Below are 72,089 nucleotides of genomic sequence, written 5' to 3' on the forward strand. Positions count from 1 at the left end.
CCCGGCAGAAGTAATAATGTCTCCTTTCATTTCATCACTCACCGTATAACCACCTGATTTCACTCGTTCCTTGTATTGATAATCATCGTTGACTAAAACGAACGTGGTCAGATAAGTTGCCATAGGGGGCGTTTCTTCGTACACTTCTTTTTTCCACGAGTCGGGTAGGTCCTCCGCAGACTGCATCGGTGTGCAAAACAGCGCCCTGTATGGGTCTGGGAACGTGATCGAGGCCTGGAAAACCGCTTTGAATCCCGGTTCATCGAAACATGGATAGGCTTTTCTTGCAAAAGACGGAGAGAATTGGGACGACACCACGGACCTGGAAGATAATGATGAATTTTTAAACAAATAAATGACGTCAGGTAAAATACAGAAGACAGCTGTGAGTCCAAAATATATTAGACGTGTTCTTGATAAACGTTCACCGTAACATTTATGAGTATATTTGGGACTCGGACATTTACCACAAATATGCCCTCCCGTTACACGGCGGTCATCACTGTAAATGGCAATCTGTTTACATACACACACACACACGATATTAGCAATAATGTCATTGCATACACAGATATGCACTCCCTATAGCGCATTAAAGCACTACACCAGTGCTGAAACATAATATTAAAAAAAAATGATTTATCCCCTCCAAAATTATTTCTAAAACACTGAACCCCTCTCAAAATTGTTTGTAACCCTAAAGAACATTTGAAAAAAGAAAAGGGGTATAACATTAATGTCAGGTTGGATGCGAGAGGAACTCATTCCGGTCCAGAGCTACGTTATACAATATCGTAAAAAGGCAGCAAAACTGCGGAGACAGTCAACTGCAGTGTACCTTTCTGTCATATAGCGCCCTCTATGGCGCTCAAGTAAAAAGTTCGTTAGTGTGCGATACTAGTATGTCGAGGCATTTATATATATATTACGTTTATTCAGTGACTACAGGCCTGTGGTACAAATGCCAAAGTTATACTAGTGACGTAATATGTAAATTTTAAAATGTATACCGCCCATTACTACGTTTAAATGGGTATAGCACATTTTTGGAAATTAGGTAGACTACGGGATTGCCCCGACTCAAAACAAATATTTTTCACTGGGTGTTGCTAAAGTAGATACACCAGGCAAAAATAATATTCGTCTTCAACTATTGCTATGTTTCATAATTTGCACACTCTTGGGATATGACGTCATTAGCCTACTTAGCGTAGCCTTAATTTATCGCCAACAATTACAGTTGAGTACATCTTACATTTGAAATCTATTTTAAACTTATCACCACCAGTTCCCTCTTTTCATCACAAATTCACAAAATAGTCCCGTTTATAGTCTGCACTTTCCTTTTTTAGTAACATTATTCTGAAAATGACAAATTTGGTTTATTGTCAAACAAACTATTAAGTTGTTCGGATAGCAACTAAGGTGCTCATTGATTGGTTGTTTTACTAGTTACGTTAGCGGATAACAAGTAAGGTGCTCATTGATTGGTTGTTTTACTAGTTACGTTAGCGGATAACAAGTAAGGTGCTCATTGATTGGTTGTTTTACTAGTAACGTTAGCGGATAACAAGTAAGGTGCTCATTGATTGGTTGTTTTACTAGTTACGTTAGCGGATAACAAGTAAGGTGCTCATTGATTGGTTGTTTTACTAGTAACGTTAGCGGATAACAAGTAAGGTGCTCATTGATTGGTTGTTGTACTAGTAACGTTAGCGGATAACAAGTAAGGTGCTCATTGATTGGTTGTTTTACTAGTTACGTTAGCGGATAACAAGTAAGGTGCTCATTGATTGGTTGTTGTACTAGTTACGTTAGCGGATAACAAGTAAGGTGCTCATTGATTGGTTGTTTTACTAGTTACGTTAGCGGATAACAAGTAAGGTGCTCATTGATTGGTTGTTTTACTAGTTACGTTAGCGGATAACAAGTAAGGTGCTCATTGATTGGTTGTTTTACTAGTTACGTTAGCGGATAACAACTAAGGTGCTCATTGATTGGTTGTTTTACTAGTTACGTTAGCGGATAACAAGTAAGGTGCTCATTGATTGGTTGTTGTACTAGTAACGTTAGCGGATAACAAGTAAGGTGCTCATTGATTGGTTGTTTTACTAGTAACGTTAGCGGATAACAAGTAAGGTGCTCATTGATTGGTTGTTGTACTAGTAACGTTAGCGGATAACAAGTAAGGTGCTCATTGATTGGTTGTTTTACTAGTTACGTTAGCGGATAACAAGTAAGGTGCTCATTGATTGGTTGTTGTACTAGTAACGTTAGCGGATAACAAGTAAGGTGCTCATTGATTGGTTGTTTTACTAGTAACGTTAGCGGATAACAAGTAAGGTGCTCATTGATTGGTTGTTGTACTAGTAACGTTAGCGGATAACAAGTAAGGTGCTCATTGATTGGTTGTTTTACTAGTAACGTTAGCGGATAACAAGTAAGGTGCTCATTGATTGGTTGTTTTACTAGTTACGTTAGCGGATAACAAGTAAGGTGCTCATTGATTGGTTGTTGTACTAGTTACGTTAGCGGATAACAAGTAAGGTGCTCATTGATTGGTTGTTGTACTAGTAACGTTAGCGGATAACAAGTAAGGTGCTCATTGATTGGTTGTTTTACTAGTAACGTTAGCGGATAACAAGTAATGTGCTCATTGATTGGTTGTTTTACTAGTTACGTTAGCGGATAACAAGTAAGGTGCTCATTGATTGGTTGTTGTACTAGTTACGTTAGCGGATAACAAGTAAGGTGCTCATTGATTGGTTGTTGTACTAGTAACGTTAGCGGATAACAAGTAAGGTGCTCATTGATTGGTTGTTTTACTAGTTACTTTAGCGGATAACAAGTAAGGTGCTCATTGATTGGTTGTTTTACTAGTTACGTTAGCGGATAACAAGTAAGGTGCTCATTGATTGGTTGTTTTACTAGTTACGTTAGCGGATAACAAGTAAGGTGCTCATTGATTGGTTGTTTTACTAGTTACGTTAGCGGATAACAAGTAAGGTGCTCATTGATTGGTTGTTTTACTAGTTACGTTAGCGGATAACAAGTAAGGTGCTCATTGATTGGTTGTTGTACTAGTTACGTTAGCGGATAACAAGTAAGGTGCTCATTGATTGGTTGTTTTACTAGTTACGTTAGCGGATAACAAGTAAGGTGCTCATTGATTGGTTGTTGTAGTAGTTACGTTAGCGGATAACAAGTAAGGTGCTCATTGATTGGTTGTTGTACTAGTAACGTTAGCGGATAACAAGTAAGGTGCTCATTGATTGGTTGTTTTACTAGTTACGTTAGCGGATAACAAGTAAGGTGCTCATTGATTGGTTGTTTTACTAGTTACGTTAGCGGATAACAAGTAAGGTGCTCATTGATTGGTTGTTGTACTAGTTACGTTAGCGGATAACAAGTAAGGTGCTCATTGATTGGTTGTTTTACTAGTTACGTTAGCGGATAACAAGTAAGGTGCTCATTGATTGGTTGTTTTACTAGTTACGTTAGCGGATAACAAGTAAGGTGCTCATTGATTGGTTGTTGTACTAGTTACGTTAGCGGATAACAAGTAAGGTGCTCATTGATTGGTTGTTGTACTAGTTACGTTAGCGGATAACAAGTAAGGTGCTCATTGATTGGTTGTTTTACTAGTTACGTTAGCGGATAACAAGTAAGGTGCTCATTGATTGGCTTGTTAGTCGTCGTACTGAACCTACTCTATTATTTTTTGAACATTTCAGATTCAATATTATCGAAATATAAAATATTCCTACTCTTAAGTACAATTATTATAATGGTGAAATTTTAAATTTAATTTACCTAATGGATTTTTAACTTTAGTTTGTAGGATTGTATTTGTTTTTCGTTTCGTGACATGCGCATTGAGATTATTTTTTTATGTAAGAGCAGTCAAGCATGATCATTTGAGTTCGACGTCACGTGACGTGGTCGCACCGAATGTCACTAGGCAACAGGTGGTTTTGACATGATTGACTGGTGTCTACAAAGAAGACTTACGATATAAACAAATATATTTCAGAATACGAAGAATTCTTTGGTTATAAAATACTATTCATGGACATTGTTAGCGATAGGTCAACTCACCGACTTTCGCCGCTCGCATCGATGTAATCGCTTTGATAGAGTCCCATCAGATCATTGCGCAGTTCACCCTTGAATTCGCTGAAACTGATGACGTATTCTTCATCTAACGTCATATCCGCGTCCATCTCAATGACGTAATACTGATGCCTGGCAAACCAAAACTGTGTTTTCATTCTCACTCTATTGTTTGTTTGTTTGTTCCGCACCGTGACTGTATATGGGTCGATGCTCAACTCCAGTGCGTGTAGAACCACGTAGTTGGTAGCCTCCTCGCACTTGACAGTGATAGCGACCGAGCCCGTGAATTCCCGGCTCTCCGGGTCAAGTCTTAAGTTCAGGTCGTAACGCTGCGGAATGAGTGTCCGCGGGAGTTGGGGTCGGTGGTACACCACGCTGGGGTCCAGTGTCGTCTGAGTTTCCTCAGCCGACACCACCATGACCGGTTCTTCGTTCGGGCGGATCAAGCCTGCTAGCAGCCCAACTATTACGGTTAACAGAACAAGAACGACTACTAACCAAATCAACCGACAGTATGATATAAAAAATCCCCTCGGCTCTTCGAACTTGACGTTTGTCGAATGCAACCCGGCTGACCGCAGGGACGGCGTTGTGGAGGGTGGGCGAGTACTAGCCCCATCGTCCTGTATAACCATAGCGTGGGCGGGTTTTTGCGGTGGTCGAGACGGGTAGATATCCTCGGTGAACTCCGAAAAGCTGGCCATAACGGGGTTGTCGTAATCATGGTTGTAGTCGCGACGATAATCGGGGTGGTAATCGGCGGCGCGACCTCGCGACATTTTGGGAGTTGGTTGTGTGAATTCAGAAAATGTTGGCCGACCTTGTTCGGAGACTGCGCATTGGTGGTATTGCGGGGGGGAATGCTTTATACAACTTTCCCCTATGTACTGACAACAAACAAAGGGTGACCTATGTCAAGGCAGAGACTGGAACAATAACATCATTGGTACAATAATAACCATTGGCAGGGGGAATGACGTCTCATCCCAGTTTCGTTTCATACCAACGCCATTTCGTTAGATTGTCATTCCGTGCCGCAACGCTATTTCATCCCAGTGTCGTTTCGTATCAACACTGTTTAGTCCCAGTGTCGTTTCGTTCTGTCCCGACGTCGTTTCGTTCCAACGCTTTTTCGCCCCATTTACAGTTTCGTCCATAACGCTGCTTCGTCCCAAGCGCTGTTTAGCCCCAAACCGTTTCGTTAGAACGCTGCTACATTGACAGAAATTTCGTCCTTATCTATCGTTTTTAATGCTTAAATTTTGTTTTGACAGGGTGGACTCCGGTATCATTACTGTCTCAGTTTCGTTTCGTATCAACGCTGTTTAGTCCCAGTGTCGTTTCGTATCAACGCTGTTTAGTTCCGACGTCTTTTCGTCCCAAGGGCTGTTTAGCCCCCAAACCGTTTCGTTCGAACGCTGCTACATTAACAGAAATTTCGTCCTTATCTATCGTTTTTAATGCTTAAATTTTGTTTTGACAGGGTGGACTCCGGTATCATTACTGTCCCAGTTTCGTTTCGTATCAACGCTGTTTAGTCCCAGTGTCGTTTCGTATCAACGCTGTTTAGTTCCGACGTCTTTTCGTCCCAAGGGCTGTTTAGCCCCCAAACCGTTTCGTTCGAACGCTGCTACATTGACAGAAATTTCGTCCTTATCTATCGTTTTTAATGCTTAAATTTTGTTTTGACAGGGTGGACTCCGGTATCATTACTGTCCCAGTTTCGTTTCGTGTCAACGCTGTTTAGTCCCAGTGTCGTTTCGTATCAACGCTGTTTAGTCCCAGTGTCGTTTCGTATCAACGCTGTTTAGTTCCGACGTCTTTTCGTCCCAAGGGCTGTTTAGCCCCAAACCGTTTCGTTCGAACGCTGCTACATTAACAGAAATTTCGTCCTTATCTATCGTTTTTAATGCTTAAATTTTGTTTTGACAGGGTGGACTCCGGTATCATTACTGTCCCAGTTTCGTTTCGTATCAACGCTGTTTAGTCCCAGTGTCGTTTCGTATCAACGCTGTTTAGTTCCGACGTCTTTTCGTCCCAAGGGCTGTTTAGCCCCCAAACCGTTTCGTTCGAACGCTGCTACATTAACAGAAATTTCGTCCCTTAATTTTGTTTTGACAGGGTGGACTCCGGTATCATTACTGTCTTGCACTCTTTTCATAGTTTGTTTTACACGTATACAATTCTAAATGCAAGTCAAATAAATTTAAATTATTTCAAACTGATATAGACGGGTTTCATTGGCAGTGGATTTGTCAGAGGACTGATTTATCGGAATTCCAGTCTTTCGCCAAAAAATTCCAATAACGTACCTTGAAGATGTTTATAATTGCCTGGAATATTACATCAGTACTATTCGCCCTTGTATCAACATGGTCCCAGTAAGTTACTGTTGTGTTAATACCAATAATGTTAGGGGAACATACAATGTCAATGGAATTACCGCGGCAACACCACGCGTTTCTGCTCAGAACGTGTGTGAACTGTAGAAACTCAACGCGTTGTCAACTATTGGAATTACCTTCAACCAGTTACGCCCTCACCAGTCAGGGCAATTATAGTTTAAGTGAACCAGTGTAAACTAGTAGAACGATCGAGGCATGAACCTCCGTGAGAACATATTGCAACATATGACGTCACAGTCTAATGAAAGACTAATAGAAGTTCAAGTTAGAATGACAAACTCGTATCAGCTGCGGTACTATCAAATTTGTATTCATCACAAATATTTTGGTCTAAATGATCAAAAAATAAGACACGATTATGGAAACTATTTATTGTCAGGGTATGTGCCATTTTTTTAAGAAAAGTGGCTTAAATATTTTGTCATTTAATGGTAAATCGGTTTGCAATTATCATTTATTTTTTTCCTATAAGTATATATTGCTACTTAGCTATTTGTTTTAGATTGAACCCTACTCACATTTTGTTTTAGAAAGTTTATCATGACAATGTTCATTGGTTTATTATGTAAAATCGTGGAGTTATTGTCCCATGGAATAGCATTCTTTGTGTTACAGTGACGTATTTAGACAAACTTTCTCTAATATTTTTTTTTTAAATCGTTATTTTTGAACTATGTTAAAAAAATGCATTTTTTGACACTTTGTCAAATTTTTTAAATAATTCAGAACAACAAAAGGTATCCTATCATAAACAATATATGATTTTTTTTCTCTCACCAGCCTACAATTTGAGATATGGCATAATATCTCCGCCACAGAAACCTATAAAAGCGTTATAATACTGCCAAAATAGCCACTATCTACTAAAATACAACCACCATTTTCTCGAAAATTAAACTGGTGACCCCTCCTAAATGTTTTTTAAAGTCATTATCATTGTATTGCCTTAGAGTACAATTTATTATAAAATGAATACATTTTGAGTATTTTATGCGTGAGTCGTCTTCTACCAGTACCAGACTAAATACCGTTCTCAATACATATGTTATCTAAAAACTGCAAGGCGTACCCAAGAGAGAGAGAGAGGGAGAGAGAAAGAGGGTGCAATAAATATAACATGGCCGATAGTCATGATCATTACGTCATTCACCGAGGAGTCTGAGTGGTCCGCGATTGACTCATGGACCACCTGTCAAACATTGACAAGTGATTACATGTCTAATACCATGTTCGTTTGTTCTGTCCACCCTTTGAAGAGAATGGTTTAGTCCAGCTAATGTGCGTGGTTCTTGATCTACTCGGAAATATTGACTGGCACGAAACAGCTGTTTGGGGCGAAACATTTAAGGGCGAAGCAGCTTTGTGGCGAAACAGCACCGGGACGAAACAGTACCAGAGAGAAACAGCATTGGGCCGAAACGGCATTGGGACGATACAACACAAAACCAATGCATACAGTGATATTAACAAACGGGACTGGGAAATTAAACATCGGAGTTTTTCAAATATGGTAAACAACTTTAAAGTATATTTTAGATCCTAGTGTGGCTCGATAGTCGCCCCAGAAATCTGGACAACCTGCGCACACAGCGAGGGGGACACTTCGGGACAATCTGAACACATAAGTTCAGTACTACTTAGAATTCATGTTTATAAATGTTGTAAATCGTGATTTATTCTGAATTATGCCAACGATCATGTTTTAAAACCCCCGTAATTTGACGAAACAATAAACTACGCAACCGCGCTGTCGCTTTAAATTGTTAGTACGCACGGGTAACTTACAACGTATGCGCACGAACAATTGCGTGGTTCCTTTGCTTGTTCGTTCGTTATATCATCAATCGAAAACTAGTCTTTGCACTGTGAGATACTAGTAGGACATACATCAAATGTCGAATTCTAATAGCGACAAATAAATGCAATGGTTTATGTATTGTCTCACATCATAATAATAACGTCGACAACCGGACAAAAATAGTGCGGTACGAAAGTTGCTGGTTAAATCCTTCAAATGATTTCTACACATAATGCATTATTCCTATCGGACGATGTTGTTTTGATCTGAGTTCGCCAATAATACATACTGTTTTAATATATTTGTCAAGTTTTAAATGACGAAAGACCAAATTGCCAAACTAGTTCTCCACATTAACCTTCACCCACTTACGACGTCACATACATATTTCGCTGCTTGAGGGCGCGACTTGCTATTAGAAGGTCTATTTGCACTCATTCAATCCTCAGGGGCGGACATCCGGGCATTTTCACCGCCTGGCAACCATCGCGGTGAAAACAAAGGCCAAAAACTCGCAAGAAACGGTACTTTGGGATGGTTGGTTGAGACTCCCCTGAACAGTGTTAAACAAGATTAGCCCTGCGTGTGTAACATATATAAATTTGGTTGTTCAGGATTACTTCAAAGTTGAGTTTGTGTTGTTTTCTCGAATTTTCACCGGCTCGTCCGGCGTTCCACAGCAGCCCGCACAGAGCCCATAGAAATGCATGGTACCAATCTCCTTCCCAGAGGCCTTTGCGCTTTACGCAATAGAGCCTCTGCCACAGGCAGCCTTCAATTTTGTGGTCAATCACCTCACTACGCACGGCCATTTTCCTGTAGTTTTTACATCTGAAAACGTATGTGACATCCGAACTATTTATTAATGTCAGACTTCAGTAGAAACGTAAATACGAACCATTTTATCACAGACTATGTTTTGCAAGGTAATGTTATTGTAGTGAAATGGCGCACGTGATAAACTAAAACTAGGGAAAACAGCGTTCTGTTTATGTACATAAGATGGGGAAAGAAACATTAAACACTAATTTTACTCGGAGGGATTTCCTAACAACCCCGTTCGTCTTGTTTTCTGGTGAATATTTCAATACTATTTCTAGCTTGAACGGATTCGATTCTCTGCGTCTAACAGTTATAGAACACACTGGTTCTAATAAGTTTATAAAGTTAGCAATTTATTGTATAATCTAATGTCTTGATAACTTTGAAAGGATTGCACTTTCCAAGCGTAAAACATGTATGTTTTAATTGAATTAACCGAACAGTTCTTTCAGATTTAGGACGTAAAATGTTTTATTAAAGTGATTGAAGTAACACGGTGGCTTAAGCGTAACCGTGTTAACCGACGGGATCTTGTAGTTCGAACACATTCGAATATGCAAATGAGTTCTATGCATATACTGAAACAGAAACTATTCCCCCTATAAAATCGTGTGGATACGTATATCAGTTGTCGATTTCCACCCGTATCATTTCAGCCACTGTAACTCGGTCGTGGCTGTTCAGGGGGTTCCTTTTATTTTCGAAAGTTGGGCGAATAAAAAACTGTTTCTTTAATTATCAATTTGTACAGAAACAGCGAGAAATGCCAGAACCATCTCAAATATTAAGTCCTTGCTGGCAGACTGTATCGGCATGGCGTTATTACAGTAATGAAGCGTTTTTTTACGCAAAGCGACTATTAGAATGTTTTCAAATTACGTCTCTTGGTCACGTGCTTTTGGGACGGAATCCCGGCTAAGTGGAGCAATATGGCGATTACGAGTTACCTGCGTCCTACTTTCCATTCGCAAGGAACGCCGGGAACCAACGAACTAATACACCTTCTCAATAGGGTAGCGACAACTGTTTGGTTGTAAAGACGTTCGTCTTTTAGATCTGAAATATTTGACGAATGAAAAACCTTAGATCGATGTGAATTGCGTCATTCTTACACGTAGATACTTACATAGGCATGCACTTTACCGCTAGAGGGCGGGATTTCTATGTAAGAACCGGTGGTAGATTATCGAAACCGGCCAGTGTGGAGACAAATTGGGAATACTTTGTATTTTATGAAGTCGATAGGACCGTTATGATTTTATATTGTTTTCATATCAGATATTTACATGTTATGCCGTGATATGATATATATAGGCAAATGAAAGACGATTTGTAATGTTTCCTATACGACTGGCCACGAACGAAACAGTTCATTATATGACGCACTCGGGCAAAAAACACTGTTAAACACTGCGATAAAGACTTTCCGTTTTCGACATTGTGAAATTCTTTCGTTTTTATGCAGAAAAATATAGTATTTTTACCAAGTGAAATCATATTTATTAAAGTTATTGTTCATACATGTGTTGTTGAACACACTACATAGTGTGTAATATCATTCAGTTTCTTTCAGTCATAATTCGAGACAAATAAAAAGCAAAAAGTATACAGAATATAGCAAATTATCTTTTTTCTGAAATATTCTTGTGTAATCGGTAATTATAAAAATCATGATTATTCATGGGTGCATGGGGAATACATTTCGTTATGAATTATTCCCAATATAAATTTCTGAATTACCTTATGCAAATTATATTTTTCTGTTTTTTTTTTGTTTACTCAAAAAAAACACCGAAAGAACAATGTCGGCAAATGGAAAGTTTTTATCGTAGTGTTGTTAATTTCAGCCACCGTGACGGCAAACGTTTTCCGAATTGGTTGCCTCGTTTATCTGTATACACCGTCACATTCGGGGATAAATTGTTAATAAATGTCGCATAAGCCAGGTAGGATACGAAAACAGTCATACAACGTCATGTCTATATATTTTAATCAATTCACACTGATAGCGTGTTAAATTTACCCTTTCGTGAAGTGCGATTATGTGTCATGAATTTGTTTTGCGTATCTGTTGATCGACTTAATTAGTTGATTATTAGCGAATTGCTGTGTTATGTCTGTCATCGTTTCGGCCTATTTGAGATCCTGGACGGAACTTGGCTCAGTGATTTGGAACTAATTACGAGATAACCGTCGCTATTCGGACAGTTTGGTATTTGTAGTTATTAATGTAGTAAATGATTAATCAAAGATATGACGTATTCAGTACTTAGTGTGATTGGCTTTACGATAGAAGGCCACGCCTTAGAGTCTTTTACTGCTTTGTAATTGGTTAGAGTTTTGAAAATGAATAAAGTTGTTTGAGTTGGTCTTGGAGAGTGCACTAGGAGAGACGGCAGTCCAGTCCAGTCCAGTCTGAGTGCAGTCCTGGATAGCCTTGGGCGAGCCTCGACGCAGTCTAGTCTTTGGCCAGCCTTGCGATAGTCCTGGGGACTTTTCCCCAGGGCGCTGTGTCTTATAGAGTGCTCGACTGACCGACTAAGACGAGAGTTGAAACGTATTTCAATGTGCGTGTCTTATTTGACTGTAAAGCTTAAGTGACTTTCCCGGTCCGGTACCTCAAGGGGACGCGATATAGAGACGAGACGAGTTTCCCCCCTGGCAAGTGTGGAGAACCCAAGAGAGAGAAGAATTTACCCCGTCACACGTGAGTGGAGATCCCGGGCAGGTGTTTAACACACATTGACATCCTGTGAAAAAAGTGAAATGACGAAGAGGTGTCTTTCTTGTGAACCGAACTAACAGCTCCATGGCAGAGACGACTCGAAAACCGCGCTTGACGACTAACGCCTTTACCAGTATGGCACCGATGAACGACGCTGAAGAGATGAAGACCTCAGAACCCCTTCGGAAGGACGAGTATCGTATAGGACTGAATAATTAAGAATTGAGCGACATTAAAGACAAGAAGATGAACGACCCGGACTAACGCGACGACAAGAGGAGACGCTTATAGACTTTGATTAGAACTTTAGCTATTTGTGTATTGCTTAGAGTATCGCTCACTGGACACTGTAACTGACACTGTAACTCAAGACGTTGAACTCTTTTCCACAATCCTAACCCTATTGCTCAGTAAGGTAATGTATTGCCTGCTTTTTATTATCGTTTTTACCGTTTTTTTTTGTGATGTTGAATTGTATGTATGTAAGCGCCCAGATCTTTGTTTTGAAGTGATATTTAGTGACGTTCGAGGTCCTTTATAACGATTTAAGCGCGCCTCAGTGGACAAGTATTTGCAACACAGTGTTATGAGTTTTGTGAAGTTTTATGGTGTTTTAATGAGTTTATGAGTACGGATTATGATGGGAGGAATGATGCCCCCACGTGTTTTTAAGAGTTTTGAGATTTGTCGAGTACAGAGATACCGACGTTTTAAGAGTTGTTTTTGTTTATGTGTTTTCCGGAATACTTCTGACGCTTTTTGAGTTGAGAGCACTTTGTAACGTTTTTTTAATGTCTTTTTGAGATGAGAGTTTGGTGCGCTTATATACTTATTGTTTGATATCGTAAGCTTTTGTTCATAATTGACAGGATTATATGTAATTCAGTAGTTTCTATCGTTTTTGCTTTTCCCCGTCTTTTTTGCCAGAGGAGTAATGTGTTATGAAAGCGTCTTTGCACGCCGTTTGACTTTTGTTTAGATTAACGACTTGTGAGTTCAGTTGAAGTTTATAAGCGTATATGACAGGAGTTTGATTAATAGCTTTTTTTTATTCATTGTTTATTAGTTACCGCTTTGCAATGCTTTAACCGAGAGACGCATCCCTGGTAATCACGTGATCATGCTGTCGACTGCAGCGATTGGCTGATCGCTTGGTTACACCGCCACGCCTTATTTTTTTTTTGGACCTTTTGATATAGAGTTTGTAACCTTAGTAACGGAGACAGTGCAGCGAAGGGTTACCTCGGCGGACTGTTTGAGAAAAGTGAGTCGATTGGTAGCCATTCCCTTGTTTTTTGATTTATAACCATTGATATTTGAGACTTTATAACCAGTGTTTTTAGACTTTATAATCAGTTTATTAATCAGTGTGTTTTTCTCTTTTGATTTATACCTCTTTTTATTAGTATTGTATTAACCCTATGACGATGAGTAGATGACGGTATCTTTGATTTATGAACGTGTTATGCCGGGAGGCATGACTCAGTTTGAGTGAAGGGATGTGTCATGAATTTGTTTTGCGTATCTGTTGATCGACTTAATTAGTTGATTATTAGCGAATTGCTGTGTTATGTCTGTCATCGTTTCGGCCTATTTGAGATCCTGGACGGAACTTGGCTCAGTGATTTGGAACTAATTACGAGATAACCGTCGCTATTCGGACACTTTGGTATTTGTAGTTATTAATGTAGTAAATGATTAATCAAAGATATGACGTATTCAGTACTTAGTGTGATTGGCTTTACGATAGAAGGCCACGCCTTAGAGTCTTTTACTGCTTTGTAATTGGTTAGAGTTTTGAAAATGAATAAAGTTGTTTGAGTTGGTCTTGGAGAGTTCACTAGGAGAGACGGCAGTCCAGTCCAGTCCAGTCTGAGTGCAGTCCTGGAGAGCCTTGGGCGAGCCTCGACGCAGTCTAGTCTTTGGCCAGCCTTGCGATAGTCCTGGGGACTTTTCCCCAGGGCGCTGTGTCTTATAGAGTGCTCGACTGACCGACTAAGACGAGAGTTGAAACGTATTTCAATGTGCGTGTCTTATTTGACTGTAAAGCTTAAGTGACTTTCCCGGTCCGGTACCTCAAGGGGACGCGATATAGAGACGAGACGAGTTTCCCCCCTGGCAAGTGTGGAGAACCCCAGAGAGAGAAGAATTTACCCCGTCACATATGACAGAACGCATTTCCGAGGAGCGTTTGGCAAGCTCTAATAGGACGTTATAATTTTGTGCAAACATCGTATATTTTATATCACAAACATAGCAAATAAAAAGCAGTTTTTTTTAAATTTGTATTGGTCTCATCAACAATTAAAATCCGATTTTTTTGGTGACCGCGTGGTAGACGAAAACGCAACTTTTCTTTCCTGGTGTTTTTCCTAGGCTTGTGCAGACGCAGTCTTAATCCACCGTGGTTTTGCGTGTATGCATTTCATAAATGTACCATTGACTCACAACGCGTGAATTTTGTTATTCAGGCTTCGAACTGTGCCTGTACACGTTCAAAATAGGTCGAACCACTTGTTCCATAGCGAGGTCACAGTTTGAAAGTGTGGATGAATGCACAATAAAACAACGGGGCGTGTCTATTGTGTACGCCGAGCGAATTAGGGGTACTAGAAGTATCTGGTTTTGAATCTTACAGGACGCGACAACGTACACTGTAGGTGAGTCGTGAGTGAATTATATCACAATTGCAAGCGATTTTCTGTGAAACCTGGCCCAGGTGTTGTTCATTGCGCGCTGATGAGCTGGTACTGCACTGACGTACTACATCGGTCGCTTGTAGCTGCTGTTGCGAGCACTGGTGGTTGTACAGTGAGCGTAGTCAGCACGCATAATTAAAGAATGGTATGTCGTGTTTATTGCAATGTGTTGTCGCATACCAAAGATGTTGTCTTATTGATTCGGTACGTCATGGGGAGGGGGTTAATTACGACTGTGTTTACGGTCGGGGGTTGGGAAGGCACAGCGAAGGCAGTCGAAGTCAGCCGACAATTAGTACATAACCTCTAAGTGGAACGCCTAAGTGGAAGTATTTTGAGTGTTGCTCATGCATAAAATGGCATTTCCGCGGAATCAGACACTGACTGCAGTGTATTCCTGTACTCCATTGATTTACTGTGTAATACACAACGCAGCAGTGGACGCATCTTCGCGTACTTGTTGCACGGCAAGTTGTACAACGCAATTACCCCCTCACGCCTTACACAGTTTTCGATGTGTCAGGAAATATATACTGATATATCCGGGGCAAACACAGCCAAGATACGACCCTTAAGTGTGCCAAGGTTATTTCCGTTGTATGTGTTTGAACGTGCGTGTTTCAAAACAAGAGAAACGATTTCTTCACGTGTCACGATTGTCGAGAAAATTGATGAAATGACGCCTTGGTGATTTAAAAAAAAAGAAACTTGTTTGTAAACCCCTGGAGGCAGAGCGTACTAGGTCAAACATCTTATACCAGTGTTATTCAGGCTATGGTCAAATACACTGTCAGTGTTACCGGTAATAATAACGTTATTAGTTTTATTTGTCTCTAACGTGCATGTATGTTTATAAGGGTAGTTACCTTTTTAGTTAGCAATGGGAGAAATATGCACATTTTGTACGTTAGGTATTTTTTAAATTCATGACTTTCACGTTTGAAATTTTCGCCTCCGAATGTTGCTGAGGAATCGTTGTACGTTTCGCACGTTGTGCACGTTTCGCACGTTGTGTACGTTTCGCACGTTGTGTACGTTTCGCACGTTGTGTACGTTTCGCACGTTGTATATGTTTCGCACGTTGCGTACGTTGTGTACGTTTCGCCCAATTCGCACTTTTATACTTACGAACTGGAAGCCTTGTACGTCTATCATTTTTACATTTTTAACTTTCACGTTTCCCCCCCCCGACTATTGCAGAGAAATTCTTGCACGTTTCGCGCGTCCCAGTTTGGTATCGCGCTTGACTCTTTCATCCCGTTCAACAAATTGATTGGTTCATTTGTTCACGTGACCGTTGGTCGGGGTATAATTTATTCGGAGGCTATGAATAGATTGTGTATCATATGCGCAACTGCATCTGTAATTCTCTTTTTAAAAGTGTAGACAACTGTAAAACGTATCATAACAGGCATCCATCTATGATAGATTTATTTTTGTATTTAATTTTTACTTTGCCAATATTTACGATTTTCATCAGTTCTCCATTGAACTTATATAGACAAGCCATATATCATGCACATGCGCAGTCAGAGTTACGCTTAAAGGCGCGCCATGTTTGCAGTTTGGTAAAAAGGCTTGTAAATTGAAGACAAAAACAAAATAAAAATAAATAAAAAAACAACAACATGCTTTAAAGACCACACATGATCCCTATATCGCACGAGCCTATCTAGTGGATAAATCGAAGCACCCCTGCGTAAATAATGGAATATCCTTCTCGGGTTAGAGCTTAGTAGGTGAAAGACATTGTCCCGTGAATCTAATTCTGTCATGCTTCAAAATTAATGAGATTTCCACTTTACAGAAATGGCGAAAATCGAATGTTCACGTATATTCTGGAAGCAATGGTTTCGAAGTAATCTTCTCCTGATGCTGACGCTAGTTGGCGTCTTGGTTGGATTCATTCTCATACCAATTATCAAGGTAATTCTTTTAAATGGTATTTCTTTTTAAGGAAGAATTTGAAAAATAATCGCATCTTAAAAAACAGGACAAAGAACATCAACTTTATTTAAAAAAAAATAGTAAAATTGAATTACTCCGACTGGATCAGTCTGCTAATTCGCATACTGTATACAAGTCAGAATACGGCATCAAATCCGCCATTACTGCTTTCCTCTTCGTTCATTAAGGTATAGATGCCGGTTCGTGGGTACTTGGGAGCGAAATGTTGTTTTTTTGGCCTTTTATTATTCAAACAATCTTGGCTATAGACTGTTAACATTTTGCAGCATTGTGAATAGTGGAACATACTCAAAAGACGGTTTAGCAAGATGCTTAGCAAGACTTAGCAAAGCTGTACATAAATAATCAAAAAGAAACATGGTGAAAAAAGTAATGACGGGATCTCCATATTATGCACTATATTTAACTTTTCACAACACGATAATAGGTTTAAATTTGGAACTGTTACAGGCATTTTAGTTATGAGCATTAGCAAACTTCTTACTGAGTGAATGGTTATGCAAATTAGCCATTATCTCCACTTGTGTTTTTCAGTTTACCAGGGAAGTTCAAATCTAAATAGCTTTCACAATTGTTGGTTATTTTAAGTGAAACTTTCACACAACGTTTAATCAGTTGTTTATTAGCAAATGAATATACCTAATTTGCATAATAACATGGTGCGCACCTATAGCAATAATGACCTGATTTACATAATAACATGGCGGACACATACAGCAATACTGACCTTATTTACATAACAACAAATGATAATTTTATTTCAGTGACATATATAAACTAACAAAAGTACAGTAGACTGTTGCATTTTCCGACTATTACCTGTATTTGTTGTTTTCCAGCCCCTCAATCCATCAGACGATGTCGTTATGTGGATTGGTCTGCCGGGAGAGCTGTTTATGAGAGGGCTATATTGCATGGTGATCCCAGTGCTAACGGCAAGTGTCATAACAGGTCAGTACGATGACGTAATGTGCATGCCAAAATATGGATAGTGTTTCGATTATTTCATCGAATAGGTGATTTTCCGTTCAACTGCGAGATCTCGTGAGTTGCGTGAAAGACGCACGCCGAACGTCCGCCGCTAAAATCGAACGATTTGATTTTGATCTCGAATTTCTTTATTTCATAGCTCACATCGAAAAGCCGATCTTTGACAGGGGAATATTGCGTTTGAATACCCTTACTTCATCGAAATTGACCATCATCAAATGTATACAACACATTATTAAGCATGGAAATGTCCCCCAAAATACTTCGCGTTTGTCAAATCCCACGCGATGTTTGACGCCACTACGATGCTATGACCTTTGTTTGTCCTGTTTTTGCGTTCGATTTCACGCATAACGCGTGATTCTCGCAGTGAACGGAAAATGGTCTATTCAAGCGAGATTTCGCCTAAAATGTTTCTGGGTACTAATCAGGTAGTCGCCAACTCATAATATTTGAAAAAGTTGGTCATAAATCGCATGACAATTGGTTTATTATGTACACTCATGTAGCTATTGTCCCATGGCACCATTTTTAGTATTACCGTTACGTTTTTTGAGAAACTTATATATTTTTTTTAAATCGTGATGTTGAGAACATATGGAACATAATATCATTGAATTTTTTTTATTTTTTGTGACTTTTTAAAACCCGGATTTAAAACTAATGCAGGATAGCAAAACGTACCGCATGAATAACAATATATGTTTCATCCTATGTCACAAGGCAACAATTTGGGATACGGCATAATATAATAAAATCGTCATAATACTAATCATATTGCCTCGGAGTACAGTTTATTGTAAACTGAATACAAATTCTGAGTATTTTCATTTACGAGTATGCTTCTTCCGTAAATGTTATAGCCCACTGGTTTGACGGTGTGCGTGAATTGTGGGAAGCGCCGGAGGATTCGTCCTTGCTCAATATTTTGACCCAGCCCTCCCAAAAAGGAGCTCATCCTCGAGAGCCTGAGTGCACTCCATTAGGGCGTCACGCTACCTTGCTTAAAGGGCGGTAGTCGTCGCGTCACGCATGCGCAAGATGTATGGGTCTCATATAAACGAAGATGGCGACTTTGACTGTCAAGCAGATCAACGAGTACAAACTGAGACGTTACCTAGCTATATTTAGGTATTTTATTAATTAGTGCAAGTGGCGCTCAGGTCAGACCTCATACACAAATACACAAATATTGCACATGCGCAGCTCGACGACCAACGCCCTTTAAAACAATTGAAAACAAAAATATGTTCATGTGCTAAGTCTACCTCGGTAATCGTGGATTTTATAATCGTACATTCTATCACTGTTAATGTCACCAGCCACTGCGTCTGTCGACCCGAAAACCAATGGTAAAATGAGTGGCTATAGTATTGTGTATATGGTAACCATGGTGTTCTTTGGCGTAGTGGTTGGCACTGTGTTGACGATCTCAATAAAACCCGGTAGAATTGCTATCGGTAATGACGATGATGATTTCACGGCGGCACATTACGAGACACAGGACGTTATCGCCGACTTACTAAGGTAATTATACTCACTAAAACCAAATGCATTGTAGTTCTTAAATGCAAATGGCCACCGAAGTCTCGTTGAAAAAGTGAGAGCCACGCGAGACCAGCCGCCATCTTGCTCCACATAAACATATAACGCAAACTAAGACTTTTATGAAAGCCCAGTGTTAAACCGGCCCCGTGTATGTTGGAAAGTTAGCTTCTTTTATACATGGAGTCGGTAAAATACGAGAGTTTTAAAAAGTTTTTAATATTTTGTATCACTGGTGAATGGGTCATGTTCATCTTCGTTCGTAGCTAGTCGTATTACAATCCCTAAAATTGTCCTGTGCGAGGTAGTGACGTTAAAAGAAAAGTCAAGGCTAACAATATATTACTTCCAGATGAAAGAGCTCGGCAAATTTAAGAACATGCAATTTACATTTTTTATATCACTTTTCATTCTCCATATTCATCTTGATTCTTCAGAAAAGGATTATGGGTAAAGTATAACATCACATCCACTGTTGACAAAAATTGAGAACATGATGTTATCTATAACTTCAAAAGTTGAATTTCAAATTGGCTGAAAGTTTAGAACATGGTAACATACATGCCAAACATACATATAAAATAGTTGTCATGGCAACAGAACTGAAAATATTATTTTTGTGTTTTTCTACCAAATTCTCAAATGTCCTGATATTGTATACAATTTATCAATGTCAGTAGGTTATATGGGTGATATAGAATCTGTTGACCACAACAAGGGGACAAAAAGTGTCATTTTTTTTACGTTTTTGGTAACATATTCATTTTATGTGAATTTGCAACATTCTAATTTTTATTACTATAATTATATACATGAGTAAAATGCAAACCTAAAATTTGTACAAATTCGCATCAGTATTTCTCACGTTATAGATGAAGGCATTTTCTCAATTTTTCACAACTGTGGATATGATGTCACACTTTACCCACAATCCTTTGTTGAAGAATCAAGATGGCGAACTACATATTACTGATAAAAAAATTGAATATATATAGAATGAAAAGTGATATACAAAAAACTGTAAATTGCATTCTCCTACATTTGTATAGCTCTTTCTTTAGGGAGCATTATGTTGTTTGGCTTGACTTCCCCTTTAATAATCCTTATTAGCGAGTGGCCGTTTAGACCTCGCTGATCGCGAGAGTGCAACGAGATTTGTTTTTTTACCCACCAAAATAACGTTCTATTCTCTTCTATCATCGCGCCCAATGTTCTCCTGATATATGGCACCATGGTACTAGTATTTGGCACACAGGACGCGATGGGGGGGGGGGGGGGGTAACAATTTTCGAAGGATAAAAACAAGTCTCGTGGCTTATCGCTCTCAACGAGATTTCGTCGGCCATTTGCATCTGAAACCTATTAGACTAGTATGCGTGGTATACTCACATCACGCGTACGGTACCAGTTTAATAATGTAATACTGCCATTGTAGTTTATAGTTACGACTTTCTAGAGGTATTTTCTTTTCATTTTTTTTCCATCACTAGAAATCTGATTCCAGATAACCTCGTGAAAGCCTGCATTAAAACGGTAAGAGACGTTCTTGATATCAACATACTACATCAAGTCTTGTCCACAGATCTCATTAACATGTTTGTTTTTTAAAAATTATAAATGCTCTACGGTGAATGAATAAAACATTGTCAGACTCAGAGCCTACATTTTTAGAAGATAACAAAAATAGGATTACGAAACTCTTTGTAAATATATGGCAGTTTCAGTCATTTTACACAAGTTTTTAATAACAAAATAAAATATTTATAGTGTCCCAAATTTTAAATGTGTGGGTTAATTTTTGTATATAGTTTTTTTTTATAAATAAATACAGTTTTTACCTTGCCCGTACCATCAAAGATGGAAGGGAAAGGTATATTAAGGGAAAAATTTTGTCCGGCGTTGTCGTCGTCGTCGTTGTCGTCGTCGTTAATAATTGTTATTGTGTGCATAATAACTTTACTAATTCTATTCCAAACTTTATCAAACTTGGTCACCTTATTCATCAGTATAAAGTCTTCCCTGAGTATCATGCAAAAATTGAGAAAATCTGATAAAATATTTTGACTGTTTCTACTTGACTGATCACTGGTGATACACATCAAAGGTCACTGATCTCAGTGGAAATATGCATTGTTGTATGTGTTCAATGAAGCAAATGATTTATCTTGTAATAATATCTTTGGTATGGATCTCAGAATCCCATACTGGGTTTCAAAACCAACTCATGGAGAGATTGCACAGTCTGATACACATGTGCAAACCTACCAATTAAAATCTTTACAGAAAACAAGATGTCAGAAAATCAATATAAGCACTGCTATGAACTGGGTGCCAAACTTTGATCAAGATCTGAAGCTAATAGAAAATCTGTTTAGTTAAAAGTTATCAAATCAAAAACAATACATAAAAAATACATTAAAAGCAAAACATTTCATCCACATTTTAAAAAGAAAATTATTCTAAAATATATGTATTCTGTATTTGACAAACAGTTCATTCGACAAATGAAAACTCACAGGAATATGTTTCAGCTATTAGAACAGAATGATAGAGTTTTTATAATAGTAGTTTAAAAACGCACTTCAGAGATTGCAGTGTTTGAAGATATAGTTTCTCAGGAGGCAACAGTACTGTTGACTTCTCCCTCCACTGGACACCAACTATTTAAGTTGATTTGCATACAAAGCAGAGCTTGCAACATGATAGCTATTCATAAAGGGTGTTTTTTTACTTTTCATATAATACAGTAGTCACACAATGAGGCAGTTCATATTTGTCTCAGTAAATCATTCATTTTTGACAGACACCTGTACAAAATACTTGAACTAAAGCCAGCTAAATTTTTCTGTTATCTTGCATGTTTTATGAATCTATTCACATCTAAATGCAGCACTTTTTTTTTGCAATGAGACATTTGTTTTTATTCTAAAATATCTCAATTACTTTCAATAAAGCTGGAAATTATGTTCCTTAAAATAATTAAACAAATAAGGCACCAATGTTTTTGTAAGATATTTACATCTTTTAAGGACATTCGGTAGACTGATTCCCCACTGTTGGTTCAACCCCAAAACTTGTTTGTATTCAAAATTAATTATGACAATGCATATTTATATTGAAACAAACTATGATAAAGGGAATTATATTATATAACAAAGGGCAAGGTCACCAGAGTTCAACTATGTTTTATTCTGGATTATTCTCTGTAAATTTTATTTTATTTCTTTAGTGCATATTTAGGGAATCGTCACCTGCGCATGCGTCAGATGATCATAGCGTGTCATTGTTTACAAACAAGCGTCTACCCACAAGCCGTTGCGTTTTTAGCGTGTGTTGTTATCATCGCTTGGGACTCAATTTCCGCCCGTGCGCAGGTGACGACCCTCCCGCTTTAAGTCTTGATTATAACAGGTTTACACTGATTACGTGTTTGAAGAGATTCCCACGGACAATCAGACCAACATGACGGGTAACAGTACGTACAGCGTGGAGCTGACCACTACATCGGATGGCGGCAATTCTACGACATCTACTAGTTCACCAGCCAGTCAACCGGAATTCCGCGTCGAGTCGAAATCGCTAGCATACGGTGACGGGACAAACTTACTGGGTATGTTGAAATTTGCTTCGCGGAGGTTGGTATAAAACAGAAAAAAAAAATGTGGAACACTCAGTAAGATACATTACAGAGTTAGCCGCTATCTCGAAGTTCATTATTAGTATTGTTTTGTCCACAGTCCCGTGTTTTGACTAACACAGCTCTGCGTTTAAAGCGCGGTAGTCGTCGCGCTGCGCATGTTCGACATTTGTGTTGATAAACATTGATTTTCCCACAATCCAATGCGCTCTTCTAATGGAAATCACAAGTATGAGGTTTGACCTGGGCGCGACTTGCACTGATTACCACCGGTGACTCCTTCGATACCTTCCAATCACATGATTACCTAATTAAAGCTTGGAAACGTGTCAGTTCGTACTCGTTGATCTGCGCAACAGTCAAAGTCGCCATCATTGTTTATATGAGACCCATATATCTCGCACATGCGCAGCGCGACGACTACCGCGCTTTAATGTAGAAGCCTACTCATAATTGTTAACACAATTGGTCATGAAGCTAATGTCCCATGGTACAATGAAATAGCATTATTTTGTGTGTTACAGTTAAGCTTTTTGAGAAACGCGTCCTAATATTTCTTGAAAATTGAAAACAATTCCATAGAATACAATGTTAAAGGAAAATTGCATTTTTTGACACTTTTTAAACCCCAGATATTTGAAATAATTCAGAACAACAAAAAGTACTCCGTCATTAACAATATATGATTTTTTTCAGCCTATGTCACCAGGCTAGAATTTGAGATATTGCATAATATCTCTGCCATAGGAACCTATGGTAAAAACATTATAATAGTGCCAAAATGGCGACTTTCCGCTAAAATAGAACCATCAATTTCTCGAAAATAAGGCTGCAAAATGAATAAATTCTGTTTTTTTTAAATTTATGAGTAGGCTTCTACCTTAACGATGATACGTTTGCTTGTTCGTTGCAGGGTTGTTGGTTTTCTCCGCTGTATTCGGTATAACAATGTGTTTCGAGAGGGCGCTCACACTACCAATGTATAACTTCATGGTGGCACTGCGACTGATCTCAATCAGAATTCTGTCTGCATATATATGGTGAGTAAATGATTTATTTTCAGTCGATGGAACACAGAGCCAAATTGATGAGTTATTGGACATTTAGACAGTACCAAGGCAGCTGCAATATAAAAAACAGCCCCATCGCGTCGAAAGTCGACGTGAGCCCTATGTTGCATATAGGAGTCACGAGCCTGCGTAAAATGGGGCGTCACGAAACCGCAAAAACGTCTAATTACCTGCACCTCTCATCTCCAGGTTGTTGCCGATTGGTACAGCGAGTCTGATATGCAAATCGATGCTGAAAGTCGACAATATCATCGCTGTGTGGAAATCACTGGGGTTGTTCTCTGCTGACGTCATTGTTGGTCTCGGTATCCATGGCTTGATTACGTTACCTCTGACGTACTTCATAGTAACGCGAAAGAACCCTTACTTGTACATGTTGCGATCGTTGAGGGCGATCGTCATGGCGTCGATTACTAAGACAAAGTAAGTAATGGTGATGTCGCCAATCAATCATTGTATTTAATATATACCAGTACCTTCCATGTATATACATATTGAAATGGGACGAGGCCATATCCCCATTTGACCGAAAAGTGGGTAACCAGCGGAATAGTACTCTTGTACCTAGGCCGTAGATTTCATTATAGTTGTCAGTGTATAACGTAAAGAAACAACACATAAAACACGCCACTTGAAAACAGGAGAGGTGAAAAACTGATTTTAACTTAGGGCTCTATAGAAAAGATTTGAGCCCCACTCCAACGCCCTCTACAGTTCAATTTTCTATCCCACAATCCTTTGCAAAATCCAATATGGAGTTAGCACATTTCTTCCCTATACTGTAAAGGGGTTAATTATTCACTGGGTTTTAATTTTGCTTATTTCGCTGACTGGAAAATGCGCTAAATTAAAACCCAGTGAATATGTAAAATTTAGCATAGAACACATTATCGAAATGATAAAACGGTGAATTTAAAACCCTCTGAATATTCCTGAAATGGTAAATCAGCGAAATTTAAACCCAGCGAAAATTAGTCATTTTACAGTATTTGTCACCCTCTGTCGACACACATGCGGCAAATTACATATGTCAACCGTCTATAGTGATTTACGTCCAAAACAAGATGGCGCTGAGGTCACTTTCATACACAGTCTTGTAATTTACTAATGTAGATCTCGTTAAATTTTTTGTTCTCACCCATAGTACCGCTAATATGCCCGAAATATTCCAGTGCTGTATTGTAAATAACAAAGTGAATAAGAAAGTTGTAAACTACGTTGTGTCCATGATGGTTGCTATGAAGAGCGATGGGTCAGCGGTGTTCATTATCAGTGGTTCCCTGTATCTAGCACAGACATCTGGTATGGCCTTGAATGCAGGCCATATAATAACCATGGCGTAAGTATCGTCGTACGTAACTAAATAAACGGACAATTGAGTTTACAAGGGTATTGGATTGAAGGTTAAATAAAAGAACTGTTTCTCTTATGTTCTCTTTGTTGTTTACTATTGACATTTTCCTTCAGAATTGTTGCCTGGGTGATGGGTTTATGTTTACCCGCAGTTCCGAGTGCCAGTCTCGTTTCCATAGTAACAGTTTGTAGTTCCGTTGGCGTCCCGACGGATAATATTGGTCTGTTGGTTTCCATGGAGTGGCTACTGTAAGTTTTCATTTTTGTTTTTTTCTTAGGAGTGAACCATTGTAAACACTGAGAGGGGCATGGCAGGAAAACTGTACCTTTTCCCTTCATTTAGTTCTGTGCTTTTTTTCGCTGTATATTTTTTTCTGTGTAACATTTTTCTCTGGGAAATAGTCGTGCAGATTTTTTTTCCTGTAATTGATCAATGAGAAATTATTTTTCATGATTTTTTCCTGTGCATTTTGTTCAATTCTGCCATCGCCCCAGAGTTCCTAATGGTTCACCCTTACATCAATCTGACATTTCTGCCATTTAAATAAAATGTTTAATATTTGTTTTAAATAAGTGTTAGATATTAATGATGTACAAATATGATAATGATTTAATTAATATTCGTTCAATGTTTAATGAACCATAATCTTTCGTTCAGTATTTTGAATGTCATTGCCTAGTCTTATCGAAGCCATTTTCTATTCAGGCCACATGGCGATGTACATATACACAGAAAATATTCTGAGGCGCAAGCTTTTCCCAATTTTGTAATTTTGTTGTTGTTGCAATTTACTCGAACGTTCGGAGAAGGTTTCTAATTTGTCTTTTGCAAAAGTATGCTGACAAACCGGAAGCTTTCGGTCGCCATTATCATAATGCATTATGGTCATTTTTGTGTTTCTCACTACAGCGACGCACTTCGCACATCCGTCAATTGCATTAGTCACTGCCAAGCAGCAGGATTGGTCGAATCTTTATTGGGAGATGACGTCACCAACGAACCGATTAAAAATGAAGAGGATGTCACAAACAAGAACAAGACAATTAAGAATGGAGCCAATGACCAGACACACTCAAATGAAGAATTGAGTACATTCATATGAAATGGTCTTACTCATGACATTCGGTGGAATTGTGAATATTCTAATAATTCGGACAGATTATTGATTTCATTTTGAGGCCCAATCTTCATTTGATGTCCTCAGTTCTAGACCCCGGAAGTAATTTATTTCATTGCCGCTAGGAGGAAAGAAATAACACTCGCACAACTGGCAATGACGAGTCGACCAAGTTTTAATTTCAATTAATAAACTAATAGTCTAGCACGTTGAAAGTACCGTCGTGATGGTAGTCACTGAGGTTCCAAGTCGCTTATAAACATATATAACATATTACGAAGACAATAAAATAAAAATAAAGATGAGAGAAATTGTGAGCTCGTAATTATGTCGTTTCTATCAACCGATACCCACAATGCACCACAGTCACACGAAAAGAAATACCTGCGTTGGATTGTTGGTTATTTTTGCTTTGATTGAATTTTCTGTACTTCTCAATTTGTTCGTGGTATTTACTCAATGATATCTAGTTGAATTAAAGCGGGGGAGTCGTCACCTGCGCATGCGTCAGATGGCCATATCGTGTCATTGTTTACAAACAAGCGTCTACCCATGAGCCTTTGCGTTTTTAGCGTGTGCTGTTGTCGTCGCTTGGGACTCAATTCCCGCGCGTGCGCAGGGGACGACCCCCCGCTTTAACTCATAACACTGGTTTATGTGTTACAAATTTAGTTTCTATTATTACATTTATTTCAGGCTTTTTAAAAATAATGTGAAAGAAAAACAAACGCATGTACATGTGCCACAATATCAAAACATATAGGTAAAACAAAAACTACTATATTAGAAATACAAGGCATAATCGGGTTACCACTGTTTATAATTCTCTGAAAATAAACGGTAAAGGTGACTTCTAAACCTAAACCTAAACGCAAAACTGTCAATATTACAGCGCACAATACAAATAAACAAACTACCAGCATGATATAATTTGATTTGATTTAATTTAAAGCGAGGTGGGGTGGGGGGTCGTCACCTGCGCACGCGCGGGAATTAAGTCCCAAGCGACGATAAAAACGCTAAAAACGCAAAGGCTGATGGGTAGACGCTTATTTGTAAAGAATGGCACGCTATGGCAATCTGACGCGTGGGCAGATTTGTTGGATTATAATATTTGTTCATAATTAAATTTTCAGACAAAATCTTGAAGATAAAAAATTCTTGCACGAACTTTTGAAAATATAACAATGACACTGGGTAAAGAATTACACTCAACAACTTCAACTGATATAGAATTCTTGTAAAGCATAATCACGGTTCTAGGGTCAGAGACGGCGGCACGAAATGTTGCATGGGCCGAGATCTGCTCACCAACCTCGGAGCTTGAGGCATGCTCCCCTTTAAAAATGTTGAAATCTAGACTTTTGAAGGACAAATTTTGCTGACACAAAGGGTTTCAGTTAGATTTTGGACTGAAGGGCGACGCCCTAACATTTTTTCGTGGGGCGATTCAACAGTTGTGTCTGTATTATTAGTTTGTTTCTGTCGCTAGTCAGGAGCCAATATGGAATATTTTCCCCAAATTTGGTCACCGCATCCGATCTATCTGGTCAAGAAAATGTATGCTAAATAAATAATAAATAAATAATAAATAAATAATAAATAAATAATAAATAAATAAATAATAAATAAAAAAATAAATAAATAATAAATAAATCGACGTAAAAACATGATATAACAAAGGCCATAGTGACGTCGAATAATCGCGTGAAATTCGCTATAAGCGAACCTATTTATTAGTATGGCGCTCAATAATGTCCTATGCACATTTTACAATTATAAATTTTAGTGATGCAAGAGTATCTCAAAGACGTTCGATCCGCATTTTTCATGCATTACGCGAGATCTCGCAGTGAACGAAAAACATTGGAGAAGTAACAACAAGAAGCGGTTGCAACGAACATCTGAGAAAAATATTGTCTCCCAAGGGTTCTAATCTCGAACAGTCAGTTCCATTTGCAGAGATAAACTTTAATATTAGTAAAAGCAGCTAGGACCAATACATATAATACATTATATAGAGATGGAAACCAGGATAGCCATATCACTTGATAATATCCAGGGGGGGTGTCGCATGACGTGATTGGTCTTTTTCCGACGTCATTAACATACATGAATAATTCATCAGGTAAAAAAAAAACACGAATTTCGGCATTTAAAGTTGTTAATACTGGCAAAAACGTGTTCTGTTTTATTTTAAATGCTCAATAAATGTTGCAAATGTAAAAAATATGATAATATCTATATATTTACCGTACAGTAGTCATGATCATAGATTAAAATGTCAAAACATGTGTTGTTAAAGATTACATGCAATTACAATTGAGTCTGAATGCATGCATAATAAACTCTTGATAACACGGATTACAAAGCATATGTGCATTCACCCGTGCCCTGCATATGGTTACCACACGCACCGTCCACATCCCCGCACCTTTAGTATGGTTGGCCAATATGATTTTTTTTAATCAAGTAAATAAATTTATTGTTGCAAATGTTACGGTTATTCATGACGAAATGTAGTTACACATTTGTGTTGATAAACATTGATTTTCCCACAATGCGTGGGAAAATCAATGTTTATCAACACAAATGTCGCACATGCGCAGCGCGACTACCACCGCCCTTTAAGGTTGAATGAAGCATACTCATAGAGCAAAATGTTTCTGTGTCGATAAAATTCCTAATATCTGAAAATAACAAATTGAAAGACACAAAATAAATCAGAAATAACTATAAAGTACCATCACAAATACTTAAGACCGACACAAGAAGAGCTATGGACCCACAGCTAGGTCTCTGATAGCCTGACATAGTCGGCGATTATTTTTGCGGCGGATTCAATCGGACGCAAACTACTTATCATTATCAACAGCTTCTGCAATCTGATTGGTGCCGACAAGCTTCAGCTGTCGGTGACAGCAGAAAATTACAGCATTGTGTCATAGACCCTATTTTGGAGGGTCTGTGACTGATTGCCTGAATGAATCCGTCGGCGAGGGCGCAATAACTATCGCTATCCATGTCAGGCTTGGTCTCTGGTAACTCAAATAAAGTCCAGTCCGCACAAAATTCAGCTAGAATATTTGTTTCCTGGAAATTTAGCTTATTCAATATCTTTAAATTGAATTTTAGAAGTATTCATAATTCGAACGCCCCAGTAAATTCTTGCCGGCTTTCACAATATAAGTCTGCGTATTATTTTCCGTTCAAATTTCAGAAAAAAAAAAAAATACAAAAAATAATGCAAAATCAACAAACTATTGTCGGAAAAATGTGGTGTGCAATGGATTTTCCCGCCATAATGTCGGTAAGGCATTTTAAAAATGGGTGTAGTATACAGTCAGTATACATAGTCTCTCATCGACCCTAAAAAAAGTCCACGATTCTTCGTTGAAAAGTAGCACAACTTTATGATTATTGAGCAAATTGAGAAAAGGTCACCAGAATCGTTTCAAATGAAACTGATTTTTGTTATCCACTTCCAAGCGTACAAGCTTAAAATTACAACCATATACTTTTATACACAAACTTCGTGAAATATTGGTGTCACTCTGTGAGTACGCCACCAATCGACCTACTGAGACAAGAAATTGAAAGTTGCCTGATAACATTGAATACTTTTGTAACAATGCGCCATTGCAGTAAAAATAACTGTTACTTTTATTATTATGTTTATAAAAGTCGTTAAAAGTAAATACTGCTACTTTCCACAAGTGTAGCACACATAAATGACAAGAAAGTAAAGCATAGGTCTGCATTTCTATATTTTTTGCGAACTATTTTTTTTCGCTGAGCTCATGCGCTTATACTGGACCTGTGTGTGATTAAACACATTCATTCAAAACTTGTCGAACTGTGTTTGTATCACTGTGTTTTCCTGACTCTGTGTCGTAAGTATTCCTTCGATTTTTCATATTACTACTACAACACGATCAGTACTCTATTCCCAAGCAAACTGTAGTTGTTATAAGCTAACATTCTAACCCACACATCGTGTGTCTGAAATCAGAATTAACGAAAGTTCGGATATCGGTGGGTTGACGACAGTCGTCGTCGTCGGTGACTTTCACTGTGAGGATCGACTCGAAAGCCGATCGCCAGTTGCCTTCATTATTTTAAAATATACATTTTAAACATAATTTCTCAAAATGTTGACACCAGTTACTACTTGTTGCCGTAACGTCGTCGTGTAGGAACCATAAACGAATTTGACGACGTGGTCACATCTTGCAAGATCATGAGATGCCAGCACCTCGAAGTTTATTTTTGTTTACATGACCTTTGGCCTGCCGTAAATACGAATGTCAAGACTGAGCGAGTAACTCGCGGACCCGGGGGGGGGGGGGGGCTACTTCCACATTAAGTGGGTAAGGGTGTGAAGCCCACCTCTCGAAAACCATACTCACTTCTAAACCATTTTTTTTCTATTTATATACCCACTTCTAAACACAAGTGTTTTCAGCGAAAAAAAAAACACCCAGCTCACAACTTTCGCAACCAGTGCAATGCATTTTATTCAGCCTTTTCCAGTATTTGGCTTTGAATATAAGGATCTGTGAAAAAGTAAATAAATGCTACACATTTCTAAACCAAACCATTGATAAATGGCTACCCACTTCTAAACAAAATAACGTGAAATGACACCCCAGTCGGGCGGCACATACCCGTATTGCACTTCTATGGAAGTAGCCCCCCCGGGCTCGCGGACATCTAACATTTTTGTTAGATTAAATGAACCACATATGCTCCCAATGACGCCAAATTAAAAAGTTGAAAAACAAGACGTACTACATTGTAGTACATTTATGCACATTTGATTTGAAGGTCGTTCATACACATGCAAACCTAGTATAAACTCAAATAGGAGACAAAACCTCATTTTTGTGTTTGTTTCAGAACTGTTATATAATAATTATTATTGATCTCGCATGTCATCAACGTTTTTTTTTTACCAAATTTAAAAAAAAAATGCAGAAATAGACAATTTCGATCCAAATCCAATCAATAATATTTTTTTTTTTTTATTTGATTTTAGTTTTTTTTCCCAGCTCTGTAACAGTTTGTTTCTATCACAGTCATGCATATTTAACTTACCAAAAATTACAAGCTTGTCATTATGGTATGTTTCGTAACAGTCATGTTCTGGTTATAATCCACTACACGAAAAAAAGATGTACATAAACATAATCTTTTTTGTGGGTAGAACATGGTTAATTTTCATAAATTAAAGCGAGGGAGTCGTCACCTGCCGAGTGCGGCAGACGACCATAGCGTGTTGTTGTTTACAATCGCGTGTCTACCCATAAGCCTTTGTGTTTTTACCGTGCGTTGTTATCGCATGTGCAGGTGACAAACCTACACTTTAAACGATTGACTGGTAGGATTACTAAAAACCAAATTTTTTTTTCTTGGCCTAATTATGTCAACTTTTTCATCTTGTGTCTCTAACTAAAATTCTGTGACATGAGAAATAAACTCACCATACTAACACAGTCAGCTGGCGCACCGTGATAATAAAATAAATACGATATTTACTATATGGGGGCCGCCATCTTGAATGACGCATAAAACTAAATAAGAGACAAGTTGTGAAACGCGTTTTTCAGATTCCTACAAATCAGGACAAAAATACCAATCTTTCACAAAAATACGGTCCGTTGGGGTTATATTAAGCCAACCGATAACAAAATTCGGCCGAATTCGTCGTTTTTGTGTGGAAAAATCCCTTGCATACGAACACCTAATTACGCGAAGAACATAGAACACTAAGTCGGGGTATTTGAAACTAAAAATTGGCATTCCAGCACAGCAGCCAATCAGCGACGGCCTAACGCTTAGATGACAATTTCGGTTTCAAATACCCCGCATACTAAGTAGTAAGTATAAAAAATATCAGTTTTAACCATTTTCAAAGATATTTTTTACCCTTGTATTTCAAAATGTTTTTTTTTTCATCTTCATAGCCCCATGAACTCGTATGATAGAAATAAGGCTAACACGCCATAGAGTCTTCAATTTGAATTAAATCTCGAGCACAAAAATCAATTTTCGTCACCCCTTAGAAAATAATATATTACATTAATGGCACTTAATTCCAAGTGGATCCACGAAGGATACAATGTCTTGAAGGAGCCAAAGTGAAATATGAAAAAAAAACAAAAAAAACACTGGCAACCAGGTTTAAAAAGATGATAAAATAGTAGCCGTAGGTGATAGAAATAATAAAAATGCAAGCTAAAAACTGGTACTATTAAAAAAAAAAATTAACTAAGCAAAAATTGTAGTGCTCAAAATATTATCATATTATTAAGTGTAATTATTTGATGAATATGTCTTTTCAAAATATTTGCGTGTGTTTGTCTATTAAAACGGGTCTTAAATTGACAAAAAAAGGGTTTTTAAATATAATATATCGGCGCTTGTATAAACGCTGGTATTTTCAGCATAGAACTACATAACCTTTAACAACACATTTCTTGTATATGTGATGTAATCCCACGCTATACAGTCAAATACTTTTATTTTGGCTTGGAATGTATTTTTGCTGAATGGATGATTCAGTGAAAATAAAATCTAGCGAATATATCTTTTTTTCCTATAATTTACATTCATATCATCAACAAATCAGTGAAAATAAACTCCACACAAAACATCCAAAATATCTTTGCATGGAAAATTTATTCCTGCTAAAATAAAGTATTTTACAGTATTTGATGTAATCGCATGCAAAAGACAAGTTTATGAAAGTCTTTGCTAAAACATATGATACTAAATTATGTAGGCAAAAGTAGCCTGTTATATTTCAATTTAAATATCATGCTTATGAAATTTAGAAATTTTGTGGTTTCAAAAAGTTAATAAAAAATACTAAAATTTTCACTTTATTAAGCACCATATTTGTCATGTTTTTTAAAATAAATTTGCGTACATGTATAGTTCTCTACTTAAAATAAAAATGTTTTTCATGTTTAATAATTTTGTTTTTATATTTAAAATAATGTGTTGATTTAAAAAATATGACCAGTAAAATAAACATGCATACTATAATATTTTTTTTTTTTTTTTTTTTCATATTTGAAAAAATTATCATTTAAATGCAAAAATGATAGAAATTTTTGCAGAAAAAATGAAGGCATTCATGTGGTTGATATAACCAATATGTTGGCACAGTGAGAGTTTATTTGCCGACAGAGTGTAAATCATCATATAATAGCTTCCAAATGACTCTTCCAATGTTTCCTCAAAACAATCCATCATCCATTCAATGATGTGTCATTGGTTACAGCTGTCTAATTTAAATTTTCATGATAATTAATAATTGTAATCATTTCATTATGGCATAGACATGTACAGTACAGTCAGTCATAACTCAACTTCCAAGCTGACAACCAGCTGACTTTGTGTTTCCATAAAAACTAATAATTTTTCAAAGTGAATATTATTGCCATCTAAAATTTTTAACTTACTGGTATTCTTTGTGGTATTTATCTATGTTACTAATAGAAGACATAAAATACAGTCTGGTGGTAACTTTACTACCAAGCTACAATGTAGCTATCAGCTGATGTTGTCTTTTAATAGAAATTTGTAATTAAGTTACCAGAGGGAGCACACACTGGTGAGGAAGCGGAGCGACCAAGCGGGGGGAATAGGTGTGAAAGGACGAATCGACCTGGAAATTTACGACAGACATCAGTTACTTCAATGCTTGGAAATGTCGCCTGGCGAAAATTTAAAAAAAGCAAAAAACAAAACAAAACAAGCACTGTACTTAGATGTATAAAAAGTACTAGTATTCTACTGTTTAGTAATTTTCTCCAGTTAGTTCAAGTTGGTTCATATTTCATTGGCACATCAAAGACAATTGTCTAAATGTGTGGGGTCTTTGCTTCGATTTCCTTCAAAAAAACCAACAGATTTTTCTTATACAATTCCTATATTTTATAGTGTATGCAATTACCCCCGGTATATAAAATTTTACTATGAAAAAGCTTGCACTCTCAACTCTGAACTCAGTTATTACCAACACATACTTTGTGTACACATTTCATGCAAACAAAATATTACTATTTTATTAGTAGCAGGGTTTTTTCAGAAAAAATGAACATGAGGGAGCACACATAGGCGAGGGAGCGGAGCACTCAAGCGATTGGGGTGGGGTGGAAGAACGGATCGACCTGGAAATGCCATGTCGGAAGGTTTCCGCGCCATTTTAACGGTTGTATCTATCGCCATTGAAATATTTTTGGAGTAATTTTAGTGTATTTGGTGTCCAGACACATTGTCAGCTGGTGTTGCTGGGAAGTTTTCATGGAGAAAAAAATATTTTTGAGAAAGATTTCATGTTGTACGGCAGCACGGAAGTGCGCGGCTCAAGAAATATGACCTGAAAGTTCAATCAGCTATTTGGTAAGAGAGAGCCAACTGAGAGTATCATGCCGCTGTTCCCCGGTTTAAAAAAAAAACCTAATTAGGTAATAACATGTTAACTTACTGTTATTGACTGGCTGGAAATTGGGTACTGTAGAATACTTTATTTTCGCTTGGAATTTATTTTCGCTATTTTCGCTGAAGGGATGATTCCGTGAAAATAAAATCCAGTGAATATACTTTTTTTTCCTATATTTCGCATTGAACTCATCAAAGATCAGTGAAAATAAATTCCATACAAAATGCCCAAAAAGCCTTTTCAGCGAAAATTAATTCCAGCGAAAATAAAGTATTCCACAGTATTTGCATTTTACTAGCCCTTTAATTGAATGCTATGTATATTCCTGTTGTGTGGGACTTGCTACACACACATGAGCAGTTTTAGATGTCTCTTTTGTCTGTTTTTAGAGAGATCGTCGTAAATATGCTGGTAGGTAGATGCTAACACGCTACAATGCGAAATAAATACCTCTGTAAATTTCAGGAAAATTGTACTGTCACTTTATCTCAATGTGTTAAATGAACTCGCAGAATACTGTGAAATGCTTTATTTTAGCTGGAATTAATTTTCGATGAAAAGATTTTGTGGGTGTTTTGTATGGAATTTATTTTGCTGATACATACATGCATACACTGTAAACAAATTTATTTTTGGTTGGAATTAATTTTCACTATTTTCGCTGCAGGAATGATTTAATGAAAATAAAATCCAACGAATATACCCATTTCCCTATATTTTATATTCAACTTGTCAAAAATCAGTGAAAATAAATTCCATACAAAACACCCAAACTGTCTTTTCATTGAAAATTAATTCCAGCTAAAATAAAATATTCTAAAGTACTGTAAAACATGTTTATTAGCATGTTATTTTAGCTATTTGTAATTTGATAATCTTAAATTCAAAATGTAGCTAATTTAAAAGACATTTTATTGTCACAATGAGATTGTTTTTAATTAAGTCAATTTGCTAAAATACATGTAGTTTTTTCAAAATGTTTTACAGTAACCACTGCCTCTTATTGTCGATTTAAAGTAAGCAAGTTATGACTGAATTGTAATAGGTGATTTTCTGTACAATTGCGAGATCTCGCGAGATGCATGAAAGACGCGCGTCGAACGTCTGCCGCAAAAATCGAACAATTTGATTTTGAACTCGAATTTCTTTATTTCGTAGCTCACATCGACCGGCCGATCTTCGACAGAGGAATATTGTTTCCGAATACCCTCACTTAATCGAAATTGTCTATCATCAAATGTGTACAGCACATTATTAAGCATGGAAATGTCCCCCAAAATACTTTCGTGTTTGTCGAATCCCACGGGATGTTTGACGCCACTACGACGCGATGACCTTTGTTTGTCCTGTTTTTACGTTCGATTTCACGCATAACGCGTGATTCTCGCAGTGAACGGAAAATGGTCTATTATACATTGTTTGTATTGCCTTTCTGTTCCCTGTACTAGTGGTGACAGTTACGTGTCAAAGGTCAAACTGTTTTGCGTTTTAGTGCTGACTAACTATGCATACAACTGTGAATGAGTACCAGGTACTATTGTGATCACTGTTCTACATGTAAAGTACCGGTAATTCACTTTCTATTGTTGATGAACCTTCCAGTTGCCACCTGTAAAGTAAACCATTTAAAGTGTAACTGAATTGGGACAATTGACTTTTTTTGTGTGCAAAATTTATTTATAAAAACATTATGAAAAAAAATCAAGTGAAAAATGTACATAAATTAAGTAAACGATCAATAATAATGTTCTGGATAAGGACACGCCCACGTTCAGTTTCTTGGTCGACTCAGAGCGAGGCTCCAACTAGAGTACCTAATTAGCATACAAGGGTACTTTGTGACGTCACGGGGGGAACTTGTCATCGTCTCACAATGGCCGCTATATGTATGCAGTGCTCGGAAAGCGACACGGAATCTATGTTATCGTCTGACGAGAGTTATGAAATCGAAGAGTATGATGACAATGAGAGATGTCACGATTTTGTTTTAGAGTGCCAGGGACAAATTGGCTCATACAGGTTTGAACCTGCAAGAAAAGTACGCGATGTGGGTGATCGTGTACCTTCCCAAAATGACCGTGACACAGACTTTGAACATCGTGACCGGCTTGGTTTCCAGTTTCTGTCTTTTGTTCATCCAAATTCTAAACACATATCAGTGTGCAATTTTCAGTTTCTTGATCTTCTGAAGAAATCATGTAAAGACACAAAGTACGTGAACGGTGAATGCGTCCAGTGCTTACATTTTCCAATCGCCATTTTGTGTTTTGTTGTTGTTGTTCCACGATCGATCTAGTTATTTCGACTCTGGCATAATAACATGAATACATTCTAAACTTTTCAAGCAAATTAATATTCATATTCTACATGGAAAATATTATTCTTCTGGTTATTTACACAGTTATTCCCGAAACCCAAATAATTCATAACGAATCCAGATGGTGGATCAACAAATGATTCGGGCGTAAAATGGACACTGCAAATAACGGTAGAAGGTCCATCCCAATGTTTCCTGGTGTTCTTGACGGCTTTGGTCCACTGATGTCATAAATTCGAATCTTTTGGGAACCCATAAAGACTTACGCGATCGCCGTGTGTGTTACTACACCCGCCAACAACACAGCGTTTCCCCATGAAAACGATCGTGGTAACTCGTTGTATATGATGGTAACTCGTAAGAATTCTCGATCTTGGTAACTCGTTGTATATGTTTACGAAACGCGTGCGTATGGAAAATGATAAACAATCCTGTCTGCTAGCTAGCTCATGCTTTATGCTTCCGTTGGTGGCGCCATTTCGGTTACACTCGTAATGCCGAAAAAACTCGAAGGTGATGGGAGAGGGGGGCGTGGCGCGATTTCGGAATATCATTGACTGTTTACCCAATTTATATACCCTTTTCACTTGATTTTTTTTCATAATGTTGTTTATAAATAAATTTTGCACACAAAAAAAGTCAATTGTCCCAATTCAGTTACACTTTAAACTGTGATTCACTTCAATTGTACATGTACATGTGTATGTTTTGATATTATTTGATACAAAGCGTATCTCCAGTAGAAATGAATATTACGGTACAGTGAATGCAAAGTGATTCACTCCCTATTGCTAATAATTCTTCCAATGGTCTCTGCAATTGTCACCTGTGAAGTAAACCATTAAAACTGTAATTTACATGAGTTGAAAGTCTTGATATTATTTGATACAAAGCGTATCTCCAGTAGAAATGAATATTACGGTACAGTGAATGCAAAGTGATTCACTCCCTATTGCTAATAATTCTTCCAATGGTCTCTGCAATTGCCACCTGTGAAGTAAATCATTAAAACTGTAAATTACATGAGTTGAAAGTCTCGATATTACATGATACAAAGCGTATCTCCAATAGAAATAAATATTACGGTACAGTGAATGCAAAGTGATTCACTCCCTATTGCTAATAATTCTTCCAATGGTCTCTGCAATTGCCACCTGTGAAGTAAATCATTAAAACTGTAATTTACATGAGTTGAAAGTCTTGATATTACGTGATACAAAGCGTATCTCTAATAGAAATGAATATTACGGTACAGTGAATGCAAAGTTATTCACTCCCTATTGCTAATAATTCTTCCAATGGTCTCTGCAATTGTCACCTGTGAAGTAAACCATTAAAACTGTAAATTACATGAGTTGAAAGTCTTGATATTACGTGATACAAAGCGTATCTCCAGTAGAAATGAATATTACGGTACAGTGAATGCAAAGTGATTCACTCCCTATTGCTAATAATTCTTCCAATGGTCTCTGCAATTGCCACCTGTGAAGTAAACCATTAAAACTGTAAATTACATGAGTTGAAAGTCTTGATATTACGTGATACAAAGCGTATCTCTAATAGAAATGAATATTACGGTACAGTGAATGCAAAGTTATTCACTCCCTATTGCTAATAATTCTTCCAATGGTCTCTGCAATTGCCACCTGTGAAGTAAACCATTAAAACTGTAATTTACATGAGTTGAAAGTCTTGATATTACATGATACAAAGCGTATCTCCAGTAGAAATAAATATTACGGTACAGTGAATGCAAAGTGATTCACTCCCTATTGCTAATAATTCTTCCAATGGTCTCTGCAATTGCCACCTGTGAAGTAAATCATTAAAACTGTAAATTACATGAGTTGAAAGTCTTGATATTACGTGATACAAAGCGTATCTCCAGTAGAAATGAATATTACGGTACAGTGAATGCAAAGTGATTTACTCCCTATTACTAATAATTCTTCCGATGGTCTCTGCAATTGCCACCTGTGAAGTAAATCATTAAAACTGTACTTTACATGAGTTGAAAGTCTTGATATTACGTGATACAAAGCGTATCTCTAATAGAAATCTCTGCGTAGCTTTTACATGAACATATTCAAAAATAAATAAATAAATAAATAAATAAATAAATAAATAAATAAATAAATAAATAAATGTTGAACACATATTTTTGAGACAAGGAGCAAAAACTTTTTTTGGTCTTATTTATTCAACAAATAATATAAATAGAATTATTTCTAATTTACAAAATTAAATTAAAACCATCAAAAATCATTATTTGACAGGCTGTCCTATTTTTAGCAACATTTATTTAGTGTTATTTGCAATACTGTAAAAGTCTTAATTATTCACTGGGTGTTAATTTTGCTTATTTCGTTGACTGGAAAATGCGGTAAATTAAAACCCAGTGAATATGGCCAATTTAGCATAGAACACATTATCTAAATAATAAAACCGTGAATTAAAACCAACTGAATATGCCTGAAATGGTAAATCAGCAAAAAATAAAACCCAGTGAAAATTAGTCATTTGTACTGTACATTGTAAGAATAACCATATCGAAAAAAGTTTCAATTTAGTCTGTTTCAGTGTTCTGTCTTTATCTTGTCTCCAACAATGTTTATAAAGATATTTCTGTATTTGGTCAATTAGAAGCGCATCTCTAGTAGTAGTGCATGTAAACCAACGATAAAGGTTCCGCAGAACTTATACAGTGCTTGGAAAAAACATAGTTCACTCTCTCTGTTCTCGGGAGCTGAGCTACGTTACAAAACGTTCTATTTCTATGTGTATAGGCTCTGTGCGCAAGCTGCTGTGGAATGCCGGTCGAAAAGTTGGTGAAAACAGCTAAATTCCAGAAAATAGCACAAACACAACTTTGAAGTAATCTTGAGCAATCAAATTTATATATGTTGCACACGTAGGAGTAATCTGTTTTTGGTGAAGTTTCAACAACTGTCCCAAAGTATTAAAAACTGTCCCAAAGTACCATTTTGTGAGTGTTTTTTGCCTTTGTTTTAAAGCGAGAGGGTTGTCACCTGAGCACGTGTGGGAATCGAGTCCCAAGTGATGATAACAGCACGCAAAGGCTCATGGGTAGACACATGTTTTTAAACAATGACACGCTATGACCATCTGACGCATGCGCAAGTGACGACTCCCCCGCTTTAACCATGATGGTTGCAAGGCGTTGAAAATGCTTGGATGTCTGCCCCCGAGAATTAGAAGCACATATGCTTTTGTATGCAGCAGGTGTGTTTTCTCCCCACATATTCAATATTCTCATAATCCCCATGCATTAATTTTATTTAAAACAAAAAATCATTTTTAGCCGACTGTTGACTTAGTCGACATAGCAGAGATGTTCTGACTGTCTGTTGTCCATCGGCGTAAACTTTTCATTTTCAACACTTTATAAAAACGGCGAATGTGCCTTTCTTTCAGATTTGTTCATTTCCTGACAATACCTTCAATTCTCTAATTTCTATGAATATTTTGGTAAATGTAGAATTGTTTTGAGAAATTTGTTAAAATTACAATATTTAATATATTTACAAAATAATTCTGCGTTGGCCTACAAATATTGCATATATATGGATTGTGAAACTAAAAAAAATTTAGGCAACCAGTTTCAAGATTGTTGTCCCATGGCAAAAAGGGTTGCCCAGGGCAACAGATAATTCTGAACCCTGATTTCATATTTCATATTTTTTTTTATTTCTTAGGTAATACAGCTATAACACAACCAGTGACTTTAATGGTGATCCAAGTACCTAATCATTGTGAAAAACACAGCTGCTATCTCTGATGTCAAAAATACTGCACTATGACTAGCAGATCCTGCGCTGATGAACAATTTAGAGAAATGTGCAAGTTTATTTTTTAAAGACAGTATTCAAATCTGCTGCTACATTACAATATCAAAGACGGTGAATAGGAGACTATCAACTTTTTGATGAGGTACGGCATCGCTTTGTGACAGTGCTCAGTTAGCGATTTATTATCATTTAAAACTTTACCAGTAATAAATCACTAACCTTATTAACTCATCAAAGTTTCATCAACTATGTTGAGTGGTACACAAAAGTAAAAATATTGTCATTTTCTTAATTTTTACATATTTGATATATTATTACAAGGATGGAAGGAATGAATTACAAATGAAATGCAGTGAAAATAGTAGTTTTGTCTGTTTTAAACACCATCAAACTTTTCACCCAAAATGTTTTGCGTTTATTTATATCCAATACTTCTGGAAATAATTCTTAATTTTGGAGCCAACAGACAAAATTTGAGTAAATTTTTACTCAAAACATTTTTCTATTTTTGTTCCAATCTTATGGAAGAAAAGTCCAGACTTATAAATTTTTGTTAATATTGTGGACTATTTTGTGAATCTGTGATGAAAATAGGGAACCGGTGGTGAAAAGGTTAATGCAATGCTCATTGTTTTCTATGGCTGAAATATATCTAAATATCTCAAAATTTTGAAAGGTTAATAAGGTTAGTGGGCAATTTTTTGGGATGGCAGAATCCGGTAATTGGCATGATTTTTTTTTCAAAAATTGGTAACCACTGTAAAATCTGTATTAGAGAACAATGGCTTCTATTAAAATGGTGCAATGCAACGGAGGGAATGCAGCTTCTATTAGAGCATCTACACATATGAGAAATGTTTGGTTCTCAACTTTTCAAAAAGAATGGGTGCGACTTCTGTTAGGGATGCGGCTTCTAATACAGATTTTACGGTAGCAATTTTTAATAGGTAAACTGAATAGGGTATGAAGTATTTACCATATTTCACTTTTGTTAACGGGTCATTGTTAAAGCGTAGTTTATGCACGATTACCGTGGTTTACTCTACGCATTCACAACAGATTCACGGTGGTCGATATCCACGCTGTATAAAATAAAAATGATTACCAGTATTCGGAAAAGTTAAAGCTTTATGATTATACAATCAAATTAGGGGGCATTTTGAAAGGGCCGAACATGAACCCGAAAAATAGAAATGTTCCAAAAGTGAAAATTGGTCTATCGTGAAACTAAAAGGGGTTTGCAGTACATTTTTCTTGATTCCACAATATTTAAAATCAATTTTTTTTTAAACTTTTTTTTTAAACAGTTTTAAAGCTACGATGAAGCGTTGTGAAGAGGATACCAGTTCCCTGATGGAGAAAAAGGCATTGGAGAAGAAACGCAATTGTTGTGCCGCTCTGTGTAACAGTATAGATAATGATCTGCTAGTTGCTAAAACATTCTACTTCTTTTTTTTCGCTGCTTTCGGATCGTTGTTTCCTCTTCTTGCCGTTTATTTTAAACAATTGGGGATGACTGCGACACAGAGTGGTATTCTGATTGGCTTGCGACCGTTTGTCGAGTTCTGCGCGGCACCAATGTGGGGTGGATTTGCAGACAAATACCGAAAAGCGAAAGTTGTGATGCTTTTAGCGGTTGTTGCTTGGATAGTTTTTACTGAAGCTTTAGCGTTCGTACAACCAGCGGCTCAGTCTTGTGTCGTTACGGTCGAAAACTCAAACGATACTAATACTTTAACTGACGATGATAACATTGTGAGTCTTAATTTAGAACTGTCTGTGCGTCAGACGCGAACTTCTGAAACATGGAATTCAGGAAGAAGATTTCCTCGGGATTCAGAAAATTCGACTTTATTTAATAAAACAGTAACACCAATTGCATTACAAGATGTATTGGACGCAAATTCATTAATCAAACCACCAACGAGTTCCATCGTGTACAGCGAGGATGACGTCAGACAAGTGTTTCTTGTTTTAATGATGCTTGTCATTGTAGGTGAGTTTTTTAGTGCTCCGGCGATAACGTTAGTGGATTCAGCAACGTTGGGATATTTAGGTTTACAGCGGATTGAGTATTACGGCCGACAGCGAATGTTTGGATCGATCGGATGGGGCCTTGCAATGCTCTTTGTCGGATTGGGTTTAGATTTGATGGAGGTCATACCGGATCATCCGTGCGGGCAACTTGACGAAAGTGAGAAGAATTACATCATCTGCTTTGGAATATACGCTGTATTGATGAGTTGTGCGTTCATAACGGCAACGCAGCTGGAGTTCAAATATCATTGCAACGATGACGACAAACAACTTACAAATTACACTCATTTAGCTGACTCCTCTCCTGAGGCAGCGAACGATGGAAATATCATTGAAGAGGCGACAATAAGTGGTCATATTAGAAAGGATGAAAAATTAACCGAGGTTGTTAAACCGAATAACAATACGAGTAAAGAGACAGAGTCGCAGGAATTAATTGCATGCGAGCAGCGAAACGAGGTCCGAAATGATGACACTGATTGGGTGGATGTTTTTCGACTATTTGCGACCGTGAGATATGCCTCGGTACTGTATATCGCGTGGTTTACTGGTTTCTGTATGGGACTTCTTTTTACGTTTCTCTACTGGCATTTACAAGATATTGGAGGCACACCAACGTTATTCGGGATATGTTCCATTGTCAATCATATTTCCGAAGTTATTACATATTTTATAAGTTATAAAATAATTAAAGTGTTAGGACACATTACCTGTCTGTATATTGGTCTCGGCTGTTATACGGTTAGGTTTCTCTACATCTCATTTCTGGTGGAGCCTTGGTTCGTATTACCAGCTGAAATGTTACAAGGTGAGTTGGATTATATTATGAGGGTTATTACCTGATATTACTAGGACTAGTTGATACGAGTCACATCTTGGGCTAGTACTGTAAACACATTAGTTATTTACTGGGTTTTAATTTCGCTATTTTCGCTGATAGGTAAAATCCCCTAAATTAAATATACGTGTAAGGCCAGACTTTTATTATCCCTTGTTTCGCGAACCCGCCGAATGAACAGGAGCCGAAAATGAAATAAAAATATAATTTTATTTCAGCATAATTTCTCGTGCCCGCCAACTTGTAAGCGCAATAAAAAGCTAAAAAAATATTATTTTTATCTTCATTTTTTTACCGCCCACCGCATAACAAATTCAAGTTGCATTTTCGTGGGAGTATCATGATCAAAGTACAGATGTCTTGTGCAGATGAGAAACAAGGTTATACATGGAATAAAATTTTATTTTATTTCTTCTCTCCGATCAATGATCTCACTTACAAATCTTTGAGAATCACACAAATCTAATGGAAAAAAAGATTTAATTTAATTTTTTTTTCGCCCTCCTCAAAAAAATTGCCTTATAAAAACTTGCGAAACAAGGAATAAAAAAAGTCTGGCCTAAATAACAATACAACTCATTGTTTTCTTGACAAATTTGTGAAATTAAAACACGGTGAATATGCTCAAAACATCAAAATTAAATGTCAATGAATATAAATGCTTTTACAGTATTTGAGTTTCTCTTTAAGTATTCTCGGGGCGGACATCCGGGTATTTTCACAGCCTGACAACCATCACGGTGAAAACAAAGTCCGAATATTCTCAGAAAATGGTACGTTGGGACAGTTGTTGAGATTTCCCCGAACAGTGTAACAAGATTACTTCTATGTGTACAATATATAAATTTGGTTTAATAATTGAGATTACCCCTGGTACTTCAAGGTTGTATTTGTGTCGTTTTCACCGCCTTTTCGACTGGAGTTTCATAGCAGCGCGCACAGAGCCCATAGAAATACGCTGTACAGTGGGCACGTCTTAGCAACGTGGAACGTCTGTGACGTAGCTCCGCCCCCAAGAATACACGTATAATTATCTCACTGTATTGGGAGGGTTTTCACCACCAGGTGTGCAGTGTGTATTGTAATTATTCTTGTTGGATTTCACATTCCCTTTGTTGAATATTAAAATTAGGTTATTACGCATCCAATTAGTTGGGATTGAAACCATGCTGGGTAGCATAAGCTAAGCTATTTAGTGTCATTGTCGCCACTTTGAATCACACGTGTGATACTTTCTATAGGTAGCTCTTTTTGGTCAATAACTCCAAAGCCGTGAAATGTTCGCTGTACTAAATTTTTTTCGATTCACAGATCTTTTAATAATGTGTCACTCTCTCAAAAAAAAGAGATTCTCAGCATCCAAGATACAGTTCACTTTTACATTGTACATTGTGTGGATGGTAAACTGCTTCACTCGTTTGAATTTAGACTCTCACCAATGCTATTGTAACGTAAATTTGGAGAAATCTATTGGAGAGAAATTTATTTTCTGCTTGTATGTATCAACTTCATGAATTTTGAAGTAGGCACAGATTAATTTTTGAAAAAAAAAATTGGACACATTGGATAAAATAGTCATTGTATCCATGTTTGATTTAAGGTTGAGAGAAGAGTTTGATGACGTTTTTGAATAAAGCATTCTCTGTCTGCTGTTCCATTCAGAACCGTTATTTAACGTATATGATTCAAAAGCATAAGTATAGACGGACATGTTCGCGCAAACTGGACAGCCATTGTTTACATAAGTGCCACAAAAATGGCGAACCTTGTAAAAATGACTAAATCCGCGATTGTAATAGTCCACTGCGGAATTTCTGGATGACAAGATATCAAAATATTTAGTGCTTATAAAATCAAGGATGAGAATTTTAATTTTAAGCTGAAAGCAAAGTAGCCGGGGTCCGAGAACCGTAGTTGATCAAATCGTTACGATACAGACACTGCGCCTTTCGCGTGACCCTTGCACTTGCTGATGAAGTCACTCAATTTTTCACTTACCACTTCATCTTTCTTACCAATTCGCACGGTCAAAGTCGCTTCCTTATCAAGCAATGCCCAACGAAATTTGTTCCTAATTATAGATCTTTCATACAGCTCTTGCAGCTGACAACAATTACCCAACAGCGTGTTTACTTCCAGTGAATGAACAAGATTTAGACATTTCAGAAAATTAATCCCTGGGGCTTAGAAATTCGCAGAAAAATCCTCATCCCTGTAAAATAGACCATTTGTTTTTACGTCCAAATCTCAGGTTGTGCATGAAGTTTGATGTAACACTGTGACAGACAAAGGTCATAGCGTTTTGGTAACATGAATACTATACATGGGATTCAAAATGGAATTAAATTATTTTTTTCGACTTTACCATGCTTCATAATGTGTTATATAAATTTGATGATGGCCAATTTTGATGAAGTGAGGGTACCGTATTTATCCGGGTAAGAGCCCAGGGTCTGAAAATAGAAAATTACCAAAAAATAGGGGTGGGCCTATGCCCGGACATCCCCTGCAAAAAAGCCTGAAAATTCGCGAAAATTTACAACATGCAGAACGAACTGAGACAGGGAATAGAATGGCAAATGAAAACATGCAACAGAAATAAAAGAACAATATTCAGCATTAGAAGTAAATAAAATAATGTATTGCTTATGATGTGATAAGTAAACCAGAAATAATAAAAATCGACAGTGAAAAATCATACGAATTTAGGATTTCCCCGCCGACAAACACGACCAATATGCGTGAACTCAAAATCTTTCTGTATTTCCATCTGGAAGCTCGGCATTTTGATATTGAACTATAAAAAAGAGAATTTGAAGTTCAAAATCAAATCATTTAATTTTTGCAGCAGACATTCACTCAGCATCTTCAAAGCATTATGTGAGATCTTGCAGCGAACAGAAAATCACCTATTCTTCACCTTCCAATTTTGTTCTGACACCAATTGCGATAATGCCCTCCCTCTTTAATTGCAAATCTCAATAAAATAAAATTTTGTACACATGTACCTAGGTGGCAGTGGTGAAGTGGTTAGTGTGTTTGCTTCACTCATTTTCGCCTGCAATTAATTTTCGCTGTTTTCGCTGAGTGGATGCTTCAGTGAAAATAAAATCCAGTGAATATACTTTTTTTTAGCTCCGCTGTCGACTTTGTCGAGCGGAGCTTATCATATGAGTGATTGTCCGTCGTCGTCCGTCGTCTGTGTCAATGTTTTACTTTTTCGACTTCTTCTTGAAAACTACAAGCCTGAATGCTTTGATACTTGGTGTATATGTACCTTGGGCAGACCTCTCTCAGATTTGTTCATTTCATGATCATATCTTCAATTCTCTAATTTTGGTGAGTATTTTTGTAATTTTTGGTAAAAAGTGATATTTTCGACTTCTTGTTAAAAAACGCATGTCCAATTGCTTTGATATTACATATATAGGTACTACATGTGGATCTCTCTCAGATTTGTTCATTTTGTGATGATATCTTTAGTTCTCTAATTTTAATGAATATTTTTGTCATTTTTGGTAAAAAGTGATATTTTCAACTTCTTGTTAAAAACCGCAAGTCCAATTGCTTTGATATTACATATATAAATACTACATGTGGACCTCTCTCAGATTTGTTCATTTTGTAATGATATCTTTAATTCTCTAATTTTGGTGATTATTTTTGTCATTTTTGGTAAAAAGTGATATTTTCGACTTCTTGTTAAAACCACAAGTTCAATTGCTGTGATATTACATATATAGGTACTACATGTGGACCACTCTCAAATTTGTTCATTTTGTAATGATATCGTCAATTCTCTAATTTTGGTGAATATTTTTGTCATTTTTGGTAAAAAGTGATATTTTTCGACTTCTTGTTAAAAACCGCATGTTCAATTGCTTTGATATTACATATATAGGTACTACATATGGACCTCTCTCAGATTTATTCATTTTGTAATGATATCTTTAATTCTCTAATTTTGGTGAATATTTTTGTCATTTTTGGTAAAAAGTGATATTTTCTTCTTGTTAAAAGCCACAATCATTTATGATGAAAAATGATATTTTTGAATTCTTGTTGAAAACAGCAAGTCCCATTGCATTGATACTATGCATATTGTTCATTTTCTAATGATATCTTCTGTTCTTTAATTGAAATGTGCATTGCTAACAGCAGAGCTATCTCAGCCGACAGGCTGCTTGTCTATATTTCACATTCAACTTATGTAAAATCAGTGAAAATAAATTCCATACAAAACATCCAAAAAGTCTTTTCAGCAAAAATTAATTCCAGCTAAAATATAGTATTTTATAATATTTTCACATGTACATGTACTCACATGCCAACCAGTTTTAATAGTACCGTAGTTAAATACAGTGTTTGAATACTGGTAATAACAAAATAAACATAGCGCTCATGTAGATGAGGGGTGTGGAGTTTGGTTTGTATTACACTGCTACAGTAATTATTATTTTAACAATGTTTGAAACGCCAAACAATGGCAAACATTTATAACCAAAACCCATGAAATACTGTAGAATGCTTTATTTTAGCTGGAATTAATATGTTCGCTGAAAAGACTTTTTGAGTGTTTTCTGTGGAATTTATTTTCACTGATTTTCGACGAATTGAACATAAAATATAGGAAAAAATGCTTATTCACTGGATTTTTTTTTTCACTGAATCATTCCTTCAGCGAAATTAGCGAAAATTAATTCTAAGCAAAAATAAAGTATTTTACAATTTATAGATTTTCCAACCTTTTACCCCAATTTCTCCCCGGAAACATAAAGTACAACATTTGTGACTTGTGAAATTCAAAAATGGCATTCTTAAGACAGGACTATTATGAACCCTTATACTACAATAATGCCTTAAACATTAAATCCTACTCATTCCAAAAAAAAATGTTGATGTTGGTACAATGAATTTTAAATTTATTTAGTTTTTCATGAAGCCATGTATTCCTTTTTCAAAGACCGGGACTGTGGCATTTACTTCTTGTTTGTGATAATATCAGTTCTGTTACAACATGTCAGTAATGAGCCGCACATGAAAAGAGTTATTCACTGTACATGTTATTAAATTAAAATTATAGTGTAATTACCATCAAAATGTCAACAGTAATTGAATTTTTATAATTGGGTAATTATGACATTTGTCCAGTACCCGTATGTTCAACTCAAATATTGAAATTTTCTGTCAGAATTTGTTAGTTTAAAATGTGTTTTTTGCCAATTTTGCATACAGTGTTTGCTTTATTAGTATCACGTTTCCAAAAAAGTGCAAATAATGTAAAATATTTTTTCTTGGGATATGTTTTTGCTATTTTCCCTGAAGGGATGATTTACATGTTCATGTGAATTAAATTTACTAAATTATACTAAAAACTAAAATAGCAAGATTAAAAAACAGTTACAACAAATTAATGAATTTACAGTATTAGTTATTTTGACCTTGGAAATACCTGTAAGTCAATTCACCACTAATGAAACAATGTAATACTTTGCCAAAATTACTTCTGATACATCAAATTATAATACATCTGTCACCGTAATGCCATAAGTTACAGCGTGTTGTATTTTCCAGTATTTTACAAGGATATTTTCATCCTACCATATTAGGAAATCCGAATTCCAAATATGGAATGATTACGCACGTTAGCGTCCTCTAATAATATAAAACAAACAAACATGGCTACCGCCAGAGTTTGATTCTGTTCTAAACATTTTGGATTTCGACATTCCCATGGTGTTTCCTTGGGAGGAAAAGATGTATAATAATAAGGTTATTACGAGAATACCTCAAAGTATGCACTCAGACCTCCACTGTGCGTTGGTCGATACTCCCGCTGTACTGGCTTGGTGCATACTTTAAGGTATCCTTGTAATAACCTCATGTTAATAGTATAGTGTTAAAATACTTTGCTATATGCATTGATCGATTAAAATTAGGAAGAAAAGACAAATGTCAATATCAGTTCTTCATACTGTAAAATACTTTATTTTCGCTGGAATTAATTTTCGCTGAAAAGACTTTTTGGGTATTTTGTATGGAATTTGTATTCACACTGATTTTTGAACTCATGAAAAATCAGTGAAAATAAATTCCATACAAAAAGTCTTTTCAGCGAAAATTAATTCCAGCTAAAATAAAATATTTTACAGTACTCGCTATGGTGGTCTGTCCTATGCAAAGGTGATGACTCCCTCGCTTTAACCCATGGTATGTTTTGCTTTCTAGGTGTAACACATGCCCTTGTGTGGGCATCCCTCACCAGTTATATTGGGCAAGCAGTGAATCCTAATCTCCGTTCCTCAGCCCAGGGTATATTACAAGGCATACACCATGGTCTTGGTAGAGGGTGTGGGGCTATACTAGGTGGCATACTGGTACATCAAGTCGGTATGTATCCTTTTTTTATTAGTTTTACACTTAAATCTGTTCATATTAGTTACCTTATTTGCATAATTAGTTTTCAGCTATTTCATCAATATCTCAAGTATAAGTAATTTTGAATTAATTTTTAATGTGTCTCCAAAACTCTCAGCACACGGGAGTTCTTTCTAAGCTTTCTTTGATTTTACCTTGCCCGTACCATCAAAGATGGAATAAGGCAGTTCATATTTATCTCAGTGAATCATTTATTTGTGACATATACCTGTACAAAATACTTGGACAAAAGCCAGCTAAGATTTTCTGTTATCTTGCATGTTTTATGAATCTATTCACGTCTAAATGCAGCACTTTTTTTTGCGATGAGGCATTTGTTTTTATACTATAATATCTGAATTACTTTGAATAAAGCTGGAAATTATGTCCCTTAAAATAATTAAACAAATTAGGCACCAATGTTTTTGTAAGATATCTATTGAGGACATTTGGTAGACTGATTCCCCACTGTTGGTTCAACCCCAAAACTTGTTTGTATTCAAAAATAATTATGACAATGCATGTTTATATTGAAACAAACTATGATAAAGGGAATAATATTATATAACAAAGGGCATGGTCACCAAAGTTCAACTATGTTTTTTTTTAAGCCTTCAAGTTTTGGATTTGTGATTAGAATCAGATGATGCACTTACAGTAGAGCTTTCGTCTGACGAAAATATAATTGTCACACGCAACGTAATATTACCGTAATTGGTATAGTACAGGTGTGATGGTTCAAATACCAAAATGGCAACAGTAACAGAAAGACTTCCCTGGCGGCGATGATAAAATACGAACACGGAGCCAACAGATGAGGTTTCAACTGGTACTGGTATTATTATACTCTGCAAACATCAAGTACAATAACGCGGTAAAACTCCACTACTCCAATAACTAGATACTTAAACTCCAATACAATTCAATGAGATCTCCGATCTGATCTCAGTGCTGAACAACTCCCCTATATATACCCATACTGTCTATAAATAGACCATTACATCAGCATACATAATGAGTCTGGAATTTACTACAAATTTCTAGAATGTTCCATTACCTTCTATTGCCTTCTACTGTGTCCTATTACCTATTCAACCAACTTCTAAAAATTCTACCCAGACACAGTACGGTTCTAGAACATTCTCAGTCACACGGAAGTGGTAAACAAGTCGTATGCGACAATAATAACACCTGTACAGGCGATGTTTTATTACAGACAGTTTTCAATTGTTGTAGGTGTCTTCTATATTCTCAAAATTTGCCAAGTGACATACATGTATGGTAAAAAAAAAAAGATATATTACCAGTAGGTACTTTTTGCTGCCTAAAAGTAAAATTGACAATAATTTTTAGTGGGTGTTTCAAAAGGAAATTTGTTTTTGCGATGGTCTATGAAAACCGCTGCTAAAATGACATGTTATGTGTACTACGGTACTTTACCATTTTTTTTCTCATAAAAAACAGATCGATAGTGAACCTAAAAAGTTCTCATACTAAAAACAAATAATTCTAGACATATTTTGACACAAAATATTGCTACAGAAGCAACCAACTCTGCCAACAATGAGACATCATCTGCAAAGTCAAGATCAGTTATCTTGACACTTCCAAACGAGACCCCACAATCTGTGCTTTCCGTCACACCTCCCATAATCCAGTCCATACAAGTGTTGAAAAGCATAGGAGCCAGTGTGCATCCCTGTCTAACTGCCTCGACAGGAAAATAGACAGACACATCACCAGCACACTTAACAGCACTCTCTGTTTCAGAATACAAAGAGGAGATCAGGTCAACCAGAGGTGTAGGGAAAACCATGAACTTTGAGGATATTCCATAGGGCCTCTACACAGTTAAAGACCTTGTGAAAATTAATGTAGGATACTAAGAACCCTCTATTGAATTCCTGCATCTGCTCAGACAGCACACGTAGCGCCAAGATATGATCAACGGTGGACCGCTTTTTACTCAGAGTAGCTCAAGAACGCAACAACATTTTAAAATTGTATTAAACACAAATTTTCCGTTTTTCCTGCTTTAGGCACCGAGACAACTTTCAGGGCTGTAGGTGCATCCAGTCTAGCCATCTTAGTATTTTTTGGATATATTCAATGGATGATAAAAGCACCGTCAGATGAAGAAAATGAATTGTCTCAAAAACTAGTCAGCGACTCTGCTCCTGTTGCTCCTGCTGGTGTACCAGCTGATCCTTTTCAACCAACTCTGGAAACTAAAGATGGTGTATTGGGACACTATGGTAGTATACTTGATAATGGTATATCAGGTAAGATCTTTGTGTCTTTGGACTTGTGTGGTAGTATAAACAAAAATGATATATCAGGTGAAATCACGGTATATTTGGACATTATCACATTTCACTGCTGTTACGCATACTGTGATTGGTTGAGACTAGGTCACATGACATGGAATAAAAATGGATGTTACATGGTATATCACATGGATGACGTCACTGAAACTATTGCGCAACAATACTGCACATAACAAAATGTCGTTTGCTGCACTGGTGCTGATAAGTAAGATACTCTCTTTTGACGTTTAGGGTATTCTTTATAAGAAGCAAAAATGTATGGTGAAGCCGCCACTGAAACGCCGCAGCCGCGATCGCAGTCATGCGTTCTACACTGTGTGAGCATTTCTATGCTTTCCACGCTAATGCTAATCGAAAATGCTCTAGTTGTGTGACTTTTAATAGAAAGTGTGCTACGTTCGTGAGAATGTAATTTCAGTCACTTCCACAGCACTCTGACATTTTTATCTGGCGAGTGATCAATTTCTCGATTCATTTCAAAAATGTTATACAGGTTGTACTCAATAAATTATGATTGATTGTGCATGATTCACACTGCTGAAACACGGTTACTAAAAAAAGTATCTGTGGCTGAAAATTTACTGTGTGTATTTTCCAGTTTTTTCAGCAAACAATGTATGTACATGTATGTTATTGAGTAATGTGAAACCTATTATAATACATAACATAAAATATTGCATACTTCAAATATAAGTGTTGATGTTTTGTGGAAGAGCGTGTGTGAGTGATTTATGTTATCGTGCATGGTGATTGTCTGCTCGATGTGATAAAATAAATAACACATGGTCGTTTGCAGCTATTTGCATCTATTAGGAAAGGAAAATTCGATAAAATTGACACATTAATTTTTTTCTATAAAATAAAATGTGTAATCTTGATTGTTTTGTAGATGCTGAAACAGAACATTCACTTTTTACAACAATCAAAACATTATTCAGAACAAGAAAAAAAGCTGTGGCAAAAGAATTGGAATTTAAAGATATCAACAAGTTAGGTGAGAATACATTTAAACTGAAACTTGGTTTCACATTTTTGGTTGAAAGTGTGCTTATAACAAAAAATAGCTGTGTAAATGTTCAATAGCCCCCCCCCCCATTTTTGTATGGAAACTGACTGATGGCACTATGTTGGGGGCGGACATCCAGGCATTTTCATCGCTTGGAAACCATCACGGTGAAAACAAAGGTCGAAAACTCTCAGAAAACGGTACTTTTGGATGGTTGTTGAGACTCCCCTGAACAGTGTAACAAGATTGTACCTGCGTATGCAATATATAAAATTGGTTGTTCAGGATTACTTCAACGATGAGTTTGTGTTTTTTTTTACAAATTTAGCTATTTTCACTGGCCCTTCGACCGACGTTCCACAGCAGCTCGCTCAGAGTGGAACGTCTTGTGACGTTAGCTCCGTCCCCAAGGATAATTTGAAACTTGTCTCTTTGACATTCTGCCTATTCAATACAACATTTTCTTTATACTGTAAAGGGGGTAATTATTCACTGGGTTTTAATTTTGCTTATTTTGCTGACTGGAAAAATGCGCTAAATTAAAACCCAGTGAATATGTAAAATTTAGCATAGAACACATTATCTAAATGATAAAACCGTGAATTTAAAACCAACTGAATATGCCTGAAATGGTAAATCAGTGAAATTTAAACTCAGTGAAAATTAGTCATTTTACAGTATGTGGATGATTTCACTCTGAAAATTTCCAAATATACACTGTATACCCTTTAACCTTTTCACCCCCAGTTCCCTCTTTTCATCACAAATTCACAAAATAGTCCTGTTTTATAGTCTGCACTTTCCTTTAGAACATTGGAATAAAAAATGTCAAATTTTTTGAGCAAAAACTGAAAATATTCTCAGATTTTGTCTGTTGGCTTCAAAATTAGGGTTCATTTCTAGGAATATTGAAGAAAATATCAAAAATTTGGGCAAGCAAGTCTGGTGGTGAAAATGTTAAAAAACAAACAAACAAACATGCAGACGAAATTGAAACGTTATTACACCAGAGCGCACAAGTTTCCAAGGTAATAGTAGTGATAAGATGTACATGCTTAAAAATATATCAACAAGTTTGTCATCTGGCCACCTACATCACACCTATGCTTTGCCACTAGAGGGCGCACAAAAATACTATCGGTACATCCAATTACTTGATTCACTATAACTTTTGCTGTTTTTCCTTTCAGATTAACCATGCTTGCTGTTATTCTGAGAAACTATTTACAAAACAGTGTAAAATCCTTCCAAAGTTCATCAACCCTTGGACATTCTCAGGACGGAGATACATTGCAGAGCGCTCTACGTTGCTGGTTTAAGACGGCCAAAGATGCCAATCCTCGTGGGCGGAGCTACGTCACAAGACGTTCCATGTTGCTAAGACGCGCACCACTGTACATGCATTTCTATGGGCTCTGTGCGCGCTGCTGTGGAACGCCGGTGGAGCCGGTGAAAACTTGAGAAAACAACACAAACTCAACTATGGGACAATCTACATGGAGGGGTAGTTTTGTTACAATGTTCAGAAAACTCTCAACAACTAATCCAAATTACAGGTGATGGTTGCCTGGTTGTGAAAATGTTCTATCCCGAGAATACTCAAATTTCCGTCGCCCGACAACAATTTGTCCGTAGCAGTCCTCATGTATGACGAAATGAAGAGAACTTAAGCTTAGTGATTATTGCACACTGTGATCAAAATTACTTTCTTAACTGGACTTGAAAGGTTCTTGCATTTCAAATTTTGCAAAAAAAATTGGCTCTCATATTAAAAAATACTTCTGCACATCCACAAGGTTATTTTTTTGTTCAGGCCTAACAGATTTTCTATTTAAACAATAACTTTGTATGCTCAAGCAGATTTAAAGTGTTTGTTGTTGTGCCGCGTCCTGTTCGATATGGGATTCATAGCGACGTATACAATGTGGGCAAAGTACATTGTTTACATGAAATTCAAACACGCGCTGCGTGACTGCCACTGCTCTTTTATGGCACTCATAGTAACTTACTGTAAAATACTTTATTTTCGCTTGGAATTAATTTTGCTATTTTCGCTGAAGGAATGATTCAGTGAAAATAAATTCCAGCGAATTTACCTTTTTTCCTATATTTTACATTCAATTTGTCAAAATTCTGTGAAAATAAGTTTCAAACAAAACACCAAAAAAGTCTTTGCAGTGAAAATTAATTCAAGCTAAAATAAAGTACACAAAATTCAAACATGCGCTGTGTGACTTCCACTGCTCTATGGGACTCATTGCAACTTGTACAACATGCATAACATACATTTTTTGTTTACTCGAACATGTGCTGTGCAATGACGTTGCCATTTAATTTTACAGATTACACTTGTCAGTGAATCCATTGAATAAATAACTCATTTACAGCACACACTCCAAACTGTCAAATTGCAGGTGAATAAATTATGTTAATTCCTCCTCTATCATCCTCTGAAAAATATTTCTGGTTGTCACATGTATCATTTATGCATGTGGACGTCACAGGTTTTTTTTGTCTGAAATTTAAAGTGATAAATTTTTATTGAAATTTAAGAATAAAAATAAAAGGTACAGTTAATGTTAACTCAAACCAAAACGATATAAGCTTCTGTAGTGTGTAGAATGAATGAAAATAAAATTTATTGCGTACGCAGTGTGCATGCTTCGGGTTCTTTTTCCGTATTCTACAGTGCATGCATCATCCCAGTGAGGTCAATTGAAATTTACGTTTTATGCATCGTTCATGTTCACCTCCATCAATGAAGTTTGTTAATCGAACCAGATTGATGGAGATGAACGTTTTATTCACTGCCACTGTGTCATACACTATTATGCAATTACAGTTCTGGTTCCCCCTTAACTCTGGTTGAAATACACTGACTGCAGTTATTGAGATCAGGTAAAACGGATAGGATGTACAATGCTGTAAACAACACTGAGAGGTGTTTATAGTTAAGACAAATAAATTCTATTTTAATTATCCAAGATACAATAAATATGTTTCTTTATATTCGAGGTTCTCCCCAAATGAATTCAACAGTACATAATGTATTATCTCACTGTTTACTAGTTTGGTACCACAGAATATCTCTAATGATTTAACGTGAATTGGATGAAGATTTTGTATTTATGGTGCGAAACCTAAATTTATGTTACTTCAGCCTCTACATTGAAGAGCGCCCCCAAGTGAACTTTAATTACTTTGTTTTTATGATGGTGTGGTTTTTCACAAATTTGATTCTCTTGTCAATAAAAGTGATCAAATAAAATTCTATCTGTTATTGCAGTATAAATAAATTACAGATGCATGCCAAGATGTAATTTAATAATGCATTTCTTTTATCTATGTCACAGGTTTTTAGCTTTTCAACATTTTAGTACTAAATTTCTTATGCCTACAAATTGGATATTTCTTCATTGGATCAGGGTTAGATTTTGACACAAATAACGTCTGTTTCAATTTATGATAGAAGAAACCTTAAAACGTTCAATGGTGGATTAAATATGAGGCATCTACATCTAATGATTTAACATGCATACTGGTAAAATCATGTATTTATGGTTCGAAACCTATATTTACTTACAACCTCTCCAACTACAATTTTTTTTAAATAATTTTTCAATGTTTTGACCGTTGCCTCATCTGAGACAAGTTTTTTTGTAGATTTTTTTTTTTTAAATTCAAGTACTCTCAAAACTTCGCCTGGAGAACTGAATCACTGATCGGATTTGTTCTTACCACATGCACTGGTGGCGCTCTCATCGTCAAGAAAGTGACAGCGCCACTAGTGGTGAGATTTGTAAACAGGTTGAAGAGGAACATGGATTCCATAAGATGGATATTGGCTGGTTCACAGTCCCTCTAGACGAACTGTGTCTGGTTGTACCAAAGTCTTTTGTTGCATGGCCACTGTGACTGTATTTTATTATCCGAGGTCACATTGCTCACGGAAAGCTGCGATTGAATATATAACAACAAATAGACCATTTTCCGTTCACTGCGAGAATCACTCGTTATGCGTGAAATCGAACATAAAAACAGGACAAACAAAGGTCATAGCGTCGTAGTCGCGTCAAACATCGCGTGGGATTCGACAAGCGCAAAAGTATTTCGGGGACATTTCCATGCTTAATAATGTGCTGTACACATTTGATGATAGGCAATTTCGATTAAGTAAGGGTATTCGGAAGCAATATTCCTCTGTCGAAGATCGGCCGGTCAATGTAAGCTACGAAATAAAGAAATTCTAGTTCAAAATCAAATCGTTCGATTTTTGCGGCAGACGTTCGACGCCCGTCTTTCATGCATCTCGCGAGATTTCGCAATTGTACGGAAAATCACCTATTGGGTCGTTCTACCACGTGGTATATGACCACTTTCCTGGAGGTCGAAGACACTCCGTTTAGTATGCACGCGCATTCCGTCACGGTATGTGGGACGTAACATAAACATGCACTCGTGATATTGTGCCTGTAGGTGTATCTAATGACGCCACAAAAATTAAATTCATTTTTTTCAGTAAACTGACAAATTTGTGTTTTCTGTCATGACAAAGCAGATGTATTTCTGCACATCAGGCTAGCTACTTCCGGGAAAGTGGTCTATTATTTTGTTGCGTTTTACTTTTTTTACATTTTTTTTTTTCGAAAATGGACCGGTAATTTATTTAATGAAATATTTAATAATGCCTTTCAATGAATTTCCTAGGTCCGTTCGTGGCAGCGTGACAACACTCATCGCGTCGATCACTATCTTCATTTTCAATGAATCTCCTAGTTTCGTTCGTGGCAGCGTGACAACACTCATCGCGACGGCCACTGCCTTCAGTTTCAATGAATCTCCTAGTTTCCTTCGTGGCAGCGTGACAACGCTCATCGCGACGGCCACTGTCTTCAGTTTCAATGAATCTCCTAGGTCCGTTCGTGGCAGCGTGACAGCACTCATTACTTCGCATGTGGTTTTACATTGAGACAGTGTACTGTCACAAATAAGTCACATAAATGATCCCTTGCAATTTTAATCCAGTTAATCTGGCAGTAATCTTAGGAACACAACTTCAACTGTTTGTTTTCGTAAGTTCGACATTTTCTAAATTCTTTTGTCGCAAAATTGGCAACCTGGTACTTGTTTTGAGGTCAAATACCTCTTCTATATACAAATATCAGACACGTGCTTAGTATTATAAATATTACAAGATAGTGTGGGTAAAATGGATCCCAATGCACAGCGATGAATGGAGGTTAATTTTCTATTTGTCCTTGGATGCAACGTGACATTGAAATTGTAATTGCTCAATACATGGAGATTTATTTTTACCTCCATGCTCAGTACAAGTTTTATGATTTTTTCTTTTATTTGAAAATGGCCGTTTTCCCTGATTTCGTTTTTCAAATTTAATAAAGCATTCATGTTTCACAGGAAACAGTCCAAATGTTAGTGCGAAAACCATGCACATCACGTGTCTGCTGTGTTTCATTAATTGTGCATCATGATGTGTTGCTTCCGTCGCCGGCACTTAATCAAAATGGCAGCTGATACTTTACCTGTGTTTAAATGTTTATGTCAGAACGGTTGATGAGTTGAGCAGGGTTGACGAATAAAATGACAGATTTTTTAATATGGTAAATTGAGCAATATCCACAGCCAGTCAATCCCATAATAGGCTGATTCACACGATACATACAAGGATACTATGTTGAGTGATTTTATGTTCTTGAGTCACTTTCATAAAGGGCGGTGATCATCGCAACATTTGTGTTGATAAACATTGCTTTCCCAATTCGCTTTTCTAATGCAATCACGAGTACCATTTTTGACCTGGACGTGACTTTCCCCAATTACCGCCGGTGACTCATTCGATATCTTGCAATACCCCCCCCCCCCAATACCTAATTAAAGCTTGATAACTTCTCAGTTTGCACTCGTTGGTCCACGATAGAGGGACTGTGGTTCACGCAACAGTCAAAGTCGCCATTGTTGTTTATTTGAGACCCACATCTCGCACATGCTTAGCGCGACGACCACCGCCCTTTAGCGAAACGGGAGTAGGACGGAATTAACATGACCAATTCCGATTAACATGACTTAGAAAACATTGTGAGCGTGCCTGAACTGTGAAAATTCACAGTATTATTATGCTGAGCAATGTTACGATATCAGGAAAATCGGAGAAACTGTGGTTTATAGACGAGTACATGCCTTTCGTTTGGTGTTTATGTAGTACATGTATCAGTCATATCCTCAGGGGCGGACATCCGGGCATTTTCACCGCCTGGCAACCCGCGGCGGTGAAAACAAAGGCCCAAAACTCGCAGAAAACAGTACTTTGGGATGATTGTTGAGACTCCCCTGAACAGTGTAACAAGATTAGCCCTACGTGTGTAACATACATAAATTTGGTTGTTCGGGATTACTTCAAAGTTGAGTTTGTGTTGTTTTCTCGAATTTTCACCGGCTCGACCGGCGTTCCACAGCAGCGCGCTCAGAGCCCATAGAAATGCATGGTACAGTGGTGCGCGTCTTAGCAACGTGGAACGTCTGTGACGTAGCTCCGCCCCCGAGGATTGATATAAAAATGGACTGAAATGGATACAGCTTTTGTGAGATTATATCAAGAAAACCTACTATTAAATTTATTGGACATAACATTTCATTTTTATTAATATATACATATTTTAATGGCAGTTGAAACTCACCAGTCAATATTCCGCTCACTGCGAGATTTCGCGAGATACCCTGACAACGGTTGTCAGCCACGCGTCACAGGTCAAGCTTTGGTTCAAAATGGCGTCCTTGCGATCCGTTTGTTTTATCGTTCTTTTTACGATTATACGATGGATGATGTCGACAAACGCACAGTGCAACGACTCAAGAGCCTTTTACGTAAATTTGGTGTTTAAACATCAAATTCTACACCCCTTGCAATAGACCATTTTCCGTACACTGCGAGAATCACGCGTTATGCGTGAAATCGAACGTAAAAACAGGACAAACAAAGGTCATAGCGTCGTAGTCGCGTCAAACATCACGTGGGATTCGACAAATGCGAAAGTATTTCGGGGGACATTTCCGTGCTTAATAATGTGCTGTCCACATTTGATGATAGACAATTTCGATTAAGTAAGGGTATTCGGAAGCAATATTCCTCTGTCGAAGATCGGCCGGTCAATGTAAGCTGCGAAATAAAGACATTCTAGTTCAAAATCAAATCGTTCGATTATTGCAGCAGACGTTCGACGCGCGTCTTTCATGCATCTCGCGAGATCTCGCAATTGTTCGGAAAATCACCTATTATCTGTCCCAATGCCCATATAATATACTCGTAAATCCTACAGCCAATCACAACTAGTCTGAAGAAAATAATTAATAAACAATTGCAATGTACAAGGAAAAATTCATGTTGCGTGGCGTGGATTTCATTTTGAAAACCATCATTTCAATCACAAGGGAATCCCCGGAAAGAGTATTAGATACTCTGGTAGCCTGACATGTAGGCCCTCTCCGGCCGAACGGCATCAGAACTCACTAATGTTGGGTTCGAAGTAGACTGGCGCAGTCGGGGCGATTAATTTGTTTTTGTAGTTTAAATAAAATAAAATAAAAAAATCGCGAAATGGAGGTGTTAGCGCGAAATCACCCCGATTGGTTTATTCTGCAGGAAATTCATTGCTATTAAATATTCATGATGCACATATTATAATGAGGTGGGCGCGGAAATACATGCATAATGAGGTCAACATGGTAAAGGTCACACTGCAGACCCAACATGGCGGCACGTTGAAATTCGAGTTTGTCGTAGTCGTCGTTTCTAATTCATCACAATGTGTAAAAAAGTAACCCGTACTAGTAGAACTAAAAAATATCGACTGCTACAATCAGCCAACGTCTTCTCGGTCAGAAGTCACTTGAAGAGACGCTGTGATTGGCTCAGATGATTGTCAATTAGAACACTCATTAACATAATTACCCGTTGAAAAATCGACGGGTTCCTGCAGTGTCGATAGAGGGCTATGCAGAGTAAACCAGTCGGAGTGATTTCGCAGTTACAAGGGATTTTGCGCTAACACCTTCATTTCGCAATTTATTTAATTTTATTTAAACTACAAAAACAAATTAATCGCCCCGACTGCGCCAGTCTATGTTCGAAGCACCGCGGAGATCGCAACTCACGCGCGCGACCTCGTCAGGCTAATACTCGGGTTAATTTTTCAATTGCCTTCGAAGGATAAAATTCATGTTCTGTCGTCTAATCGCACATATGGGCAACAGCTGCCGGTACGTTATTCACTGTACTGCGACCGACAATGTATTTGACTTTTCTGACGTGTTCTTGATCACATTTTCTTGTAACTTGCACAAACCACCGCCAGACATGTCCATCTAGATCGTCATTGCTCCGGCAATCTGAATATTCGGTTGTTTGCCGAAGCCCTGTCAAGCAGGATGTTGGGGGGGGGGGTCACCTACGATTGACGCAATGTTTGTCAATAAAACCATAGACATTTTCTAAGATCTATGGTAGAATACAATAATATAACTGCAAATTTGTAATTTCTTCGGTATAGAAAGAATTTATTTTGAATGCAACTATTGCGTACTTGATTAGCAAGATGTAAAGTTTAGAATGCCTGCAGTATTAGTAATTTTACTCGCAGCTCAAATTGGCAAAGCGTGAAGCGCACACTTTTCGCATTTTGGCAAGACTTCATGTTCTCATCGGTATTGGTGATAATTTGTTTTTGCCAAGTAGATACATTTTCTCGTGATTTTTTGTTGACCTTTGATAATTCTCGCCATTGAACTGTTTTATGTTTACATGTTTTAATTCAAAATTCTACGCCACCACTAAGTCGAAAAATGTCAGTTATTGGCGAGGATGATATCAAGTGTAAATTAGCTGCGCGAAAGTGTTAATGTTTTGCTCTGGTATCATTTTTGTTTTTGCAATTCACACTTTACAGTGGAGCAATACTATACGAGCAATCTTTCTTTACATTATATTTTGTCCACCAATTCATGTACAACTCAATAAATTAACTTTAGCGAGGATAGCTTGACCTGTGTCGCGTGACCATGGCTGGTTGTCAAGTGCGTGAATCAGATAACGCGAGATCGGGCGCCGATCTTCGTCGTCGGTCGGTCATCTTGGTAAGTCGTGGTTGTTCACCAACATGTGTCTTCACGCGTAGCCGTGAGACTGTCACTTAGCAACCAACTTATGTCAACATATTTTACTGTATCTACCCATATAACTCTTATTTTAACTCCATGATCTACCTGTTAGAAACCTTCACAATAAATGGCGTGTGTTATAACTACAGCTATACCGTGTGTCCTGAATAATTCCGACTACGAGCAGCAAACAGAATAAAAAGCTTCCAACATGGTGGAAAATCTGAGATCCGAGATTTGCAGGTATGGGAACTGCTAACGTACCTACAGTCATCGCTTTAACTTTACACCAAACACTGAGCATAATTAACTAGAATGGAAACAAAACAAAACAAAATGTAAATCATCTATTGATTGGAATACTTGTAAACAGCTATAGTAAACAACTAAACAATCAAATTCCAAACTGATTTGACCTCAACAGATTTAAGTTGTATTATGGTCATGCGGCGTTCAGGTTGAATCGCGCTTGAGATAAACAGGGAGCTCGGGCAAGAAGTTACACATCGCCGCACCGTAACTGAGGCCAGCAACTCATAATGCATATAACGTCAACATTGACTTGTCAATCAAAGAGCAACGTAAACAAACTTTCGGAACTACTAGTATTAATTACGAACACGTGCCTCGGTTGAGTATGTTCCATCATTTACAGAGCTCCGAAATTTTAACACTATCTAACCAAGACTGTCTGGGTAAGAAAAAAAAAATCACCACCCACGAGCCTATACTCTCAGCACCAGGGGCGTGAGTCGATCCATTCTGAAAAGTGAGGGGGACACTTTTGTGTCCGCGTAAGCGCCGATGTCCGCGCTTGCGCGAACAGGGGGGTGTCTGAGAAGGGGGGACTGTCCTATGTTCCGACATCTATATGTTCCGACACCACTATGTTCCGACACACAGTATACTTGTGTCAAACTTAATTTGACTAGCCGTGCGTAACCTTTTACTACCTTGGTATAACCAGGATGTCCTGTGGGTTAATACTGGAAATCCAACTGTAGTGTAGTCCGGCCATGATGCTCGAAAGTCCGTGAAGGCGGGATCTTGCATAATGTTATCGGATAATTATCAGAGAATTATCAAACAATGTTGCCCATTGTATCATTCTAATACTTCGACAATTATTTGACAATATCCGTGTCTGTTGGATGTGGTTCCAACCTTAAATCCTCCGATTGTCTAACTATCGAAGTTTTAGATCGATAATTATCGGAGAATTAGTTTACCTTTTTTATGAAAGTTGTACTTCGATATTCATCAGTCGCGGAATTGCAAGGTTGCCGTTTACATCCGGTAGCACCTTTCCAAGTTTATCTACATATTAATTAAACACATTTATTTATTTATTTATTATGCGAGAGATGAGGCACTGCATTTAGCATTCCATAGTGTTTGCATACGTTTTTGAGATTGCCAAAAAATACAAAGGTTTCACACTATCTCTTTCCATTCCTATATTGTGTGTTTTCGGCCAACATTCCTTGTTTACCTCCACGCATTATACGTTTTCCTATCAATCTACGACATTGATAGGTCTCAGAGAATTCCATGTTTAAAAAAATTAAACCACCACCCAGCTGTCGACCCTGTCTAATATCAATCTAAAACATCGAGAATTATCCGATAATTCAAATGTACAATAGGCCGAGGATATTGCACAAGTTTATTGTCATGAATTTGTTTACGCGTATCTGTTGACCGACTTAATTAGCTGATTATTAGCGAATTGCTGTGTTATGTCTGTCATCGTTTAGGCCTATTTGAAGTTTTGAACGGAACTCGACTCGGTGATTTGGAACTAATTACGAGATAACCGTCGCTATTCTGACTATTAATTCTGACAGTTAGTATTCGTAGTTATTAATGTAGTGAACGATTAATCAAAAGATATGACGTATTCAGTACTTTGTGTGATTGGCTTTATGATTGAAGGTTACGCCCTAGAGTCTTTTTACTGTTTTGTAATTGGTTAGAGTTTTGAAAATGAATAAAGAAAGTTTGAGTTGGTCTTGGCAAGTACTCCACGATAGACGCAGTCCTGGAGAGCCTTGGGGCGAGTATTGACTCAGTCTAAGAGAGTCTTGGGTCAGCCTTGCGATAGTCTTGGGGATTTTTCCCCCAGGGCGCTGTGTCTTATAGAGTGCTCGATTGACCGACTAAGACGAGAGCTGAAACGTATTTCGTTGTGTGTGTCTTATTTGACTGTAAGGCGTAAGTGACTTTCCCGATCCCATACCTCAAGGGGACGAGATATAGAGACGAGACGAGATTCCCTCCGACAAGTGTGGAGACCCCCGTGGAGAAGAATTCCCCCCTGATATTATACTACCTGCAAATTTGATGCATAATTCATCGTTCAAGATTAAGGTCCATATTAGACAGATTTCCTTAAGGAAGTCAGAAAGCACTATTCTATTCTATTCTTCGTTGTTCCAATGCATTGTTCTGATAGTCCTCTCTATTCTGAAAATATTCCCATATGTTACACTCATAAATTACAGTTGGTATAATACACAATTTAAATACTTATCCTTATATCTGCCAAAACATGTATATCCCGTATTTATACTTTACATTATTTCTTTGTCAATATCCTTCGTGTTCTGCAGATGTATTTGAAACTGCCTATTCGCTCTATTGTGCAGTCGTCGATTTTGTATTTTACGTTTGTGTAAATTACCCAAACTTCTTTGCTACATATGTTTAATTTACTTATGTAAATCTTAGGTCAGGCAACGTCTCGCCATCTATTTGAATTCCATTTTTATCTATATGTAATTTCTTGGCAGCGTAATAGCGTTCTCTTAAATAAATAAATAAATAAATAAATAAATAAATAAATAAATAAATAAATAAATAAATAAATAAATAAATAAATAAATAAATAAATAAATAAATAAATAAATAAATAAATAAATAAATAAATAAATAAATAAATAAATAAATAAATAAATAAAATATTGAGAAAGCATAAAAAGACTTATTTCCAAATACATGAATGTGTCATGACTAATTCATTTTATCACAGACAGGATTTGCCCAGAAAATGCCATTTGATGATTTTGAATAACGTATAATAAAGTTAATGTATTCATAATGTCAATAAGTAATGGATTATACGATGTAATATCCAACGTAATACTTGTACGCTACACCAATATAGCTTTAATTTGATATATAACATGATGTTGTTTGTCTGAGGTATTCCTATTTAATATGTGACAGGCTATTACGTAATTATATCTTTGTATAACTTATAATATCGACTCACTGGTCTACCCAGTGCCACTGTTGACTCACTGGCAAATAGTGTTATCTCTCTCTGACCCAGTCATTCCCATGAATATTGTTTGATAAAAAACGGTAAAAAAATACTGTTCGTGAAGCCCACCGCTTGTCTTTTCACGCCATTCTCCAAATTTCGCCGTAGGTGGCGTCTTGTTTTTGACTTCAGAAGGCATATCCCACGATAACACGTTTTCCTGCTGAATTATCATAACAATACTACATTATCACACATTTCGTGCATAAATGAAATAAACATGGACAAAATAATTCCATTTTGAAAAAAATAAAGTGTTTAAGGCTGATCCCATAAAATTCCCTTTTTATTTGACGCTGTGTATAATTGTTTAAAGCTAACATATTTACCCTGATTTTCGGGGGCAAAACGGCTCAGATTCTACAGCCAAAATTGACCAAATTAATTCCCATGTTTCTGTCTATTTTATGGCATGTAAATTTGACAGCCTTGTCTTAATTTTAATTGTACAGTCAGTATTCTGTAACTAGACTGATCACGCTGAACAGCGGAAAAAAAGTTGCTTTGTTCTACCATGGGGAGGGGTATTTATTCAATTTTGGCTTCCGACCACTAGCGTACATATTTCCATTGAAAATATGGCACATTCTGGCCGGCTCAGAATTTATTGGTTGATCGTCGAACATAAAAGTACTAAACAATGTAATTTAGGTCTCCCCGAGTACAAGTTGTCAGGGGCCCACATGAAGACTGTCATGTACATAGTTTATTGTTGATCTGAACGTTTGGCAATAATTAAAAAAATAAATATTTTGCGTCTGAAGCTTGATAGGATACATCGCGCCTGAGAATATTGTCGACGATGATCACAAAAACACCTCCATGAAAGCCCATGGCCAGAAGAGTGGCAAGTATTATAATCCGGCATAGTTATTTTTTAATGTAAAGAAATGTAACATTGTGTTACAAAAGGTGAGCGTAGAATAATATTTGAAGAAGAATAGTGATATTTTTTCTTATAGTAAAGAGATAAAAACGCAGTGAAATGTCAAAAACGTTTCTAAAATTTCGTAGGTGCTAGAACTTATTAGCATCTCAACATAGGGTTGTCGGAATATAGGAACGTCGGAACATAGGGGTGTCGGAATATAGGGATGTCGGAACATAGGGGTGTCGGAATATAGGTGTGTAACCCCGAGGATGGGTTGTGTCCCCCTCAGAAGGTAGACATTTTTGAAAAATGCAACCAAAATGAAGTAATTTGGTGCATACTTGGGGATTTTCATTCTTGATCATTAAGAATACAGCACATGTACACAGAACCAAAGGCCTTACACAAACGCAGGCTTTTATATAAGCCTATTATTGATATTTGGGTAAGTCAGGAAAGTGGAGGGGACAGTTGATATTGTGTCCCCCACCCTTCAGAAAGTGGGGGGACGTGTCCCCCTGTCCCCCCTTGATCGACGCCCCTGCTCAGCACACGGGAGTTCTTTCCAAGCTTTTCAGAATGGCCCGCCACGATGAAGAAATCGATTAGTAACCGGATGTACGTTAAATGTAGGACACTCAGGTCCCGTAATTATGAGATCGTTGCGTCCTTGATGTCAAAACTTGCGGCCAACAGAGTTCAAGTAGGGTAAATCCAGACACAACCTTAAACGTTCGTCGGACGTAACAACAGTCGATATCTCGTTGTCTAGACCACTGGCAAATTACTAAGTCACTTTGAACAGAGAACAATAGACAAAGGCGTCCAATGTGCGGCGTACTGTAAATGTATAAATTATCCACTGGGTTATAATTTCGCTGATAAGTCAAATCCTCTCAATTAAATCTAATCTACGTGAACATGTAAGATAACTCATTGTCTCCTTAACAAATTCGCGAACTTAAAATCCAAAATGTTCAAAATAGCGAAATTAAATATCAGTGAAAATAAATGGTTTTATAGAATTGTGTGACCCGCGACCCACATGATTCTAAATTTGGGTCGGGGTGTTCACGATATCTGTGTCTGGAAGCAACGGTTAAACGATTTGAATGTCATGTGAGAACTCATCCTTTAGCTTACTATGTGTCCTGCAGAGAGGGGCTTCGATAGGATGGATGACAGTGTGTTAGCATGGCAATCATACTATTCCATTAGTGAAGCTTCCTTTCCATAATAATGTGAGGGGGGCGGGGGGGTACTCGCCGAGGGACCCATTTTGAAATGTTTTTACTGATTTTTAGGTTGACGCACTTGTCAGAGAAACAATGAGTCCTATTCCAATACACGCGATGTTCACATGGATTTAATTTCACAAATTTTACTTATCAGCGAAATTAAAAACCAAATGAATAATTAATGTGTTTACAGTAAACGAAACCTGACTGAGTGTCCACTCGTATTTTGCACTTGTTTTCTTAACGCAAATGGCGCCACCGTTCATAATGCAACCTGTTTATGCACATTTTTCATTAAAAGTTGTCACCTGCGCATGCGTCAGATGGCCATTGCGTGTCATTGTTTACAAACAAGCGTCTACCCATGAGCCTTTACGTTTTAGCGTCTGTTGTTATCGTCGTTTGGGACTCAATTCCCGCGCGTACACAGGTGACGACCCTCCCGCTTTAAAAAAATCAAACCTGTAACAAATGGGAAATTACTAGCATGTTTTTTTTTTTCGAAATTAGCGCAGAAATTATAGAAATATTCATAAAATGCGCAAAAAAAGTTACACCAGCATTCGGCGGGAAAAATATGGCGACATCATATTAGATTAACCCATGAACTTAAAGGGCGGTGGTCGTCGCGTAGCGCGTGTTCGATTCTTATACTCTCGGCCCAAAACAAGGCTTACTTTGGTTTTGTCTATGTTTTGCGCCTAGTCTGAACGCTTTGCTTTGCTTTGCATGCACAGTTCTCTCACGTGTTCAGCGCGCGTTCGATTTTTCTGCAACAATGTTTTTTACACGCACGCGTTGTGTACGTAGCTATGAGTCCCAAATCGAACAGGGCGCGGCGCGACGACCACCGTCCTTTAAAAACAGCACCTGTGGCCTTTGTATTAGGATTTGATTATACGTAATGCAAAGAGTAGGCGTATTATGCGCATTTGTTTTTCCCAACATTCCTCAGATCTCGGCTTCCCATTATGCATTGCGACACAGGTATGCAATAGGTGATTTTGCGTTCAACTGCGAGATCTCGCGAGATGCATGAAAGACGCGCGTCGAACGTCTGCCACAAAAATCGAACGATTTGATTTTGAACTCAAATTTCTTTATTTCGTAGCTCACATCGACCGACCGATCTTCGACAGAGGAATATTGCTTTTGAATACCCTCACTTAATCGAAATTGTCTATCATCAAATGTGGACAGCACATTATTAAGCATGGAAATGCCCCCCAAAATACTTTCGCGTTTGTCGAATCCCACGCGATGTTTGACGCGACTACGACGCTATGACCTTTGTTTGTCCTGTTTTTACGTTCGATTTCACGCATAACGCGTGATTCTCGCAGTGAACGGAAAATGGTCCCTTGAATCTGTTTTATCAGACTATCAACAAATGACTGGAGAGGTAATTTAATCATTTCATCTTTTCTTCAAGGGACCGACCGTTTAAGATAAGGGGGAGTGGAAAATTTGTTGAAAAATTGCATGCCACCCCATAATTTCAAATGTTTGACCCCCTGCTGTTGTTGCTACCGTTTATTCGAAACGCCAAATAAATCCACGTAACATAAAATAAGTCAATGACGTCACCGCCAATACAGTACACAACCAGGCGTCATCTTTCTTTAGTTAGATAAATTCTGGAAGAAAAAAATACCATAATTCATATCTGCTTGCTATTTTAATAAGTAAGCGCACTTAGGAGTGTACCACTCCCGAAAACAGGTCAAACATGTAATGATGTCATCCTACGTAACGAATTGAACACCTCATTTTATAGCGCACTTTCACAAAATAATACAAACGTCTGCCACAGTTTGAAAAACAAAAGAAATGAAATAAAAAAATGACTCCATATTATAAACTTATTGTACAATTAACGCATGGAACACGACCCCTCCGCAAGCGACCTTCCCCACCTTCTTAAAATGTTCACTAGTCAAGAGGAGAGAACCGAACTCCGGTTGTACGCACTTAGCCCACAATGATATGTGTATTTACAAACACTTGTCGAAACGGAGGCGTGTTTGCACATTAGTGAGCTGCTCCTTAGCGGTCGATACCAGGTCATTGTGGGGCTTAGCTTTATAATCCCCCCTTGTAAATATAGTTTCTGTTAGGGCTATAACACGCATTTTGTCACGATATGTACTCGTTAATCGTCGTATACATCTGTGTTGTTGCAGAACTCGTAAAAAAACCAATAAAACTTCGAGCTGCGAGCCGCTTTAACGTAGAAACATCGCTATTTGCCATCGATACTGGGTACGTATGTTGAAATCGGTACCACCGTCGTGCAGCTGAGCGCGCGTTCGATTTTAATGGAAACTAAGGGACGACGTCAAAAGATCGATGTCGGATAAAAAACTTAATTCCTTTAGTTTTTTTTCCAAACCCCCCCTACCTCCCACTGAAACTTAATTGATAAATATTGGTCATGGCGTCAGACTACATTCACCATTAAATACAAATTGATAATCGGACAGTAGTATTGCATAGCAGTTGGTTGTCGGGTGGGTGTAAAAAGATTTTACAAATGCACCTCATTTGACGCACAAATTTACACTCGAACCAAACCATTTTTCTGTTTTTTTTTCTCTTTTCGGTTATTTCTGTCCATGACTGGATAGAAAAAAACGAACTACAAATAATCCAAGATTTTTTTGACTTCATTAAAAAATAAAATCGTTTTTGTAGGATGGAAACTTTTTGAGGTCAAACCCCCCACCCCCACCCCCAAACTAAAGAAAATAAGTTTTTTTATCCGACATCGATCTTTTGACGTCGTCCCTAATTCGTTATAAAAAAGTTTTGCCTTTTATGACGCCGCGGAGACTCGACGTGATGTTGAGATGTATATATAAAAACGAACTGATTTACCGTGAGGACGTTCGAATTTTACACGGCCGTATACGGTGCATAGAAAACGAAAACGACGAAGCCGAACGACAGTGACGTTTTATATGCAGACTGGTCGAAAACACGACCAAATGGTGTACGTCGTGATATGGTACGGTACAGCAAATCCGATATTCAGCCCCCCCCCACCTTCTGGGAAATGAGTGTTTTTTACCCTTCTTAACAAGTCGCGATACAGTTAAGAAGTGAATAAGAGGCATTGCCTAATAAACTAACAGACTCAATTTTATCGCCTCTGTGACGCCCTTTGCAATAATTCGAGAACCCGTTACAGCCTTGAGGTCACATTCTGGCTATTTACCAGGGGCTGGTGAGGTAACTTTTGGCTAAAATCTGTCACCATGGAGACAAAAAAGATAATGTAGAAGATGATTGATTTTAACTATCGTCCCTCAGTTATCCAGACGAATTTTGTGCCTAATGATTTTGTTTACTCTTTGCTTTATAAAAAAAAAAAATCTTCAGAAAAATTCGCCGAGCAAGCCATTTGGGCCCGACATTTAGCGGTGCCATGTCATTGTGTCATTGAGTTTTCGAGTATATAGAGAAACTGACATCTGTTTTGTGAAAACGCACTTAACGTCGAAATGGTACTCGAAATTGGTCATAAATCGCATGACATTGTTCATTGGTTTGCTATGTAAAATCGTGAAGCTGTTGTCCAAATGGCACCGTGAATTAGCATTCTTTCGGGCGTATTTTGAGAAACCTGTCCTAATATTTTTTCAAAAATTGCTATTGTTAGAACACAATGTTAAAGAAAAAAATGCATAACGGTAAAAGCGTCATAATTCTACCAAAATGGCCAGTATCCACTAAATACACTCATTTAAAAAAAAAAAATAGGCTGGTGACCCAAACTTATTTAAAGCCGGGGAGTCGTCACCTGCGCATGCGTCAGATGGCCATAGATGGCCATGCGTTTTTAGCGTGTGTTGTTATCGCCGCTTGAGACTCAATTCCCGCGCGTGCGCAAGTGACGACCCTCCCGCTTTAAGTCAGTATCCGTATATTGCCATAGAGTACAATTTCATGTAAATTTATAAATTCTGGGTATTTTCATGTATCGGTAGGCTTCTACCGTAACTGTGCTCCCCGCACTGTTGTCTCTGTCCATAG

The 72,089-nt window shown here is 37.3% G+C and overlaps 3 protein-coding genes across 5 annotated transcripts in view; 2 read left to right on the forward strand and 1 right to left on the reverse strand.

The window, feature by feature from the left end:
* The window catches only part of LOC100371821 (aminopeptidase N-like), an 18,868-nt gene extending 13,947 nt beyond the window's left edge, over positions 1–4,921 (reverse strand). For both annotated transcript variants that reach the window (XR_014927800.1, XM_002734727.4), the window contains exons 1-2: positions 4,099–4,921; positions 43–322 (exon numbers count right to left, since the gene is read on the reverse strand). Coding sequence is in view for 1 of the 2 variants with exons in the window: in XM_002734727.4 (XP_002734773.2) it covers positions 43–322; positions 4,099–4,895 (1,077 nt within the window). In the remaining variant the exon portion in view is untranslated. The remainder of the gene's footprint in view (positions 1–42; positions 323–4,098) is intronic.
* A 2,911-nt stretch (positions 4,922–7,832) lies between these two features.
* Positions 7,833–26,571, forward strand: LOC100371672 (excitatory amino acid transporter 1-like). Of its 2 annotated transcripts, none has more exons than XM_085494201.1 (11): positions 7,833–8,031; positions 16,373–16,491; positions 17,373–17,484; positions 18,846–19,050; positions 20,559–20,601; positions 22,480–22,678; positions 23,619–23,745; positions 23,965–24,198; positions 24,920–25,114; positions 25,243–25,377; positions 26,039–26,571. In XM_085494201.1, the coding sequence occupies exons 2-11, from the start codon at positions 16,375–16,377 to the stop codon at positions 26,229–26,231; spliced, it is 1,560 nt and encodes a 519-aa protein (XP_085350327.1). In that variant the 5' UTR covers positions 7,833–8,031; positions 16,373–16,374; the 3' UTR covers positions 26,232–26,571. The 2 variants fall into 2 exon arrangements, with proteins under 2 accessions (XP_085350327.1, XP_085350328.1); XM_085494202.1 differs by lacking the exon at positions 7,833–8,031 and adding an exon at positions 14,486–14,526.
* Positions 26,572–30,080: 3,509 nt separating this feature from the next.
* Positions 30,081–56,717, forward strand: LOC100371518 (major facilitator superfamily domain-containing protein 6-like). Its single transcript, XM_085494322.1, has 7 exons — positions 30,081–30,139; positions 40,732–40,966; positions 42,132–43,669; positions 49,928–50,089; positions 52,156–52,398; positions 53,333–53,437; positions 54,640–56,717. The coding sequence occupies exons 2-7, from the start codon at positions 40,962–40,964 to the stop codon at positions 54,642–54,644; spliced, it is 2,058 nt and encodes a 685-aa protein (XP_085350448.1). The 5' UTR covers positions 30,081–30,139; positions 40,732–40,961; the 3' UTR covers positions 54,645–56,717.
* The last annotated feature ends 15,372 nt before the right edge of the window (positions 56,718–72,089 follow it).

Source organism: Saccoglossus kowalevskii, chromosome 20 (genome assembly GCF_978046115.1).
Source record: "Saccoglossus kowalevskii chromosome 20, keSacKowa6.1, whole genome shotgun sequence".
NCBI lineage: Eukaryota > Metazoa > Hemichordata > Enteropneusta > Harrimaniidae > Saccoglossus > Saccoglossus kowalevskii.

What these genes read in the sequence shown, in the direction of transcription:
- LOC100371672 (XM_085494201.1), top strand. Translation starts at nt 16,375, where the DNA reads ATGGCGAAAATCGAATGTTCACGTATATTCTGGAAGCAATGGTTTCGA. An exon ending in ATTCTGTCTGCATATATATG is followed by an intron (nt 23,746 to 23,964) that starts GTGAGTAAATGA and finishes TCTCATCTCCAG; the next exon opens with GTTGTTGCCGATTGGTACAG. An exon ending in GGCCATATAATAACCATGGC is followed by an intron (nt 25,115 to 25,242) that starts GTAAGTATCGTC and finishes ATTTTCCTTCAG; the next exon opens with AATTGTTGCCTGGGTGATGG.
- LOC100371518 (XM_085494322.1), top strand. An exon ending in ACCAGCTGAAATGTTACAAG is followed by an intron (nt 43,670 to 49,927) that starts GTGAGTTGGATT and finishes TTTGCTTTCTAG; the next exon opens with GTGTAACACATGCCCTTGTG. An exon ending in CATACTGGTACATCAAGTCG is followed by an intron (nt 50,090 to 52,155) that starts GTATGTATCCTT and finishes TTCCTGCTTTAG; the next exon opens with GCACCGAGACAACTTTCAGG.